Genomic DNA, 53,858 nt, shown 5'->3' on the forward strand with positions numbered 1-53,858 from the left:
CAGTATTGTTCTCCCCCCACTGTATCAGTATTGTTCTCATTCCCCCCACTGTATCAGTATTGTTCTCCCCCCACTGTATCAGTATTGTTCTCCCCCCACTGTATCAGTATTGTTCTCATTCCCCCCCACTGTATCAGTATTGTTCTCCCCCCACTGTATCAGTATTGTTCTCCCCCACTGTATCAGTATTGTTCTCCCCCACTGTATCAGTATTGTTCTCATTCCCCCCAGTGTATCAGTATTGTTCTCCCCCACTGTATCAGTATTGTTCTCCCCCCACTGTATCAGTATTGTTCTCCCCCCACTGTATCAGTATTGTTCTCCCCCACTGTATCAGTATTGTTCTCATTCCCCCCAATGTATCAGTATTGTTCTCATCCCCCCACTGTATCAGTATTGTTCTCATTCCCCCCACTGTATCAGTATTGTTCTCCCCCCACTGTATCAGTATTGTTCTCATTCCCCCCACTGTATCAGTATTGTTCTCCCCCACTGTATCAGTATTGTTCTCCCCCCACTGTATCAGTATTGTTCTCATTCCCCCACTGTATCAGTATTGTTCTCCCCCACTGTATCAGTATTGTTCTCCCCCCCCCCCCCACTGTATCAGTATTGTTCTCATTCCCCCCACTGTATCAGTATTGTTTTCCCCCCACTGTATCAGTATTGTTCTCCCCACACTGTATCAGTATTGTATCAGTATTGTCCTCCCCCCACTGTATCAGTATTGTTCCCTCACCCCCACTGTATCAGTTTTGTTCTCATCCCCCCACTGTATCAAATCAAATTTCAGATCAAATCTATTTATATAGCCCTTCTTACATCAGCTGATATATCGAAGTGCTGTACAGAAACCCAGCCTAAAACCCCAAACAGCAAGCAATGCAGGTGTAGAAGCACGGTGGCTAGGAAAAACTCCCTAGAAAGGCCAAAACCTAGGAAGAAACCTAGAGAGGAACCAGGCTATGAGGGGTGGCAAGTCATCTTCTGGCTGTGACGGGTGGAGATTATAACAGAACATGGCCAAGATGTTCAAATGTTCATAAATGACCAGCATGGTCAAATAATAATAATCACAGTAGTTGTCGAGGGTGCAACAAGTCAGCACCTCAGGAGTAAATGTCAGTTGGCTTTTCATAGCCAATCATTGAAAGTATCTCTACCACTCCTGCTGTCTCTAGAGAGTTGAACGCAGCAGGTCTGGGACAGGTAGCACATCTGGTGAACAGTTCAGGGTTCCATAGCCGCAGGCAGAACAGTTGAAACTGGAGCGGCAGCATGGCCAGGTGGACTGGGGACAGCAAGGAGTCATCATGCCAGGTAGTCTTGAGGTGTTGTCATAGGGCTCATGTCCTAGAAAGAAAGAAAGAAAGAAAGAAAGAAAGAATTAGAGAGAGCATACTTAAATTCACACAGGACACTGGATAAGACAGGATAAATACTCCAGATATAACAGAATGACCCTAGCCCCCTGACACATAAATTACTGCAGCATAACTAATGGAGGCTGAGACAGGAGGGGTCAGGAGACACTGTGGTCCCATCCGATGATACTCCCGGACATGGCCAAACAGGCAGGATATAACCGCACCCACTTTGCCAAAGCACAGCCCCCACACCACTAGAGGGATATCTTCAACCACCAACTTACCATCCTGAGACAAGGCCGAGTATAGCCCACAAAGATCTCCGCCACTGCACAACCAAAGGTCACCCCCCCCCCCACTGCATCAGTATTAGTCTCACCCCCCCACTGTATCAGTATTGTTCTCACCCCCCACTGTATCAGTATTGTTCTCATCCCCCCACTGTATCAGTATTGTTCTCATCCCCCCACTGTATCAGTATTGTTCTCATCCCGACTGTATCAGTATTGTTCTCACCCCCCACTGTATCAGTACTGTTCTTACCCCACCCCCCCCACTGTATCAGTATTGTTCTCATCCCCCCACTGTATCAGCATTGTTCTCATCCCCTCACTGTATCAGTGTTGTTCTCATCCCCCCACTGTATCAGTATTGTTCTCATCCCCCACTGTATCAGCATTGCATCTTTTCCTCACTCTCTTTATATTTACTTTTTCTCATCTGTCTTTTCAAATGTTTACAATGTCTCTATGTCATCCTTCCCTCCATCTGTGCCTTTATTAATAATGTTATGAAAGAGCTAAATATTATGACAGAGGAGGGAAATGATATTGAAGTTTAGAGTCAGAGTGTGGCCCTCACGAAATACCTGAGATGAGAGGAAGACTTGAAGACAGAGGGGTGAACGTGAGAGAGAAAGCTAAAGAGGCTTAAGGAACGCTTGGTTTTTACTGCTGCTGAAACTACAATTGAAACCAGTTACAGATGTGTGATAATAAATGTTAAAGAGGACAGCTAGAGAGCCTGGAGTCACCTCTTTTATTACTTGGCCCCACCCACCCTCCTCTTCTTCCCATCTCTCTTTCCATTTCTCACTCTCTCATTCCACCATCTATCTTTCCTCTTCTCTCTCTCGCTCTCTACGCATAAACTGAGGAATTAATAATTTAACTTGCAACGGGAATGCAAAGGGACTACCAGAATTCCCCCTAGCCTTGATTTACTCCAGCTTCTCATTCCATTCCCTTCCTCTCATCACTACCCATCCCACATCTACAGTTCTCATTCATACAGTATGTTCCTATGTGATGCATCTCACAGTAACTATAACACAGCTTGCATCATACATTTGTAAAGTGCATTCAGCTGCATGAACAGGTGGTACAGTATAATCTGTGGTCAGAGTTCGGACTTTGGCCCTCTGCCCCCCCCCCCCCTCTCTATCTCCCCCCCTCTCTCTCATTCCCTCTCCCTCTCTCTCATTGGCTTAAGATGGTATTGATCACTCAGGCCATTAATGGGTGATATTCACTTATATTCTCAGAGATTTACTGACCCATTGACAAACGCACTAATTGACAAGCTAGGATGCAGTAGCTGACAGAGAACACAGAGAGCTCCACATAACACTCGATTCATATTGACATGCCTTGGAGAGGAAACCTTAGCACTTACTGTAATACTGCATTAGACCAGTGGGTGTCAGTCCGTCTGGGGCAGTGCTCTGCTTCCTGCGCAACATATCCACAGGATGAGGGGCTGACACTGGTGGGACAGGTTGGAAAAGACTCTGCATCAAAAGATACACCCTGACAATCTTCACACAAGGTATTTCCAACCAATGTGGAATTTCTACATTTTTTGAGATATCCCTCTCCCACTCTTCACAAACTAATTTTCCCAAAGCAGAATTGAGTTCCAGAGAGAGAAAAAGAGAAAAAGGCCAGAGGCTTTTCATAATTGTATCGACAGGAAAATGAATATGATGAATGGCGTTCATTCAGCACCTCCTTGATTTATTGTATTTTCCTCCAGGCGTTAATTGCTATGAAAGGGAGAGAGAGAGGGAGGGAGAAATAAAGGAAGAGAGGAAAGAGAAGGAGAGAGAGAGGAAGGAGAGTGTGAGTAGGAGAGACTACCTCTCCAACCACACACACACACATACACATACACAAACAAACACACACACACACACATTCATTGAATCAGCAGCGGACTACAAGACCCAGGTCTCTCGGGTCCTTTGTAACCAACAGTAACTGAGGTTTTATTGCCTGTTTGAGCCTCTGAGACCCTGTGTGGCGGAGACTAGATTAAACTTTGTTCTGGTTAAAGTTCAGTGGCTCAGATAATGAGGAGTCAAGCAGGACATGTTACACACGGCCTCTGACACACCAGGGAAATGGATAGTCTCAGTATATTAAGTGCGTCTTTAGGATTGCATTTTGATTTATGCAGCCAGGTCGCTCATCATCCATTGCGAAATTTGACATCCATCCAGGTAAGAAGGACATTGGGAGAATACTTCAAAAACCAGCCACTATGGGTTTGCTAGGGTGTTGTGGAGCGGCACTGAGGGTCATGTGTTCAATCCCAGTTTTTTCCCTTTCCTATCCCAAACCTTTACCTTTACCTTAACCATTCAGAATTAATGCCTAAACTTAAACTTTGTGACGTTTATGACAAATGTCGGATGCTGCAGTGAGACTGTGAGAGCTTGTTGATGTATGAGGCCAAAATTCATATATGTTTTTCTTTCTGCATTTTCGTGAACTTTAGTTTACCTAATTGTGATTCTGTATTAATTCCACTAATCTTTCAGGCCATTCCCTAAATCCTTACTCCTCCATTCACCGCTACATCCCTCTCCCTCCCTCTATCAGAGTGCTCTGACTCCAGATGAATCCAGAGCTCATAAAGTGTGTGTTTGAGACCCATCCATCATGGTTGTGTGAGAGAGGAGAGGAGAGGAGAGGAGAGGAGAGGAGAGGAGAGGAGAGGAGAGGAGAGGAGAGGAGAGGAGAGGAGAGGAGAGGAGAGGAGAGGAGAGGAGAGGAGAGGAGAGGAGAGGAGAGGAGAGGAGAGGGGAGTGAGACAGGACTGAAACAGGTGTGTGTGCATTGTGTGTGAGTGCGTGTGTGTGAGTGCGTGCGTGTGTGTGAGTGCGTGTGTGAGTGCGTGTGTTTGCGTGCGTGTGTGTGTGTGTGTGTGTGTGTGTGTGTGTGTGTGTGTGTGTGTGTGTGTGTGTGTGTGTGTGTGTGTGTGTGTGTGTGTGTGTGTGTGTGTGTGTGTGTGTGTGTGTGTGTGTGTGTGTGTGTGTGTGTGTGTGTGCGTGTGTGTGTGTGTGTGTGTGTGTGTGTGTGTGTGTGTGTGTGTGTGTGTGTGTGTGTGTGTGTGTGTGTGTGTGTGTGTGTGTGTGTGTGTGTGTGTGTGTGTGTGTGTGTGTGTGTGTGCGTGCATGTGTTTGTGTGTGTACGCGTATCTGCTTGCGTGTGTGATGAGGGGTGGGGGTCCTCTCCATTCCTGATATGCAAGTGTGTGTGTTCTAGAAATAGCAGCGTGTAAGTATGACAGTATGGTTGTGTGTGCCTTCAAACACAAAAAGCAGGTGATATCAGGTGATATCCTGCATTTACAAAAAACTATCAATGGAGTTCATGGCTGATCACACACATACATATAAACACACACACACACAAAATGCATAGTGTTTGGATGGAGTGACAGTACCTTGCTTCTATCAAATATATTATCCATCCCTCTGTGGGGTATTTCAAGCTAAGATGAAAATTGGAGAGTTATGAGAGAGGAAAATGGAGAGAAAGAGATGGATGAGTGATATAGACAAACAAAGTGCTAAAAAAAGGGTGGAATAAAGAGAGCATTTATGAGTTGGAATGAGTAGATGGACAACGAGAGAGAAAGACATGAGAGAGATGGATGGATGAGGGAGTTGGTGGGATGCTGGTCACCCCAGGCGTGGCACTCAGATAGGGGATGGAGGCAGGAGAGACAGAGGGCAGGGCTCTCAGCTCAGTGGGCTGCTGCCCCCAGGCAGGGCAGGTGGGACAGCAGGGGGAGACTGGTGGCTCAACAGCTTGCTCCACCCTGAGGGCCCAGCAGGCCAGGAGTAAGCAGGGGGCTGGAGTAAAGCTGCTGCCAAGGAGAGGGAAGCCGCTGCTGGTGGCAGCTGGTCCTGGCTCCCCCTCCCACCAGCAGGCAGCAGGCAGGGTGAGAAGGTCAAAAGCCAGTTGTTAGGAGGACAAAGGGAGGCACAGCGACAAGAGGGGATAATCGTCTTTTATTGAGTGCCGTTGACAAGACACACAGCGCTGGCAACACTGATACCACACACACAAACATACCATGCCCGGTGGGCGGGTGTGAGTAAAACACACACACACACACACAATAACACACACATAGAAACGCACACACACACACACACACTAATGCACACGCACGCAAGCACACACAAAGTAACACACATTATTGGTCCATATCTGTCGGTATGACCCTTCCCCCCCTTTTGCTTTTCAACACTGCACCCCACCCCAACCCACGACCTCTCATCCCTTCGTCCTTTTTTTTCATTAGCATGGTAAGCAGCCACGCGTACAGCCATCAAGTGAGCGGTTCTGCACTCCACAGCACTTAACATCAGAGATCTGCACCATGTCCTTCACTAACCTGTCATCTAGAACTCCCTAAATCTAACTCCCTACTTTTTATTCGATCCAGATCTAGATATAAAAAAACAAATCATGAAAATGAAATCTGCATTTTCATGGAAAGCCTTTCCTTAAAAACATATGAGCTAAAGATTTATTTTCATGTCAACACTGTACATCTCACATGGTGCCTCTCATCATACACACTGTTGTGCTATACCATGCCTTACTACAGCCCTAAAACACCCCTCCCGTCTCTCCTCCATGTTCTACTGTGTTCTAGAGCTCAGAGACACTCAAACATGAAACAAATACATCCAATCTCCACTATCATACTCTACCCAATAACACACACTACCCTTGGGCACAAATCCCCAACGACAAGAAGCAGAAAACTACTAAAGACAACTATCCAAATCCCGATCTGAGACACAACCAACCCTGCATTGGTGTCATCAGTCTGCAGAGTGATGTGCTAAGCTCTCTCAGGTGACCGGGCCATTCAGCGAAACCAAAGCCATGTACCACTGTGTTAAGTAAGGTTGCAGACACACGAACATCCATGATGGAGACACAGAGATCGCTTCCGATTGCAGCTTGTCTCCACAGAGCGTGACGTGCTAAACAGGGCTCAATGGAGCATGGCTCTGCTGACGGGGACAAAGGGGGTTCAGCTTGGCAATGTGATGCACACATACAAACTCAGCCCTGTAAACATGACTCACCTGTTGGTCTGTCTGCCTGTCAATCTCCACTCCACCAACCCTCGTACCCTGCCGAGAGAGAGAGAGAGAGAGAGAGAGAGAGAGAGAGAGAGAGAGAGAGAGAGAGAGAGAGAGAGAGAGAGAGAGAGAGAGAGAGAGAGAGAAGCAGGGGATCTCTCCAGGGGGTAGTGGGACAGAGAGGGTGTCCATTCCCTCCCTCAGGCTGATCCTTTTTCTGCTCTTTGTTCCTTAAATACTCCCAACGAGCAGGTTACTCTGAAGCATGGCCCATTGTCTTAAACAGATGTCAGTCACACTACCGTTATCTGTCTCCCTTCCACTGTGTAGCGATTACTTTTTTTCTTTCAGCCTCCATCATCAAGTGCAGCAGGCATTTCTGCAACACTAACAGTCAGACTGAACAAATGCTGAGGTCTGCATCCTCTTATTCCCTCTTCCTCCTCTCCCTTTGCTGTGGGGTGGTTAGAAGACTGTTAGAGGAAGACTGCATTACTACGATGTACATTAACCAGTTTTTGTCCATTGAACCATCACAGTCACTGTAATTGAATTACTCTGTAAACTTCCAGGGTAATGGTCAGCTTTGTTCCTTTTCTTAACCCCGGTGACAACAGAGTTGTTGCTAATCAAAATCACATTTCTGCTTTCTTGAGAAAGTTTAATTTTAGGTTCATCATTTCAGGATAAACTTCAATCTGATACCATTGGGAAATGCACTGCAGTTTACATGACCTTTATATTCCAATTTTCCTGAGTAATTGTGGCCAAAAACATTATTTTTCATTTTATTTTCATTTAACTTTTATTACAATCAAATAACTATACACAAACAATAACATGACACTATGTCCCTATTTTACTAAATTAGTTTGAGTACTGTCCAATGTCCACTATCAACAGGTCATCAGACTGACACGACAGCTGTAAAACAAAACAACTTGTGTTTATATTTAAAGCCTTCCCTTTGCTTTACAGCCATTCTATGTATATTATATTTGATTAATCATACAATTACTTAATGAATGTTTCAAAACACAAATTTAAGTATTGTTGCTGGCTACAGTGCATTCGTAAAGTATTCAGACCCTTTGACTTTTTCCACATATTGTTACATTACAGCCTTCTTCTAAAATATATATATATTTTTAAATCCCTCATCAATCTGCACACAATACCGCATAATGACAAGCAAAAACAGGTTTTTAGAAATTTGTGCAGATTTATTAAAAATAAACAACTGAAATATTATATTTACATAGGTATTTAGACCCTTTACTCAGTACTTTGTTGAAGCACCTTTGGCAGCGATTACAGCATTGAGTCTTCTTGGGTATGACGCTACAAGCTTGGCACACCTGTATTTGGGGAGTTTCTCCCATTCTTCTCTGCAGATCCTCTCAAGCTCTGTCAGGTTGGATGGGGAGCGTCGCTGCACAGCTATTTTCAGGTCTCTCCAGATATGTTCGATCGGGTTCATGTCCGGGCTCTGGCTACGCCACTCAAGGGCATTCAGAGACTTGACCCGAAGCCACTCCTGCGTTGTCTTGGCAGTGTGCTTAGGATCATTGTCCTGTTGGAAGGTGAACCTTTGCCCCAGTCTGAGGTCCTGAGCAGGTTTTCATCAAGGATCCCTTTGTACTTTTCTCCATTAATCTTTGCCTCGATCCTGACTCGTCTCCCAGTTCCTGCCACTGAAAAACATCCCCACAGGATGATGCTGCCACCACCATGCTTCACCATAGGGATGGTGCCAGGTTTCCTCCAGACATGACGCTTGGAATTCAGGCCAAATAGCCCGATCTTGGTTTCATCAGACCAGAAAATCTTGTTTGTAATGGTCTGAAGGTCTTTAGGTGCTTTATGGCAAACTCCAAGCAGGCTGTCATGTGCCTTTTACTGAGGTGTGGCTTCCATCTAGCCACTCTACCATAAAGGCTTGATTGGTGGAGTGCTGCAGAGATGGTTGTCCTTCTGGAAGGTTCTCCCATCTCCACAGAGGAACTCTAGAGTTCTGTCAGAGTGACCATCGGGTTCTTGGTCACCTCCCTGACCAAGGCCCTTCTCCCCCGATTGCTCAGTTTGGCCGGGCGGCCAGCTCTGGGAAGAGTCTTGGTGGTTTCAAACTTCTTCCATTTATGAATGATGGAGGCCACTGTGTTTTTGGGGACCTTCAATGCTGCAGAAATGTTTTGGTATCCTTCACCAGATCTGTGCCTCGACACAATCCTGTCTCAGAGCTCTACGGACAATTCCTTTGACCTCATGGCTTGGTCTTTGCTCTGACGTGCACTGTCAACTGTGAGACCAGGTGTGTGCAAAATCATGTCCAATCAATTGTATTTACCACAGGTGGACTCCAATCAAGTTGTCAAAACATCTCAAGGATGATCAATGGAAACAGGATGCACCTGAGCTCAATTTTGAGTCTTATAGCAAAGGATCTGAATACTTATGTAAATAAGGTATTTCTGTTTTTTAAAACAATGTAATACTTTTTAGAATAAGGCTGTAATGTAACAAATGAAAGAAACAGTGAAAAGGTTTGACTACTTTCCGAAGGCACTGTATAACTAGACTGCATATGCATTGGAGAAATGATTGGTGTGAACATTTCTGCGTTCCTCCATAAACTCACCTCTTAGATTGGTTTTACTCTCAGAATCTCAGGCAGATGAACAAAACATGTGTAAATGTTTGTTTTGGTTAGTTTGCATGGTGTTTGTAGGCCATTAATAAGGAATGGATGCATCATTTTTAGAGCAGATGCTGTTTGAACAACTGTGTGTGTGTGTGTGTTCCTGTAAACTCACCTGTTAGATTGGTGTGTGTGTGTGTGTGTGTGTGTGTGTGTGTGATGTGTGTGTGTTTGTTTGTGTATGTGTGTGTGTGTGTTAATAAGTGTGTGTGTTTGTGTGATGTGTTTGTGTGTGTGTGTGTGTGTGTGTGTGTGCGTGCGTGCGTGCGTGCGTGCGTGCGTGCGTGCGTGCGTGCGTGTGTGTGTGTGTGTGTGTGTGTGGAGTAAGTGAGCATGTGTTTGTGTGTGTCCATAACAGGAGTTAATTGACCACAACTTTCATTCATTACATTTACATTTGACATTTTAGAGTGACTTAGAGTCAGCAAAAGCAGCAACTGTCAACCTCATCAGTTCTCTATGTCCTTTCTCATCTGCTGACTGCAAGGAAAAGTATAGCTCTGTTCAATCCATTTCTACATTTAATTATATTGTGGTATTGACACTTGCCACCAATGGAACAAGCTAAAACAAGCTGTGGTAAAAAAAGGGGGGACAATATTCACACACACAGACACAGAAAGAAACAGAGAGATTTTTCGGTTTAATAATGTTAACATTACAGAACTGCATGTCATTGTGTTGGGTGGTAATGTATGTAATGAGTTCAAGCCAAACACACATTAATGTACATTATTATAACACATGTTGATGTCACCTCATACTGTACCTCCAGCATGCCAAACTGTATAACCCTGGGTGCACGTGTGAGACACTTATTTTCCCTTCATAGTCTCAACATCTTTTGAAACACACTGACTAATCGGGATCAAACCGATGGATTGACCTAAATAAATTAAAAAGCATGAAATCTATCCATCTTTCAAAAAACAAATAAAATAATAGGTGCATTCAAGATGTTAGAATAGCCTAATTACTGCGATCTGCATATGAGGGTGCGCGTGCAAGACCGCCCCTGGCGCTGTTTTTATTGCGTGCGTCTGCCTTGATCAATTTTCTCCAAGCATGGGTAATGGGGAGTCTGGCAGGCGTGCAGCTAAAGCGCAGCAGACAAGTAGGCAGAAAGACTACGCTACTTTTGAATAATAAATGATGCGCTTTTATAGCGCCTCTAAAACGCCTGTGATGGTACAATATGAAAAGGCTATGATAAGTAATAGTGCATTTAGAAAGGATCTAGTATGTTTTTATTACAACGTTTTAAAAAGCACCGAACGAGGGAGACGGAGCGCGGGAAATGGGTTGAATGAGGTGGGGTTGGAGTGAGAGAGATATCAGTATGAATGCAATAAAAGGAATGGACGAGAAAAGAGCCGAAATTCCCTCCCAGCGAAATATGAAAGTTTACCGTCTCTCGCTATTTTTCTGCGGCACTCTTGTCTCCTCTTATGAAATATTAACTACGTTTTGTATATAAAACTCTAAAGTTGAATGCCATTTCTTAGGTTTCGGTTGACTTGGGTTTTCTTGTTGTTCTCACCATATTATTTTCTGGCCTTTAATGGAGCAGCTTTTTATTTAGTTTACATTGTGCGTCCTGTGTGTCTTCTGCTGTGTGCAGTCAGATTGTCAAATAGTACATTTTAATGAGGTATTTGAGGTTAACGGCCGAGGATACAGAATGTGGCATGCTTTCCCCTCTTATACAGAATGTGGCATGCTTTCCCCTCGTATATAGAATGTGGCATGCTTTCCCATCATATACAGAATGTGGCATGCTTTCCCCTCGTATACAGAATGTGGCATGCTTTCCCCTCGTATACAGAATGTGGCATGCTTTCCCCTCGTATACAGAATGTGGCAGGCTTTCCCCTCGTATACAGAATGTGGCATGCTTTCCCTCGTATATAGAATGTGGCATGCTTTCCCATCATATATAGAAAGTGGCATGCTTTCCCCTCATATATGAATGTGGCATGCTTTCCCCTCATATATAGAATGTGGCATGCTTTCCCCTCATGCTTTCCCCTCATATATAGAATGTGGCAATGTGTGGAATGCTTTCCCCAGAATGTGGCATGCTTTCCCCTCGTATACAGAATGTGGCATGCTTTCCCCTCATATACAGAATGTGGCATGCTTTCCCATCATATATAGAATGTGGCATGCTTTCCCCTCGTATACAGAATGTGGCATGCTTTCCCATCATGCTTTCCCATCATATAGAATGTGGCATGCTTTCACGTATATAGAATGTGGCATGCTTTCCCCTCATATATAGAATGTGGCATGCTTTCCCATCGTATATAGAATGTGGCATGCTTTCCCCTCGTATGTAGAATGTGGCATGATTTCCCCTGGTATATAGAATGTGGCATGTTTTCCCTCATATATAGAATGTGGCATGCTTTCCCCTCGTATATAGAATGTGGAATGCTTTCCCTCATATACAGAATGTGGCATGCATTCCCTCGTATATAGAATGTGGCATGCTTTCCCCTCATATATAGAATGTGGCATGCTTTCCCCTGGTATATAGAATGTGGCATGCTTTCCCCTCGTATACAGAATGTGGCATGCTTTCCCCCCATCGTCTATAGAATGTGGCATGCTTTCCCATCATATATAGAATGTGGCATGCTTTCCCCTCGTATATAGAATGTGGCATGCTTTCCCATCATATATAGAATGTGGCATGCTTTCCCCCTCCTATATAGAATGTGGCATGCTTTCCCCTCATATAGAATGTGGCATGCTTTCCCTCGTATATAGAATGTGGCATGCTTTCCCTCGTATACAGAATGTGGCATGCTTTCCCCTCGTCTACAGAATGTGCGTTTCCATCATATATAGAATGTGGCATGCTTTCCCCTCGTATACAGAATGTGGCATGCTTTCCCATCATATATAGAATGTGGCATGCTTTCCCCTCCTATATAGAATGTGGCATGCTTTCCCCTCATATATAGAATGTGGCATGCTTTCCCCTCGTATATAGAATGTGGCATGCTTTCCCATCGTATATAGAATGTGGCATGCTTTCCCATCATATATAGAATGTGGCATGCTTTCCCCCTCGTATATAGAATGTGGCATGCTTTCCACATGTATATAGAATGTGGCATGCTTTCCCTTCGTATATAGAATGTGGCATGCTTTCCCCTCGTATATAGAATGTGGCATGCTTTCCCATCGTATATAGAATGTGGCATGCTTTCCCATCGTATATAGAATGTGGCATTTTCCACTTGCTTTCCCCTCGTATATAGAATGTGGCATGCTTTCCCATCGTATATAGAATGTGGCATGCTTTCCCATCATATATAGAATGTTGCATGCTTTCCCCCACGTATACAGAATGTGGCATGCTTTCCCCTCGTATATAGAATGTGGCATGCTTTCCCATCGTATACAGAATGTGGCATGCTTTCCCCTCGTATATGTGGCATGCTTTCCCCTCGTATATGTGGCATGCTTTCCCCTCGTATATAGAATGTGGCATGCTTTCCCCTCGTATATAGAATGTGGCATGCTTTCCCTCGTATATAGAATGTGGCATGCTTTCCCCTCATTTATAGAATGTGGCATGCTTTCCCCTCATATATAGCTCATATATAGTGGCATGCTTTCCCCTCATATAGAATAGAATGTGGCATGCTTTCCCATCGTATATATGAATGTGGCATGCTTTCCCTCATATATAGAATGTGGCATGCTTTCCCCTCATATATAGAATGTGGCATGCTTTCCCCTGGTATATAGAATGTGGCATGCTTTCCCCTATAGAATGTGGCATGCTTTTCCATATAGAATGTGGCATGCTTTCCCATCGTATATAGAATGTGGCATGCTTTCCCATCATATATAGAATGTGGCATGCTTTCCCCTATATAGAATGTGGCATATATAGCTTTTCCCCTCATATATAGAATGAATGGCATGCTTTCCCCTGGTATAGAATGAATGGCATGCTTTCCCCTCGTATACAGAATGTGGCATGCTTTCCCCTCGTATATAGAATGTGGCATGCTTTTCCATCGTATATAGAATGTGGCATGCTTTCCCCTCGTATACAGAATGTGGCATGCTTTCCCATCATATATATAGAATGTGGCATGCTTTCCCCTCCTATATAGAATGTGGCATGCTTTCCCCTCATATAGAATGTGGCATGCTTTCCCCTCGTATATAGAATGTGGCATGCTTTCCCCTCGTATACATATGCTTTCCCATCATGTAGAATGTGGCATGCTTTCCCATCGTATATAGAATGTGTATATAGAATGTGGCATGCTTTCCCCCGTATATAGAATGTGGCCTTTCCTCGTATATAGAATGTGGCATGCTTTCCCTCGTATATAGAATGTGGCATGCATTTTCCCTCGTATATAGAATGTGGCATGCTTTCCCCTCATATATAGCATGTGGCATGCTTTCCCTCATATATAGAATGTGGCATGCTTTCCCATCGTATATAGAATGTGGCATGCTTTCCCCTCATATATAGCATGTGGCATGCTTTCCCCTCGTATACAGAATGTGGCATGCTTTCCCCTCGTATATATAGAATTTGGCATGCTATATAGAATGTGGCATGCTTTCCCCTCATATATAGAATGTGGCATGCTTTCCCATCGTATATATATAGAATGTGGCATGCTTTCCCCTCATATATAGAATGTGGCATGCTTTCCCCTCGTATATAGCATAATGCTTTCCCCTCATATACAGAATGTGGCATGCTTTCCCTCCTATATAGAATGTGGCATGCTTTCCCCATCATATATGCTTTCCCCAGCATGCTTTCCCCTCGTATATAGAATGTGGCATGCTTTCCCATCGCATGCTTTCCCATCGTATAGAATGTGTGGCATGCTTTCCATGCTTTCCCTCGTATATAGAATGTGGCATGCTTTCCCCTCGTATATAGAATGTGGCATGCTTTCCCCTCGTATATAGAATGTGGCATGCTTTCCCATCGTATATAGAATGTGGCATGCTTTCCCCTCGTATATAGAATGTGGCATGCTTTCCCTACATATAGAATGTGGCATGCTTTCCCATCGTATATAGAATGTGGCATGCTTTCCTCATCGTATATAGAATGTGGCATGCTTTCCCTCGTATATAGAATGTGGCATGCTTTCCCCTCGAATGTGGCATGCTTTCCCCCTCGTATACAGAATGTGGCATGCTTTATAGAATGTGTGCCTTTCCTCGTATATAGAATGTGGCATGCTTTCCCTCCCATGCTTTCCCCTCGTATATATGAATGTGGCATGCTTTCCCCTCATGCTTTCCCCTCATATATAGTATATAGAATGTGGCATGCTTTCCCCTCATATACAGAATGTGGCATGCTTTCCCCTCGTATACAGAATGTGGCATGCTTTCCCCTCGTAAATGTGGCATGCTTTTCCATCGTATATAGAATGTGGCATGCTTTCCCCTCGTATATAGAATGTGGCATGCTTTCCCTCATATATATAGAATGTGGCATGCTTTCCCCTCCTATATAGAATGTGGCATGCTTTCCCCTCGTATATAGAATGTGGCATGCTTTCCCTCGTATATATGTGGCATGAATGTGGCATGCTTTCCCTCGTATATAGAATGTGGCATGCTTTCCCCTCATGCTTTCCCATCGTATATAGAATGTGGCATGCTTTCCCCCTTTCCCCTCGTATATAGAATGTGGAATTTGGCATTTTCCCTCTATATAGAATATATAGAATGTGGCATGCTTTCCCCTCGTATATAGAATGTGGCATGCTTTCCCTCATATAGAATGTGGCATGCTTTCCCCTCGTATATAGAATGTGGCATGCTTTCCCCTCGTATATAGAATGTGGCATGCTTTCCCTCGTATATATATAGAATGTGGCATGCTTTCCCCTCATATATAGAATGTGTGCTTTCCCATCCATGCTTTCCCCCTCGTATATAGAATGTGGCATGCTTTCCCTCGTATATAGAATGTGGCATGCTTTCCCCTCGTATATAGAATGTGGCATGCTTTCCCATCGTATATAGAATGTGGCATGCTTTCCCCTCGTATATAGAATGTGGCATGCTTTCCCCTCGTATATAGAATGTGGCATATATGTGGCATGCATGCTTTCACCTCCTATATAGAATGTGGCATGCTTTCCCCTCATATATAGAATGTGGCATGCCCCCTCGTATATAGAATGTGGCATATCGTATATAGAATGTGGCATGCTTTCCCATCGTATATAGAATGCGGCATATATAGAATGTGGCATGCTTTCCCCTCGTATATAGAATGTGGCATGTATATAGAATGTGGCATGCTTTCCCTCGTACTATAGAATGTGGCATGCTTTCCCCTCGTATATAGAATGTGGCATGCTTTCCCATCGTATATAGAATGTGCTTTCCCCGTATATAGCATGCTTTCCCCTCGTATATGTGGCAGAATGAATGTGGCATGCTTTCCCCTCGTATACAGAATGTGGCATGCTTTCCCATCATATATAGAATGTGGCATGCTTTCCCCTCGTATATAGAATGTGGCATGCTTTCCCCTCGTATATAGAATGTGGCATGCTTTCCCCTCGTATATGTGGCATGCTTTCCCATCATGTACATGCTTTCCCCTCGTATATAGAATGTGGCATGCTTTCCCTCGTATATAGAATGTGGCATGCTTTCCCCTCGTATATAGAATGCTTTCCCCCTCGTATATAGCATGTGGCTTTTCCCTCGTGTGGCATGCTTTCCCTCGTAATAGAATGTGGCATGCTTTCCCTCTCTTTCCCCTCGTATATAGAATGTGAATGGGAATGTGGCCCATATAGCTGTGGCATGCTTTCCCTCGATATAGAATGTGGCATGCTTTCCCCTCATTTGTGGCATGCTTTCCCCTCGTATAATCTTATATAGAATGTGGCATGCTTTCCCCTCGTATATAGAATGTGGCATGCTTTCCCCTCGTATATAGAATGTGGCATGTTTTCCCCTCGTATATAGAATGTGGCATGCTTTCCCTCGTATACAGAATGTGGCATGCTTTTCCATCGTATATAGAATGTGGCATGCTTTCCCCTCGTATACAGAATGTGGCATGCTTTCCCTCATATAGAATATGCGAATGTGGCATGCTTTCCCTCCTATATAGAATGTGGCATGCTTTCCCCTCATATATAGAATGTGGCATGCTTTCCCCTCGTATATCTTTCCCCTCGTATAGAATGTGGCATGCTTTCCCCTCGTATACAGAATGTGGCATGCTTTCCCATCAGAATATATTCCCCTCGTATAGAATGTGGCATGAATGTGGCATGCTTTCCCCTCATATATAGAATGTGGCATGCTTTCCCCTCGTATATAGAATGTGGCATGCTTTCCCCTCGTATACAGAATGTGGCATGCTTTCCCCTCGTATATAGAATGTGGCATGCTTTCCCCTCATACATAGAATGTGGCATGCTTTCCCCTCGTATACAGAATGTGGCATGCTTTTCCCTCTTCCTTCAGGTGTTCCCCCTATTTATTCCAAGGCATTTTCAATGCCCTACATAGAAGGAACCGACAAGGTGAAATATTTGTCGATGTGCCCTTGAGCAAGACCCTTAAATCCTAAATGCTTCTGTAAATCGCTATACATAATACATTAAACTAAAATTGGAGGTTTATGCAATATGCATTGGAAACAATAAATGGAAAATCTTAAAATATGCACATAAAGCAAGGGTCAGGGAGGGCTCTGTACTGGCCATGAAGGGTTATCCATGTCAACCACTAAACGCCACGGGTTGACATCAGCATTTACTAATAATCTTTCAAATATCAACTACTTCAAAGTAAACTGATTTTTCCTCGGCCAGCTCCAATCCCCTGAAGCTAATCAAACCCCGCGGAGCATAATCCATAATCGCCGTGGCCAGGCCCAAGGAGCATAATCGCTTTTACTCGGCATATTACAAGGAGCCATTTAGAGTTTGTGTCAGCAGATCGGGTGTCCTGTGCTCCCCATTCAGTTGGCGCGTGGAGTGGAAATAAAGTGTCCCACTGACACTCTTGACCAGACGCACAAAGTAAAGCCACGAAATCTTAAAAAACTAAACAAACATGAGCTTAATTTAAAATTAATTCGCATAACGAACGAATCATTAGGACACATTGCAATATTTTTCTATGAATCAAATAGACCAAACACCAGGCCTAATTCTAGCATATAGCCTACCCTAAAACATTGGCATAATAAACGGTTGCGATGCATGTGATATTTAATAGTCTAGTTATTTTCAAACTAAAAGAAGCCATGGCTTTTAAGCACAAAGCCATAGTCTACGTGCCTATCATTTTGTACATATCAGGGTTAATACAAGTTATAGGCTATCATATGCCTTCTTCATGCGTAGCCTAATATTTAACATTGAAACGACAAGCCGCTTCGTTGGAGTGGAATTTAAACTTCATCAGCAGCTTATCAACGACTATAACCGATGCGTACATTGCCCAAATTCGACTTGCGAGCTCAAAGCTCAAATTCGCTGTTGATATATGAATCTGATCGAATCCCCGAGCTAACAAGGTAAAAATATTTCGTTCTGCCCCTGAACAAGACAGTTAATTAACGCACTGTTCCTCGATAGGCCGTCATTGTAAATGATGGTTTGTTCTTAAATTAACTGACTTGCCTAGTTAAATAAATAAACAATAATCAAGATAATCGCTGCCCCAGTGAAAAGCCAACGCGCAAGGTCTGTAAATAAATTAATGTTGTGTCCAATCCACGACTAGTGGCGAGTGATAATAAATTCTGCAGCCCTCACTTGCCTCTGTATCGATGTTTCTCAATTATGCATATGCCCGCATTCTTATTTTGCTTGCATTGACCATTCGGAATTGACCATTCGGAATTGACCATTCGGAATTGACCATTCGGAATTGACCATCGTCGCCATGCCACCTTCACCAGTGGTGTGTGGGACGATGCCAATATGATGCTTTCTTTATAGGTTTGCTGGCATGAAAGCGTTTTGTTATTGTCATTTTGTGTAGGCTTCCACTTAATTGTAATTAATAGGCCTACATTATTTTCGATCCAAAGCAAATGCATAACGTTTGTAAAATAAACCCATAACCTATCAAAACACAAAATAGGCTATGAACTTTTAAAGTAGAAACTCAAATGATACACATCAGAATTTGGATAAACCACTCATGTAGAACTAGTCTAATTAGGAATGCATGCATAATCATTATGCAGTGTCATTAAATCTCCTTTTATAAACCGTGTTTATGATACACTATAACAACGCATCATTGAGAGTCGACTATACAGACAATAACGATATTAATGAATCCGCTACAATGTGCCCCTTTTAAGAAAGTATGTCACTTGGGAATGTTCCCTTATATCGCATTAAATTGAGAAAATTAAAGTTAATAGTTCAACCAATGATGTGGCGGAAAAGCTCCTCCAACCAATAGGAAGAGGGAAAGAGGAAACATTATTGCGGCGGGGGTGTGGGCAGAGGACAATTGTCCCAAGCAGCGATTGCCCTGCACAGCAAAATCGACGTTTAAAACTTCTTCAAATTTCAGATGGACGGATCCTTCAGAACCACGAAGGATGGTGGAAAACTCGCTGCCATAGAAGGCCATAGAAAACATAATCCAAAACGAGCTTTAAAGGGGAAAGAGTTAGATGCTTAACCCAACATAAGCTGTTTTTACTTGTACACGTCGTTCCCTTTGCATCATCGGCTCTGACCGAGGACTGCATAAAGGGGCTGGAAAGGTTCTGGGAGCGAGAATGGAACGGGCGCCAAGCACAAGCCCCAGTGGCGTAAGTCAGCCCCCACAACCTGCCCAGCATGAACCTATTAGTTTCGGCATTGACCAGATTCTTAGTGGTACCGACCAGGAAGAATCACAGAATACAACCCGGAGTGGTTCGGATACTGGCAACTCCACAAGTGGAGGAGGTTACCACCTCGATAGTCCAACTGGAGCCAGTGCAGCGCCCTTCACTTCGCTTTCCGGTTCTTTTCATGGCCTTGCATCATCATACGAGGAATTAAGTGCATACGGAGTGAACTTGACTTTCACCCCAGGAGGGGTGATACGCGTCCCGGCGCACAGGCCGCTGGCCGCCGCAGTGCCTCCTTCTATAGCCAGCGCGGTACCAGGGCTAGGGAGCATCAGCTTCCCCTGGATGGAGAGCAGCCAACGATTCGCAAAGGAAAGATTCGCAGGTAAACTATCTCCATTCAAAGTGTATCTTAATCCAGGAGTAGCTAGGCTTAATGTCTGGGCAAACGGCCATAAAAGCACATTGGCTAGTTGGGATATAGGTCAGTAGGTCGGCCCATTGACCAGGATGTGGTCATTTCCATTTTAAATCGGTAAATTCAGGGTTTTCGTATGCTAGCCTATTCTTTTTCAAAGATGAATTTTCATTTCACCCATGGAGTTGAAACGGAATGGAACTGGGCCATAAATAAAGTATACTGGACTCGTCTAAACAGTTCACCAGATGAACTGGCATTTTAGTCTAATTCTGAAACCTCTATTTTGAAAATATGTAGGCCTGGGCTTCATGTTCACAGAAATAAAATCAACAATAGCATCATAAAAACAAATATTTGATGAAAAACAGATAGAAATGATTAAACATTTAATTATTCATCATATTATGTAATATTTCAAAGTAAGGTTTAACTCAAAGGATAAAGCCTCCACCTACATGTATATATTACCTCAATTACCTCGACTAACCGGCACATTGACTCTGTACCGGTACCCCCTGTATGTAGCCTCACTATTGTTATTTTACTGCTGCTCTGTAAGTATTTGTTACGTTTATTTTTTACTTATCTATTTTTTAATTGACCATTATTTTTCTTAAAACTGCATTGTTGGTTAAGGGCTTGTAGGTAAGCATTTCACTGTAAGGTCTACTACACCTGTTGTATTCGGGCCATATGACGAAAACAATTTGATTTAATTTGACATAAAACAATAAATATACTTTTAAATGTGGAGTAGGCCTGTAGAAATACTCGCCGAATTAGGGCTGTTCTCGGTACATTTGGCACAAGTTACAATACTTGCAATTTGCACCATTAAACTATGCCAATTAATGTACCGTAAGACACAACTTTCTTACAGGTTTACCACAAAATGCAACAAGCAAATATCAACTGATCACAAATATCAAATTGCAACCAGTGTAATTCTAAGAAATAAACACACATTGTAGACTTGCATTGAACAATAATTATTCGCTTCTATTTCGATTGATTAAATCGATAGGAGGGACGCGCTTTTACTGAAATTGCTACGATACATTGCACAAGTGTTTCAAACATCTTTATATTGGTTATTAGCTACACCACTTGTCTCCCGCAACGAAACCTAATTACTGAAGGAACAGTTTTGTGTGTGCGTCTGTGTCTGTGTGTGCGTGCGTGTATTTTTATTCATTAAGGATCACCATTAGCTCCAGCAGCTACTCTTCCTGGGGTGCAGCAACATTAAGGCAGTTATATACAATTTAAAATATTACATGACATTACATTTCATAACACTTTTAATAACACATTAAGCGTGTTCCCTCAGGCCACTGCTCTACTATCAAATATCTACAATACAAAATCTGTGTGTAGGTGTGTGTAGAGTGCGTGTGTATGCGACTGTCTGTGTGTGTGTGTGTTTCTTCATAGTCCCCGTTATTAGTGTGCGTGTTTTGCTAAATAGGAAATATTACAATTATAAGTGTATTATTATTATATAATGGGGTAGACTAACACAATGTGCATTTATTAATGAATTCATCCATTTACTTTTTGGATTTCTGTTTATATTTTTTAACTAAATTGTTTACATGGAACATCTAGAGTAGATGATTCGTATTAAGTTACAACTACTTATTATTTTCAACAGAAATGAATTCTAAACACATAATTGGCCAATATGGTAGCCTACTGTTTGCCTTATCCGTTATTTTATTGTCTACTTGTAATAACATAATCGGGACACCAAAAAATAAGAAGAGGAGAACCTCTTCATCTGAAACGTAAATGTTTCCCATTCTGTGTTCCAGTGGGTGGTGGCCTGTAATATTTTTCAGCACCTTTGTCGACTTCTGGGGGGGAACTATGACGATGTAAAGTGTCATTAATATTGCAGGGGGTGGTTATATATGATTCTTTGTCCGCATTTTGTGACAAAAGCAAGAAGCTCTCCACACCAGAAATGAATTGTGAAAACATTCACCTCTTTTCATCGACATCCTCAGCATAATTAACTGTCAATGTATAGGCCTATAAATATTCAGAATATTACGCCACTGCTACAGCAATCTGTTTGCTACTATAAATACCCATTGTATAAGAATAAATATCTGGATTTTGACTTGTATTTAACTTACCATGGACTTAGACAGAATTTATCATTTTGTTTGAAAAAAAATAGATAATACTTAAAAATATGTTGAACATGGATTTTGTTAGGATTAGAATTAGAATAGCATTATCCAATGGGGAAAAATAGGCCTCTAAAGACCCAATAAAACACTCAAACTGTCATGTCTTGTTATGTCTGTTCCTGTCCTTTCTCTTCATTCTCTCTCTCTGCTGGTCTTTTTAGGTTACCTTCTCTGTCTCTCATTCCTCAGCTGTTCTACATTTCCCCTAACTAGCTCATTCTCTCTTTCCCCACCTGTTCTCTCTTCCCTCTCTGATTAGGTCTCTATTTCTTTCTCTGTTCCTGCTACTTTCAGTGTCTGATTCTTATTTGTGTTTTTTGATGCCAGAAGCAAGCTGTCGTCTCGTTTGCTTCCACCTTGTCCTGTCCTGTCGGAGTCTGCCTGGCTGGAGCATCCTGCACTATACTAACGTTCTTTTGTTCCGCTGACATCGTTGGAAGAGGATTTATGCCATTCCTGTATTTTCATTAAAGAACTCTGTTTTCTGTTAAAACCGCTTTTGGGTCTTCACTCAAGTTCATAACAGAAGAATCAGACCAAGAATGGACCCAGCGGCTCCGGACCCTTTTCACTCCGCCGTCGAGATCCAGGGAGCGATGCTAGGCAGACACGAGGAGGAATTGTCTGCTGCTCAACATGCCGTTGAGACCCTGGCCGTCCAAGTCTCCGACCTCACAAGACGGGTTCACCAACTCCACCTCGATCCACCGCCCACTTCCAGGGTTTCCGAGTCGCCGGAGCCCAGGATCAACAACCCGCCGTGTTACTCTGGGGAGCCCACTGAGTGCCGCTCATTCCTCACTCAGTGTGATGTGGTGTTCTCTCTCCAGCCCAACACTTACTCCAGGAGCGCAGCCCGCATCGCCTACGTCATTTCTCTCCTTACCGGACGGGCGCGTGAGTGGGGCACGGCAGTCTGGGAGGCGAGGGCTGAGTGTATTAACCAGTATCAGGACTTTAAGGAGGAGATGATACGGGTTTTTGACCGTTCTGTTTTTGGCGAGGAGGCTTCCAGGGCCCTGTCTTCCCTATGTCAGGGGAATAGATCCATAACGGATTATTCTATTGAGTTTCGCACTCTCGCTGCCTCTAGTGACTGGAACGAGCCGGCTTTGCTCGCTCGTTTTCTGGAGGGTCTCCACGTCGAGGTTAAGGATGAGATCCTCTCCCGGGAGGTTCCTTCCAGTCTGGACTCCTTAATAGCTCTCGCTATTCGCATAGAGCGACGGTTTGATCTTCGTCGCCGAGCTCGTGGAAAGGAGCTCACGTTCTCCGTTGCTCCCCTCTCCACATCACTGCCGCCACCTGCCGCATCACTGCCACCCTCCCCGCCGGCTCGGATGCTGAGCCTATGCAGCTGGGGGTATTCGCATCTCGGCCAAGGAGAGGGAACGGAGAATCACCAATCGCCTCTGTCTCTACTGCGGCTCCGCTGGTCATTTTGTCACCTCATGTCCAGTAAAAGCCAGAGCTCATCAGTAAGAGGAGGGCTACTGGTGAGCGCAACTACTCAGGCCTCTCCTTCTGGATCACGCACTACCTTTCCGGTCCATCTCCGCTGGCCCGGTTCATCTGCTTCCTGCAGTGCCTTGCTAGACTCTGGGGCGGAGGGCTGTTTTATGGACGAGACCTGGGCTCGGGAACATGACATTCCTCTCAGACAGTTAGGGAGCCCAGGGCCTTGTTCGCTTTAGATGGTAGTTCTCTCCCCAAGATTCAGCGTGAGACGCTGCCTTTAACCCTCACTGTCTCTGGTAATCATAGCGAAACCATTTCTTTTTTAATTTTTCGTTCACCTTTTACACCTGTTGTTTTGGGTCATCCCTGGCTAGTGCGCCATAACCCTTCTATTAATTGGTCTAGTAATACTATCCTATCCTGGAATGTTTCTTGTCATGTAACCTGTTTAATGTCTGCTATCCCTCCTGTTTCCTCTGTCTCTTCTTCACAGGAGGAGCCTGGCGATTTGACAGGGGTGCCGGAGGAGTATCACGATCTGCGCACGGTGTTCAGTCGTTCCAAGGCCACTTCTCTCCCTCCACACCGGTCGTATGACTGTAGTATTGATCTCCTTCCGGGAACTACTCCCCCGGGGTAGATTATACTCTCTGTCGGCTCCCGAACGTAAGGCTCTCAAGGATTATTTGTCGGTTTCGCTCGACGCCGGTACCATAGTCTCCTCCTCCTCCCCCGCCGGCGCGGGGTTCTTTTTGTTCAGAAGAAGGACGGGTCCCTGCGCCCATGCGTGGATTATCGAGGGCTGAATGACATAACAGTTAAGAATCGTTATCCGCTTCCTCTTATGTCTTCAGCCTTCGAGATCCTGCAGGGAGCCAGGTTTTTCACCAAATTGGACCTTCGTAACGCCTACCATCTCGTGCGCATCAGGGAGGGGGACGAGTGGAAGACGGCGTTTAACACTCCGTTAGGGCACTTTGAATACCGGGTTCTTCCTTTCGGCCTCGTTAACGCTCCAGCTGTCTTTCAGGCACTAGTTAACGACGTCCTGAGAGACATGCTGAACATTTTTGTTTTCGTTTACATGGATGATATCCTGATTTTTTCACCGTCTCTCTCGATTCATGTTCAGCACGTGCGACGCGTCCTCCAGCGCCTTTTGGAGAACTGTCTTTATGTGAAGGCTGAGAAGTGCACTTTTCATGCCGCCTCTGTCCCTTTTCTCGGTTCCGTTATTTCCGCTGAGGGCATTAAGATGGATCCCGCTAAGGTCCAGGCTGTCATTGATTGGCCCGTTCCTAAGTCACGCGTCGAGCTGCAGCGCTTTCTGGGCTTCGCTAATTTCTACCGTCGTTTCATCCGTAATTTCGGTCAGGTGGCAGCTCCTCTCACAGCCCTTACTTCTGTTAAGACGTGCTTTAAGTGGTCCGTTTCCGCCCAGGGAGCTTTTGATCTTCTTAAGAATCGTTTTACATCCGCACCTATTCTTGTTACACCTGACATCTCTAGACAGTTTGTTGTTGAGGTTGACGCGTCAGAGGTGGGCGTGGGAGCCATTCTTTCTCAGCGCTCTCTCTCTGACGGCAAGGTCCATCCTTGCGCGTTTTTTCTCATCGCTTATCGCCGTCAGAACGTAACTATGATGTTGGTAATCGCGAACTGCTCGCCATCCGCTTAGCCCTAGGCGAATGGCGACAGTGGTTGGAGGGGGCGACCGTTCCTTTTGTCGTTTGGACTGACCATAGGAACCTTGAGTACATCCGTTCAGCCAAACGACTTAATGCGCGTCAGGCTCGTTGGGCTCTGTTTTTCGCTCGTTTCGAGTTTGTTATTTCTTATCGTCCGGGCTCAAAAACACCAAACCTGATGCTTTATCTCGTCTCTTCAGTTCTTCTGAGGTCTCCACCGACCCCGATGGGATTCTCCCTGAGGGGCGTGTTGTCGGATTGACTGTCTGGGGAATTGAGAGGCAGGTAAAGCAAGCACTCGCTCACACTCCGTCGCCGCGAGCTTGCCCTAGGAACCTTCTGTTCGTTCCCGTTCCTACTCGTCCGGCCGTTCTTCAGTGGGCCCACTCTGCCAAGTTAGCCGGCCACCCCGGCGTTCGGGGTACGCTCGCTTCCATTCGCCAGCGTTTCTGGTGGCCCACTCGGGAACGTGACGCGCGTCGATTTGTCGCCGCTTGTTCGGTCTGCGCGCAGACTAAATCTGGGAACTCTCCTCCTGCCGGCCGTCTCAGACCGCTTCCCATTCCCTCTCGACCGTGGTCTCACATCGCTTTAGATTTTATCACCGGACTGCCTTCATCAGCGGGGAAGACAGTTATTCTTACGGTTGTCGATAGATTCTCTAAGGCGGCTCATTTCATTCCTCTCGATAAGCTCCCTTCTGCTAAGGAGACGGCTCAGATCATTATCGAGAATGTTTTCCGAATTCATGGCCTTCCGTCTGACGTCGTTTCCGACAGAGGCCCGCAGTTCACGTCTCAATTTTGGAGGGAGTTTTGCCGTTTGATTGGGGCTTCCGTCAGTCTCTCGTCCGGCTTTCATCCCCAGTCTAACGGTCAAGCCGAACGGGCCAATCAGACTGTTGGTCGCATTTTACGCAGTCTTTCTTTTCGTAACCCTGCGTCTTGGTCAGAACAGCTCCCTGGGCAGAGTACGCCCACAACTCGCTTCCCTCGTCTGCTACCGGTCTATCCCCTTTTCAGTGTAGCCTCGGGTACCAGCCTCCGCTGTTCTCATCTCAGCTCGCCGAGTCCTGCGTCCCCTCCGCTCAGGCTTTTGTCCAGCGTTGCGAGCGCACCTGGAAGGGGGTCAGGTCGGCACTTTGCCGTAATAGGGCGCAGACTGTGAGGGCCGCTAATAAGCGTAGGACCAAGAGTCCTAGATATTGTTGCGGTCAGAGAGTATGGCTCTCCACTCAGAACCTTCCCCTTAAGACAGCTTCTCGCAAGTTGGCCCCGCGGTTCATTGGTCCGTTCCGTATTTCCCAGGTCATTAATCCTGTCGCAGTGCGACTTCTTCTCCCGCGCTATCTTCGTCGCGTTCACCCGGTCTTCCATGTCTCCTGTGTTAAGCCCGTTCTTCGCGCCCCCGCTCGTCCCTCCCCCCATCCTTGTCGAGGGCGCACCCATCTACAGGGTTCGTAAGATTTTGGACATGCGCCCTCGGGGCCGTGGTCATCAGTACCTAGTGGATTGGGAGGGGTACGGTCCTGAGGAGAGGAGTTGGGTTCCCTCTCGGGACGTGCTGGACCGTTCGCTGATCGATGATTTCCTCCGTTGCCGCCAGGTTTCCTCCTCGAGTGCGCCAGGAGGCGCTCGGTGAGTGGGGGGTACTGTCATGTCTTGTTATGTCTGTTCCTGTCCTTTCTCTTCATTCTCTCTCTCTGCTGGTCTTTTTAGGTTACCTTCTCTGTCTCTCATTCCTCAGCTGTTCTACATTTCCCCTAACTAGCTCATTCTCTCTTTCCCCACCTGTTCTCTCTTCCCTCTCTGATTAGGTCTCTATTTCTTTCTCTGTTCCTGCTACTTTCAGTGTCTGATTCTTATTTGTGTTTTTTGATGCCAGAAGCAAGCTGTCGTCTCGTTTGCTTCCACCTTGTCCTGTCCTGTCGGAGTCTGCCTGGCTGGAGCATCCTGCACTATACTAACGTTCTTTTGTTCCGCTGACATCGTTGGAAGAGGATTTATGCCATTCCTGTATTTTCATTAAAGAACTCTGTTTTCTGTTAAAACCGCTTTTGGGTCTTCACTCAAGTTCATAACACAAACATTCCATCTCTATGACAGAGAGGAGGGGGGTATATTAGTAGGTCAAACCAATGAGCTGTGAATTTATTTAGATTTTAGATCACATGTAGATATTGCAATGCGGAATGTAATGTCCTTTCACAAACTGAACACAACACAAGATCCTGTTAACCTGTGCATGACCTGCTCTCTTTGTTTGTCCAATGTCCCTTCCCCACACACCTACACACACATAGCTGCACTGACACCATTCACAGTGGCCCGGCGAATCGGTCACCCCTACCAGAACCGCACCCCTCCGAAGAGGAAGAAGCCGCGGACATCCTTCTCCCGGGTGCAGATCTGTGAGCTGGAGAAACGCTTCCACAGACAGAAGTACCTAGCCAGCGCTGAGCGGGCTGCTCTCGCCAAGACCCTCAAGATGACCGACGCACAGGTCAAGACCTGGTTCCAGAACCGCAGGACCAAGTGGAGGTGAGACACTGAGCTGGAAAAGGAGAGGGGAGGAAGAGAGATGAGGATGAGTTGTTTTCTGAGTGGTTTCTCTGGAGAAAGAGGACGATCTAGTCTGGGTTTACTCTCTGTCAGTGGCTAACACAACATCAGGTACCACTTTCTAATGTCAGTTTCCAATTTTGAGAATTATAGTTTGAATAAAACTGCAATATCACCAGTAACTTAGATTTCTAATACCCGTTATAGAGGTGTGCTAAGGCCCTAGATAACGGTTTATCAATGCTAATGGTGTAACAGCATTCCTCTTCCTCTGAGGAGGAGTAGCGAGAAGGATCGGAGGACAAATGCGCAGGTTGGTAAGTGTCCATAACGTTTATTTAACGTAAGACATAAACTGAACACTACAAAACAATAAACGTGAAACGAACGAAACTGAAGCAGTACCGTGTGGCAAAAAACACACACACGGAAAACAAACACCCACGAAACACAGGTGAAAAAAAGGCTACCTAAGTATTTTCTTTTTAACCTTTATTTCGCAAGTCAGTTAAGAACAAAATCTTATTTTCAATGACGGCCTAGGAACAGTGGGTTAACTGCTTGTTCAGGGGCAGAACGACAGAGTTGTACTTTGTCAGCTTGGAATTTGAACTTGCAACCTTTCGGTTACTAGTCCAACACTCTAACCACTAGGCTACCCTGCCGCCCCAATCAGAGACAACTAACGACACCTGCCTCTGATTGAGAACCATACTAGGCCAAACACAGAAACCAAATATAGAAAAACAAACAGACTGCCCACCCCAACTCACGCCCTGACCATATCAACAAAGACAAAACAAAGGAACTAAGGTCAGAACATGACAGTACCCCCCCCCCTCCAAAGGTGTCGACTCCGGCCGTAAAACCTGAACCTATAGGGAAGGGTCTGGGTGGGCGTCTGTCCGCGGTGGTGGCTCTGGCGCGGGACGTGGACCCCACTTCACCACAGTTTTTGTCCGCCTCCTCAACCGCCCCCGTGGCCTCTTACGAGCGGCGACCCTCGCCGCCGACCTCCGGCTGGGGACTCTAGCCATGGGTCTCGAATGGACGGGAGATTTCGGCAGCGCCGGATAGGCGGGAGACTCCGGCAGCGCCGGAGTGAAGGACGACTCCGGCAGCGCCGGACAGACGGGAGACTCCGGCAGCGCCGGACAGACGGGAGACTCCGGCAGCGCCGGACAGACGGGAGACTCCGGCAGCGCCGGACAGACGGGAGACTCCGGCAGCGCCGGACAGACGGGTGACTCCGGCAGCGCCGGACAGACGGGAGACTCCGGCAGCTCAGGAGAGGAGGAAGGCTCTGACAGCACTGGACAGGCGGGAGCACCTGTAGGGACAATACGGAGAGACAGCCTGGTGCGGGGGGCTGCCACCGGAGGGCTGGTGCGTGGAGGTGGCACCGGACAGACCGGACCGTGAAGGCACACTGGAGCTCTTGAGCACCGAGCCTGCCCAACCTTACCTGGTTGAATGCTCCCCGTAGCCAGGCCAGTGCGGCGAGGTGGAATAGCCCGCACTGGGCTGTGCTGGCGAACCGGGGACACCATGCGTAAGGCTAGTGCCATGTACACCGACCCGAGGAGACGCACTGGAGACCAGCTGCGTAGAGCCGGCTTCATGGCACCTGGTTTGATGTCCACTCTAGCCCGGCCGATACGAGGAGCTGGAATGTACCGCACCGGGCTATGCACACGCACTGGAGACACCGTGCGCTCCACCGCATAACACGGTGCCTGCCCGGTCCCTCTCTCGCTCTCTGGTAAGCACGGGAAGTTGGCGCAGGTCTCCTACCTGACTTCGCCACACTCCCCGTGTGCCCCCCCAATACATTTTTGGGGCTGCCTCTCGGGCTTCCTTCCGCGCCGCCGTGTTGACTCCATTCGCCGGTATCCATCCTCACACTGCTCCAGAGAATCCCAAGCTGGCTCCGGCACTCCCCCTGGGTCGACCAACCACCTGTCTATCTCCTCCCAAGTAGTGACATAGTCCAGATCGAGCTCCCATGTCCAGAGCTGCTGCCCGTTACCACGCTGCTTGGTCCTTTTGTGGTGGGTGTTTCTGTAACGGCATTGCTCCTCCTCTTCTGATCGGAGGACCAATGCGCAGCGTGGTAAGTGTCCATAACGTTTATTTAAAGACATAAACTGAATACTACAAAACAATAAACGTGAAACGAACAAAACCGAAACAGTACCGTGTGGCAACAAACACACACACGGAAAACAAACACCCACAAAACACAGGTGGAAAAAAGGCTACCTAAGTATGATTCTCAATCAGAGACAACTAACGACACCTGCCTCTGATTGAGAACGATACTAGGCCGAACACAGAAACCAAACATAGAAAAACAAACATAGACTGCCCACCCCAACTCACGCCCTGACCATAAAAACAAAGACAAAACAAAGGAACTGGGGTTAGAACGTGTCAAATGGAGACCCAATAATTCATGTGCACTCAACCTAAACGGAATATTCACACCCTTTTTGTCACTTACAGCTCAGCCTCACTAACCCAACCTGTCTTTACCTTCCATAACCGTCTACAGTCAGAACAGAAGTCTGGGGACAGTCCATGGATTGTACTTTTCCAAACACCTTTCATTCAGCTCTATAGAGTGTCATTCATATTGGACTAAGTATTTGGATCAAAGGCTTTGTGGTATATGGAAAATATCTCTTGACAGTGTTGGCGATAAAACATTCACATTTAATAGCTTATCGAATATGAACTGGATCACTTGCACAAATATACTGCAGGGCAGGCTACACAATAACATGAAATGTAGGCAACACAATAAAATGTGATGTTATATTGGGGAAAGAGCATTTTTTGGAACAAATGCAATAAACCAGAATACAATAAACAATGTTAAGAGAGTTAGTTTGTTAGGGCTAGGTTTATGAGTTTCGTCAACTATTGTTATGGCTCTAGTTTCATCTGTTTGATTTGTTGAGTAAGTAAGATGTACTGCAGTTGGCCAACCAATTGACTCATGCCAAAACACGTTTTGCCTATAGTCTATCTTATGTTGGGCTAGGACTCCTCTATGTATGTTATGTGGCAAGAAAATGTATGTGAACTCTTTGGAATTGCCTGGATTTGCCTGGATTTGATCTGATCTCCGTCTAAGTCACAACAATAGACAAACATAGTGTGCTTAAACTAATAACACACACATTATTGTATTTTTCTTGTCTATATTGAATACATAATTTAAACATTCACAGTGTAGGTTGGGGAAAGTATGTGAACCCCTAGGCTAATGACTTCTCCAAAAGCTAATTGGAGTCAGGAGTCAGCTAACCAGGAGTTCAATCAATGAGACCAGATTGGAGATGTTGGTTAGGGCTGCCTTGCTCTATAAAAAACACTCACAACATTTGAGTTTGCTATTCAGAAAAAGCATTGCCTGATGTGAACCATGCCTCAAACAAAAGAGATCTCAGAAGACCTAAGATTAAGAATTGTAGACTTGCATAAAGCTGGAAAGGGTTGCAAGAATATCTCTAAAAGCATTGATGTTCATCAGTCCATAGTGAGACAAATTGTCAATAAATGGAGAAAGTTCAGCACTGTTGCTACTCTCCCTAGAAGTGGCCATTCTGCAAAGATGACTGCAAGAGCACAGCGCAGAATGCTCAATGAGGTTCCTCACTAGGGGACGTGGGATGGTAGCGTCCCACCTGGCCAACATCCAGTGAAATTGCAGAGCGCCAAATACAAAAACAGAAATACTCATTATAAAAATTCATGAAGCATACAAGTGTTATACATCAGTTTATGATGAACTTCTTGTTAATACAACCACTGTGTCAGATTTCAAAAAGGCTTTACGGCGAAAGCATACCATGCGATTATCTGAGAACAACGCCCAGCAGACAAATCATTACAAACAGTAACCAGCCAAGTAGAGGAGTTACACAAGTCAGAAATAGTGATAAAATGTATCACTTACCTTTGATGATATTCATATGGTTGCACTCAGGAGATTCCCATTTACTCAATAAATGTTAGTTTTGTTCAATAAAGTACATGTTTATATCCAAAAACCTCAGTTTTGTTCGCGTGTTTTGTTCAGTAATCCACAGGCTCAAACGCAGTCACAACAGGCAGGCAAAAATCCAAATAGTATCCGTAAAGTTCGTAGAAACATGTCAAATGATGTTTATAATCAATCGGACAATAACGTAGTCAATATAAAAGGTAAACAAGAAAGGCTCGCTCTCGGTCCCGCGCATGAAAAAGCTCTGGGCCACTGCAGTGTCCACTCATTCAGAGTCCTCTTACTCCCTCATTTTTCAGAATACAAGCCTGAAACAATTTCTGTAGACTGTTGACATCTAGTGGAAGCTATAGGAAGTGCAATTTGAGTTCTAAGTCAATGGATACTGTAATGGCATTCAATAGAAAACTACAAAAATAAAAATAAATCCCACTTCCTGGATGGACTTTTTTTGCCTGCCATATCAGTTCTGTTATACTCACAGACATTATTTTAACATTTTTGGAAACTCCAAATCTACCAATTAGATGCACATCCTAACTTCTGGGCCTGAGTAGCAGGCAGTTTACTTTGGGCACGCTTTTCATCCGGAAGTGAAAATAGTGCCCCCTACCCTAGTGAAGTTAAGAAGAATCCTAGAGTGTCAGCTAAAGTCTTACAGAAATCTCTGGTAACATGCTAACATCTCTGTTGACGAGTCTATGATGCGTAGAACAAGAATGGTGTTCATGGGAGGACATACAAAATACGCCTTCTGGAGTGGCCTAGTCAGAGTCCTGACCTCAACCCGATTGAAATGCTGTGGCATGACCTCAAGAAAGCAGTTCACACCAGACATCCCAAGAATATTGCTGAACTGAAACAGTTTTGTTAAGTGGAATGGTCCAAAATTCCTCCTGACCGTTGTGCAGGTCTGATCCGCAACTATAGAAAACGTTTGGTTGAGGTTTTTGCTGCCGAAGTAAGGTCAACCAGTTATTCAATTCAAGGGTTCATATACTTTTCCCACCCTGCACTGTGAATGTTTACACTGTGTGTTCAATATAGACATGAAAATGTATACTTGCCGGTGTGCTATTAGTTTAAGAAGACTGTGTTTGTCTATTGGTGTGACCTAGATGAAGATCAGACAAATGTTATGACCAATTTATGCAGAAATCCAGGTATTTCCAAAGGGTTCACATACTTTTTCTTGCCACTGTATCTGCATTATTATTTCTATTCGACAAAGCAAACCATAGGTTATGTAGCCAACAAGTGTAACTAGCCTATTTTATGGTAATATCATTATGAAACGTAGTTTAACATATCCTAACCTAGCATTTACGTTGTAGGCGTATTATGAAACAATTTGCCGCTAGATTTATTGTACTGAAATACACCAACCATTCTTATATTTTCGGAAACAAGTGATTATTAATGCGATGATACTGTAGCCTAGTCCAGCTACTTTACTGACACCAGGTTGCTGTTGGAACGTGTCAAAGGTCAAACAACAAATTATAAATTAGCCCTACCAATTTGATGTTTGCAAATTTACCTAAAAATAAGGATAACACCAATATGTTACATTTTTGATAGTGCTTTCTACAAAGTATAACATATTCACTGAAAAGTTCTGTAACAAATATTATCTGCAAGATTGTCTGCAAGAGTGGCTCCATCTTGAGTGCAATCATGTGCAATCTGGTTTTGTTTGGCAACATTGGTTAGTGTCCTCTCTGGTTTCTCCCATGTGTCATTATGGCTCATGCCAGTGTGGTGTCTCTCCTGCTGTACTGTACCAACCATGTGATAGCTGCTGACAGGTGGTTGTCATCAGTGTCCCTATTCTGATGTCTCTGGGAGCCTCACATTTTCTCTCTGTATAGCCAAGCCCTCTAATAGTGAATCTTAATAAGTGTCCTGTCTGCGTCTGTCCCTATCCTCTACCTACCCGCCCTGTCTTCGTTGCCAGGCGACAGACGGCCGAGGAGAGGGAAGCGGAGCGTCAGCAGGCCAATCGGCTGATTATCCAGCTGCAGCATGATGCCTTTCAGAAGTCCCTGAGCGACTCAGTTCCATCCGATCCACTCTGCATCCACAACTCCTCCCTGTTCGCACTGCAGAACCTGCAGCCGTGGGCTTCTGAGGAAGCAGCAAAGATGGGCCGTGTCACCGCTCTAGTGTGACAGGGACAGGGTAGGGCCCTCTGGACATTACACACTCTGACTTGCCCAAAAGCTTACTGACTGATATCTAAGAAACTGCACCAATGTGACTGACCAGTGAGTGAATTGGGTGATTTATTATTGCCCTTCCATAACATAGCCAAAGTGAGTCTGAAGATGAAACAAAAACTCTGTAGTTTCCTACCCTGATATGATCTGGCCATACAGAACGTACGCTGCATGGGCCCTTGTGTCCGATAAGTCATGGGGTGGTAGCTTATGACCTGTGGCGATGTATGCGACACACATCACTGAGCCAGCCCCATAATTCCAAATGGACATATTGACTGACTGACGCAGCACAGATTGGAACATTTCTTCCTCCCACGTCCCATCTGTTCATTCACCACTAATTACACTACCAGCTCTGTGCCCTTGCATCTAAAAGCTGACCAGTCTGCTGAGAAAATTGATGGGAAATGGAGAGAGTGAGAATACACTAATATTTTCAGAAGATATAAACATTTGTTGTTGCATGGAGTCAATCTAATCATCCTCCTTTTCCATCTTGAAATAAATCTAATTGTTTCCTCTCTGGCCTGCTAGTAAGAAGGATTTTTGTATTGGCGGACATAGACAACACTGATCCTAGAAAGCCACTGAACGTAGGTACACGTACAGGCTTCAATTCCAATTTATTATCACTCTAAAACTCAATTAGGGGTCATGCAGTGGTTACATTTAAATAAGAAGGGAAACTATAAAACCAGATATCTACAAGTGAGATTTTGTAGGATTGACTGCTTACTGTTCTATTGGGGTAGTGTTTAGTTTTGTCTGGGCATCCAAAACTAGATAACCTAGATAATCTTCTTATACAGGATAGACCCAGAACACTAGCAATACATATACAGTGGGGAGAACAAGTATTTGATACACTGCCGATTTTGCAGGTTTTCCTACTTACAATGCATGTAGAGGTCTGTAGTTTTTATCATAGGTACACTTCAACTGTTAGAGACGGAATCTAAAACAAAAATCCAGAAAATCACATTGTATGATTTTTAAGTCATTAATTTGCATTTTATTGCATGACATAAGTATTTGATCACCTACCAACCAGTAAGAATTCCGGCTCTCACAGACCTGTTAGTTTTTCTTTAAGAAGCCCTCCTGTTCTCCACTCATTACCTGTATTAACTGCACCTGTTTGAACTCATTACCTGTATAAAAGACACCTGTCCACACACTCAATCAAACAGACTCCAACCTCTCCACAATGGCCAAGACCAGAGAGCTGTGTAAGGACATCAGGGATAAAATTGTAGACCTGCACAAGGCTGGTATGGGCTACAGGACAATAGGCAAGCAGCTTGGTGCGAAGGCAACAACTGTTGGTGCAATTATTAGAAAATGGAAGAAGTTCAAGATGACGGTCAATCACCCTCGGTCTGTGGCTCCATGCAAGATCTCACCTCGTGGGGCATCAATGATCACGAGGAAGGTGAGGGACCAGCCCAGAACTACACGGCAGGACCTGGTCAATGACCTGAAGAGAGCTGGGACCACAGTCTCAAAGAAAATCATTAGTAACACACTACGCCGTCATGGATTAAAATCCTGCAGTGCACGCAAGGTCCCCCTGCTAAGAAGCATCTCAAGGTCCTGGAGGGGCCTAGCCAGTTTCCAGACCTGAAACCAATAGAAAATCTTTGGAGGGAGCTGAAAGTCTGTATTGCCCAGCGACAGCCCCAAAACCTGAAGGATCTGGAGAAGGTCTGTATGGAGGAGTGGCCCAAAATCCCTGCTGCAGTGTGTGCAAACCTGGTCAAGAACTACAGGAAATGTATGATCTCTGTAATTGCAAACCAAGGTTTCTGTACCAAATATTAAGTTCTGCTTTTCTGATGTATCAAATAATTATGTCATGCAATAAAATGCAAATTAATTACTTAAAAATCATACAATGTGATTTTCTGGATTTTTGTTTTAGATTCCGTCTCTCACAGTTGAAGTGTACCTATGATAAAAAATGACAGACCTCTACATGCTTTGTAAGTAGGAAAATCGGCAGTGTATCAAATACTTGTTCCCCCCACTGTATATATACATATATATATTTAATTGAATGGTGAATACACAGCTCAAGGGCTATTTTAGAAGAATAACATGTGCCAGTGGGGCAAGAAGCAATCCAGTAAGAGGAAGCTGTTGTTCATGTCAGGCTATACCCATTCACTGGGACGGGCATGAGGGTGGCATACTCAACCTGAGTCCTATGAGACATCTGGGAATGTTTGAGGTAGTGCAACAGATGGATGATAACAGGATGCCTCCTGATGTATTATACTTTGTATTTGATAAATATGTAAACAACTAACTAAAACCTAATGACAAAGTATTATCTTGTTTTTGCTTTGAATCACTCTCTTTATTTTCCTGTGTCGTTCTATTGGTCTCCATAGCTACTGTGTTGTTTACATATACAATGTAATATCTGCACAACATGGTCATTACACACAACTTCAATGCAAAGTGAACTGCACCATAAAGATCCATATCACTAACGCTCTCTTGGACACAACACATTGACCAGGGCAGATTTAGCCTATTCGACAGATCTAAGGCACTTACAGGGGGTGAGGAGATCCACAGAGACCATAAAAAGACTCTCTCCACCAAAGCCCCTCTCCCTGAGTGCTGCTGACTCACATTCAGGTGACCTGAGGGAGATGGATAGGTCTGAGTGTTGTGATCCAAACAAAATTATAACATACAGTACCAGTCAAAAGTTTGGGCACACCTATTCAATCCAGGGTCTTTCTTTCTTTTTACTATTTTCTACATTGAAGAATAATAGTGAAGACATAAAAACTATGAAATAACAAATATGGAATCATGTAGTTACCCAAAAAGTGTTAAAACAAATCAAAATATATTTTATAGTAGACACCCTTTGCCTTGATGACAACTTTGCACACTCTGACAGCAACATTCTCTCAACTATTCTCTTTGGGCTCCCAATTAGCACAGTGGTGTAAGGCACTGCATCTCAGTGCAAGAGGAGTCACTACAGTACATGGTTCAAATCCAGGCAGCATCACATCCTGCCGTGATTGGGAGTCCCATAGGACGGTGCACAATTGGCTCAGCGTTGCCGGGGTAGGCTGTCATTGTAAATAAGAATTTGTTCTTAACTGACTTGCCAAGTTAAATAAAGGTGAAAGGTAGTCACCTGGAATGCATTTCAATTAACAGGTGTACCTTTATAATTTGTGGAATTTCTTTCCTTCTTAATGTGTTTGAGCCAAGCAGTTGTGTTGTGATAAGGTAGGGGTGGTATACAGGAGATAGCCCTAATTGGTAAAAGACCACGTCCATATTATGGCAAGAACAGCTCAAATAAGAAAAGAATTTGAAGAACTTTGAATGTTTCATCAAGTGCTTTTGCAAAAACCATCAAGCCTTATGATTAAACAGCCTCTCAGGAGGACCGCAACAGGGAAGGAAGACCCAGAGTTACAGTTGAAGTCAGAAGTTTACATTTAAACATTTTTTAAATTGATTTTACTAGGCAAGTCAGTTAAGAACAAATTCTTATTTTCAATGACAGCCTAGGAACAGCCTAACTGCCCGTTCAGGGACAGAACTGTGAAATGTCAGAATAATAGTGGAGAGAATGATTTATTTCAGCTTATATTTCTTTCATCACATTCCCTGTGGGTCAGAAGTTTACATACACTCAATTAGTATTTGGTAGCATTGACTTTAAATTGTTTAACTTGGGTCCAACGTCTCAGGAAGCCTTCCACAAGCTTCCCACAATAAGTTGGGTGAATTTTGGCCCATTCCTCCTGACAGAGCTGGTGTAATGGAGTCAGGTTTGTAGGCCTCCTTGCTCACACGCACACTTTTTCAGTTCTGCCCACAAATGTTCTATATGATTGAGGTCAGGGCTTTGTGATGGCCACTCCAATACCTTGACGTTGTTGTCCTTAAGCCATTTGCCACAACTGTGGAAGTCTGCTTGGGGTCATTGTCCATTTGGAAGACCCATTTGCGACCAAGCTTTAACTTCTTCGGGCTTGGGGGCAGTATTCAGAAGTTTGGATGAATGAGGTGCCCAAAGTAAACTGCCTGTTACTAAGGCCCAGAAGCTAGGATATGTCTATAACTATTCGTATTGGATAGAAAACACTCTACAGTTTCCAAAACTGTTACAATAATGTCTGTGAGTATAACAGAACCGATATGGCAGGTGAAAACCTGAGGACAATCCATCCAGAATTTGTTTTTCAGCTCACCACTGATTACAATGGCTGGAAATGGGGATATAAAAGGAAGACCTCCCAGATTACAGTTCCTATGGTTTCCAATAGATGTCAACAGTCTTTAGAAAGAGTTTCAGGCTCGTTTTTTGATTGAAAAATGAGCTAGAATTTGTTTTTTTTTTAAGTGGCACCCATTTTGGCTGTAGTGTTTGTTGCGCGTTCCGGAGAGGGTGTGCACTTCGTTATTTATCTCCGGTAATGGTCTCCGGTATTCTCCATCTTAAATTGTATCATTTATTTACATATTAGGGTACCTAAGGATTGATTAGGACCATTGTTTGATATGTTTTGAAGAAGTTAATTGGTAATTTAAGGGTTTCATTTGTATGCATTTTGAACGAGGGAACTGGGTGGATTACTTAGTCAAGCGCGCCAATGAAACTGACTTTTTGGAATATAAAGAAGGACTTTATCGAACAAAAGGACCATTTGTTATGTAGATTGGACCCTTGTGATTGCAACCAGATGAAAATCTTCAAAGGTAAGTGATTTATTTTATCGCTATTTCTGACATTCGTGATACCTCTGCTTAGTTGAAAATGTATGTGATGCTATTTTTGTGCGGGGCGATGTCCTCAGATAATCACATGGGGTGCTTTCGCCATAAAGCCTTTTTGAAATCAGACAAAGCGGCTGGATTAACAAGTGAATCTTTTAACTGATGTATAACACTTGTAATTTCATTAATGTTTAATATTTCAATTTTTGTAACTTGAATTTTGCACACTGCAATTTCCCCGGATGTTGGCAAGGTGGGACAGTAGCTTCCCAATGATACGCAAGAAGTTAACTTCCTGACTGATGTCTTGAGATGTTGCTTCATTCTATCCACATAATTTTTCATGGCATCATGAGGCAGAAGTCCCTCCTGCAGCAAAGCACACCCACAACATGATGCTGCCACCCCCGTGCTTCACGTTTGGGATGGTGTTCTTCGGCTTGCAAGCCTCACCCTTTTTCCTCCAAACATAACGATGGCCATTATGGCCAAACAGTTCTATTTTTGTTCCATCAGACCAGAGGACATTTCTCAAAAAAAGTAGGATCTTTGTCCCCATGTGCAGTTTCAAACCGTAGTCTGGCTTTTTTATGGCAGTTTTGGAGCAGTTTTGCTGAGCGGCCTTTCAGGATATGTCGATATAGGACTCGTTTTACTGTGGATATAGATACTTTTGTACCTGTTTCCTCCAGCATCTTCACAAGGTCCTTTGTTGTTGTTTTGGGATTGATTTGCACTTTTCGCACCAAAGTACGTTCATCTCTAGGAGGAACGTGTCTCCTTCCTGAGCAGTATGACGGCTGTGTGGTCCCGTGGTTTTTATGCTTGCATACTATTGTTTGTACAGATGAACATGGTACCTTCGGGCTTTTGGAAACTGTTCCCAAGGATAAACCAGACTTGTGGAGGTCTACCATTTTTTCTGAGGTCTTGGCTGATTTATTTTGATTTTTCCACAATGTCAAGCAAAGAGGCAATGAGTTTGAAGGTAGGCCTTGAAATACATCCACAGGTACACCTCCAATTGACACAAATGAGGTCAATTAGCCTATCAGAAGCTTCTAAAGCCATGACATCATTTTTTGGAATTTTCCAAGCTGTTTAAAGGAACAGACAATTGAATGTATGTAAACCTCTGACCCGCTGGAATTGTGATACAGTTAATTATAAGTGAAATCATCTGTCTGTAAACAATTGTTGGAAAAATTACTTGTGTCATGCACGAAGTAGATGTCCTAACCAACTTGCCAAAACTATAATTTGTTAACAAGAAATTTGTGGAGTGATTTAAAAACGAGTTTTAATGACTCCAACATAAGTGTATGTAAACTTCCGACTTCAACTGTACCTCTGCTGCAGAGGACAAGTCCATTCGAGTTACCAGTCTCAGAAATTGCAGCCCAAATAGATGTTTCACAGAGATCAAGTAAGAGACACATCTCAACCTCATCTGTTCAACCGCCGTGTCTTTGTGAGATGCAAAGTAGGTGAACGGATGATCTCTGCATCATGTGGTTCCCACCGTGAAGCATGGTGGAGGTGTGATGGTGTGGGTGTGCTTTGTTGGTGACACAGTCAGTGATTTATGTTTTTTTGTTTGTTTATCTGCGTTGTTTGTAACGTATTTTTTTACTCATTTTGTAGATAATGTTGCCGCTACCGTCTCTAATGACCGAAAATAACTCAGGACTGCGATTACTCACCACAGACGAGCAGAATCATTTTTCTTCTTTCACGAATCTGACGAGCCTTAGGCTGAAGATATACTGCTCCCTCGGGTACAGGCCCCGACCCCAGTGATCTGCATGAAGAGAAGGCGGAGAAAGAGGCCGGAGAGCGGGCTGCCTTCTGAGTATTCGGAGGCGATTGAATAAACCCCCACTTCCCTCAATTCTGTTAGCAAACATGCAAACTTTGGACAATAAAATGGACGAGTTATTGGGATGATTAAACTACCAACCGGACATTAAAAATTGTAACATCTTATGCTTCACGGAGTCGTGGCTGAACGACAATATACAGCTGGCTGGTTATATGATGTACCGGCAGGATAGAACAGCGACATCTGGTAAGACAAGGGGCGGCGGTCTACAGTGAGGGAAAAAAGTATTTGATCCCTTGCTGATTTTGTACGTTTTCCCACTGACAAAGAAATTATAAGTCTATAATTTTAATGGTAGGTTTATTTGAACAGTGAGAGACAGAATAACAACAAAAAAATCCAGAAAAACGCATGTCAAAAATGTTATAAATTGATTTGCATTTTAATGAGGGAAATAAGTATTTGACCCCCTCTCAATCAGAAAGATGTCTGGCTCCCAGGTGTCTTTTATACAGGTAACGAGAAGAGATTACAATTATAGACTGACCCCTCCTGTCTCAGCCTCCAGTATTTATGCTGCAGTAGTTTATGTGTCGGGGGGCTGGGGTCAGTTTGTTATATCTGGAGTACTTCTCCTGTCCAATTCGGTGTCCTGTGTGAATCTAAGTGTGCGTTCTCTAATTCTCTCCTTCTCTCTCTCGGAGGACCTGAGCCCTAGGACCATGCCCCAGGACTACCTGACATGATGACTCCTTGCTGTCCCCAGTCCACCTGGCCGTGCTGCTGCTCCAGTTTCAACTGTTCTACCTTATTATTATTCGACCATGCTGGTCATTTATGAACATTTGAACATCTTGGCCATGTTCTGTTATAATCTCCACCCGGCACAGCCGGAAGAGGACTGGCCACCCCACATATGCTCTCTCTAATTCTCTTTCTTTCTCTCTCTCGGAGGACCTGAGCCCTAGGACCATGCCCCAGGACTACTTGACATGATGACTCCTTGCTGTCCCCAGTCCACCTGGCCGTGCTGCTGCTCCAGTTTCAACTGTTCTGCCTTATTATTATTCGACCATGCTGGTCATTTATGAACATTTGAACATCTTGGCCATGTTCTGTTATAATCTCTACCCGGCACAGCCAGAAGAGGACTGGCCACCCCACATAGCCTGGTTCCTCTCTAGGTTTCTTCCTAGGTTTTGGCCTTTCTAGGGAGTTTTTCCTAACCACCGTGCATCTACACCTGCATTGCTTGCTGTTTGGGGTTTTAGGCTGGGTTTCTGTACAGCACTTTGAGATATCAGCTGATGTACGAAGGGCTATATAAATAAATTTGATTTGATATAGACTGATAATTACTTTGTCAGTGGGCAAACATACAAAATCAGCAGGGGATCCAATACTTTTTTCTCTCACTGTATGTATTTTTGTAAACAACAGCTGGTGCACGATATCTAAGGAAGTCTCAAGCTATTTTGCTCGCCTGAGGTAGGGTTTCTCATGATAAACTGCAGACCACACTTCCTACTGAGAGAATTTCCATCTATAATCTTTGTAGCTGTTTACATACCACCAAAGTCAGAGGCTGGCAGTAAGATAGCATTGAATGAGCTGTATCCCGCCATAAGCAAACAAGAAAACACTCACCCAGAGGTGGCATTCTTAGTAGCCGGGGACTTTAATGCAGGGAAACTTAAATCAGTTTTACCAAATTTCTATAAACTTGTTAAATGTGCAACCAGAGGGAAAATAACTCTGGACCACCTATACTCCACACACAGAGATGCATACAAAGCTCTCCCTCGCCCTCCAATTTGGCAAATCTGACCATAATCCCATCCTCCTGATTTCTGCTTACTTGCTCAAATTAGAGCAGGAAGCACCAGTGACGAGATCAATAAAAAGTGGTCATATGAAGCAGATGCTAAGCTACAGGACTGTTTTGCTTGCACAGAGTGGAATATGTTCCCGGGATTCCTCCAACGACATTGAAGAGTACACCACATCTGTCATTGGCTTCATCAATAAGTGCATCGATGACATTGTTCCCACAGTGACCGTACGTACATACCCCACCAGTAGTCATGGATTACATTCATAATCCACACTGAGCTAAAGGCTAGAACTTCCGCTTTTAAGGAGCGGGACTTTAACCTGGAAGTTTATAAGAAATCCCACTATGCCTTCCGACGAACACAGGCAAAGCATCAATACTGGACTAAGATCGAGTCGTACTAAACCGGCTCAGATGCTCGCCGGATGTGGCAGGGCCTGCAAACCATTACAGGCTACAAAGGGAAGCACAGACGAGAGCTGCCCAGTGACACGAGCGAAACAACTTCTATGCTCGCTTCGAGGCAAATAACACTGAAACATGCATGAGAGCACCAGCAGTAGCGGAAAACTGTGTGATCAAGCTCTCCGCAGCCGATGAGTGAGTAAGACCTTGAGTGAGTCAACATTCACAGACTGGTTACCAGGACGTGTATTGCGAGCATGCGCAGACCAACTAGCAAGTGTCTTCATTGACATTTTCAACCTTTCCCTGTCCGAGTCTATAATACCAACATGTTTTAAGCAGATCACCATAGTGCCTGTGCCCAAGAACACTAAGGTAACCTGCCTAAATGACGACCGACCCGTAGCACTCACATCTGTAGCAATGAAGTGTATTGAAAGGCTGGTCATGTCTTACATCAACACCATCATCCCAGAAACCCTAGACCCACATTCAATTTGCATACCGTCCAACAGATCCACAGATGATTCAGTCTCTATTGCGCTCCACACTGTCCTTTCCCACCTGGATAAAAGGAACACCTATGTGAGAATGCTATTCATTGACTACAGCTCAGCATTCAACACCATAGTGCCCTCAAAGCTCATCAATACGCTAAGGACCCTGGGACTAAACACCTCCCTCTGCAACTGGATCATGGACTTCCTGACGGGCCGCCCTCAGGTGGTGAGGGTAGGTAACAACACATCCGCCACGCTGATCCTCAACACAGAGGCCCCTCAGGGGTGTGTGCTCAGCCCCCTCCTGTACTCCCTGATCACTCATGACTGCACAGCCAGGCACGACTCCAACACCGATGACACATCTCTGGTAGGCCTGATCACCGACAACAACGAGACAGCCTATAGGGACGGGGTCAGAGACCTGGCCATGTGGTGCCAGGACAACAACCTCACCCTCAACGTGATGAAGACAAAGGGGATGATTGTGGACTACTGGAAAAAGAGGACTGAGCACGCCCCCATTCTCATCGACGGGGCTGCTGTGGAGCAAGTTGAGAGCGTCAAGTCCTCATCACCAACAAACTAACATGGTCCAAGCACACCAAGACAGTTGTGAAGCTGGCACGATAAAACCTATTCCCCCTCAGGAGACTGAAAAGATATGGCATAGGTCCTCAGACCCTCAAAAGGTTTGAAAGCTGCACCATCACTGCCTGGTATGGCAACTGCTCGGCCTCCGACCACAAGGCACTACAGAGGGTAGTGCGAACGGCTCAGTACATCACTGGGGCCAAGCTTCCTGCCATTCAGGACCTCCATAACAGGCGATGTCAAAGGAAGGCCCTAAAAATTGTCCAAGACTCCAGCCACTCTAGTCATAGACCGTTCTCTCTGCTACCACACGACAAGCGGTACCAGAGCGCCAAGTCTAGGTCCAAGAGGCTTCTAAACAGCTTCGACCCCCAAGCCATAAGACATAAGACTGAACATCTAGTTAAATGACTACCCAAACTATTTACATTGCCCCCCCCCCCCTCCACACCACTGCTACTCTCTGTTGTCTATGCATAGTCCCTTTAATTACCTCTACCTACATGTACATACTACCTCAACTAACCTGTGTCCCCGCACTTTGACTCTGTATCAGTAACCACCTTTATATATTGTTATATTACTTATTTTTCATATTCTTATCCGTATTTTTATAAACTGCGCTGTTGGTTAGGGGCTCGTAAGTAAGCATGTCACTGTAAGGTCTACACCCGTTTTATTCAGTGCATGTGAATAATAAAATATTTGATTTAGAATTCAAGTCACACTTAACCAGCATGGCTACCACAGCATTCTGCAGCGATACACCATTCCATCTAGTTTGCGCTTAGTGGGACTGTCATTTGTTTTTCAACAGGACAATGACCCAACACACCTCCAGGCTTTGTAAGGGCTATTTGACCAAGGAGAGTGATGGTGCTGCATCAGATGGCCTGGCCTCCACAATCACCCGACCTGAAGCCAATTGAGATGGTTTTGGATGAGTTGGACCGCAGAGTGAAGGAAAATCAGCCAACAAGTACCCAGCATATGTGGGAACACCTTCAAGACTGTTGGAAAAGCATTCCAGGTGAAGCCAGTTAAGAGAATGCCAAGTGCGCAAAGCTAAGGCAAAGGGTGGCTACTTTGCAGAATCTAAGATAAACAAATTTTGGTAACACTTTTTTGGTTACTACAGGACTCCATGTGTTATTATTTCATAGTTTTGATGTCTTCACTATTATTCTACGATGTAGAAAAGTCAAAATAAAAACCCTTGAATGAGGTGTGCAAACATTTGACTGGTACTGTATATCTCAGCATCACCGATAGCTATTTGTATGGTAGGACTATTCATAGCCACACACAGTAGAGCTGAATGTGATGGTGCAACAGTACTAACCCTCTTCTTGACAGTGATGCTGTTAGGGAGAGCAGCCATTAATACAGTGTAACTGCTAAGGTTAATTGATACAGGAAGTCTCCAGGTCTGGGGAAGAGATGAGATCACCCTTCATGGATGAAACAACCAAGGCTGCCGGTCAAAGGGACGATTTGTACACTAGCCCCTTTACTGGCCAGTCAATACTGACCCGTAGGGGAATGAGACAATGACATCCCAAACCTACGGACTTACTGACTTTCATCCAGTAAAGGGTGTCATCCCTCAGTCAGGGAAGTGGACACAATGCAGCTGTCATCAGTGATGGAGGTCCTGAGGTGGCAGGCCTTCAAGGAATAGCAGTGTTGTCCAGTCTCAGCAATGTCTGCCAGACGGAGATTGTCTGAATGAGTATTAGAGCAGGCCAATAGTTTATCAACCATAAGGTATTTTGTAATTCAGACCAAGTCTGTATTATGGTATTAAACTGGAACACCATCCACATCATTAATCCTTATGCGCATTAACAGCCATGCAGAGGGGTCACAATTATATTGCACCATGTAGTCATCAATAAAAGGCAAGTGTTCCCCCAATATTTTTTTTATTGCAAATCACAATATTCCTGTGGCTAGAAAGCTGTTAATTTTACATTGTATAGAAATTCAATAGAACAGAAGTTACAAGGTCACAAAGCAGGTATGATACAATATAATTATTTATTAACTTTCAGATGATATCTTTGACACCCTTTGCGTTAGTTGCTTCACTCAACCCTTACAGCAAAATATAAAACCGTGAGCATGACTTAAAACCTGATTGAACCAGTTAACATATTGTCTTAAATTAAGTGCTCAATGTTAACATCTCAGACCCTGAGGAACCTACCCTCTGGAAGGGATGGACAGGAGCATCCAGACACCCAACAGCTTCTGGATGACATGAACAGCCATCAAGTCACTTGACCCATTTACAAACATACCCCCAAAAAGAACATGTATGAACAGATACCTTCCAAATTGCCAGAGGGACAGTCCTTCAAAACCAACTGACCAGAATTTAAAAATGCTACATTCAAACAGTAGCAAGTATGTATTTTACACATTTACAAAATGTTATGTTCCAAGTGGGTTTTCCCAGGTCTACCCACATGAAAGCTGGAATAGTATCACCCCTCCCACCCTCTGAGAGGGTCGTGGTGCTGGCAGGGTCAGGGGTTCAGTCATTAGTTCCATATTAGTCGGTGTGCCACAGCAGTACACCGGGGACTGGACGGGCTGCAGGAGTTTGATTGACAAGGGCCAGGAAAGGCCAGAGCAGGTCAAGGAGGGGGGGGGGGGGTTGCAAAATAAATAAAAGGTTTATCAAAATATTTATTTTTTGTCTTCCACAGTCTGTCTCCACTTCCACAGTTCAGCCATTGCCTGAAAAAAGATGGGAAAAACATTTACCAAAGCATAAATCATAATGTCATAGTGAGAGCTCAGAACTTTAGAGGTACTGGTGTTTCTCACTGCTGATCAAAACCAAGTCTTATTGCTCTTCCAGGATGTTTCCCAACAGCACTATGGTTGTTGTTTTACAAACTTTCAATTGAACAGCATTACATTCCAGACAGACAGACCAAATTTCACAACGTTCCTGGGGAGCATTACCATACCTTGGTGTCTGTGACTCTGAAGCTGTTCTTCACAAAGCTCTCAAACTTGGGCTGGAGTTTAGGCAGGTTCACTCCCTGAAATAATATGACATTACTATAGGTATTCAGATGTGTCCCTTTAATCTTGTGTTCGGTCAGTCTTTTGGTTAACAGTTCTTTAACATACATCAGTTCATCCTATCTCCGTTTTAGGCAAGTGTATTTCCAGATAATATATACAGCAAGACAGAACACATACCTTCTCCATAGTCACCTTCATCTTGGCCTTCAGCTCAGGGATGGTGAGGACTGGTTTGGAGGTCTGAGGTGTTTTAGGGGTTGCTTTGGGGGTCTGGCCATTTTTGTCACCAGGCACATTTGACTGAAAAACAGAGAACTTGTTAGACAAGACATTGAACATGCATCACTACAATACTCAGATACAGGAGTGGTCATCTTCAGTCTCAGTCTTTTGGTAAGCAGTGTTGAAAATGCATCAGTAAATCAGCTCAACAAAGATCATCTTTGACTCGAAACAATGTGATGGTAGGGCAGAAGATGTGTGAAGAGGACTGAGGACCTGTTTGCCAGCTGGTGTGTTGCCTTTAGGGCCCTTTCCATTCTGGGCAGGAGTCTGAGGTTTGGACGGAGTCTTCTTAACCTGAGTAAAAGAGGTTTCTTGTGTCATTTTCAAAGGTAGAATGAAAATAGGCTGAACTAAACTAAATACAGGTGGGCAAATAAATGCACTCACCTTAACAGGAGTTTCTTCAGCCTCACTCTCCTCATCATCATCATCCCTAAAGAGATGTTACAAATCAACTCTAGATTAAACCTCACCATGGAACATTGGTTAGTCAGTCAAACACTACACTTACTCCTCATAGTCATCCATCTTCATCTTCTTCTGTGAAGAGAAGAAAGGGAAGGATATGGTAAGTGTCATGAGGTGAGGATGTGATGCAAGAGTGGATACCATTCAGAAATGGGAATGACCCTCTTCAGTCTAGGTCTTTTGGTAAGCAGTGTTGAAAATGCATCAGTAAATCAGCTCAACAAATATCATCTTTGACTAGGGAGGCCATGCGATATTAGGGCACCAGATATATATATTTTGTAACGCAAGTTATTTCCCTGTTGAATCAAAGGCCAGTATCCGGGACCAACCTGAGATTTAAGTGCCGGTACTGATGCAGCCCTTTTCTTGGGCATTTGTACCCCTTCCTCTTCATCATCATCGTCCTCGTCGAAAGTTTGGTCTCCTCCCATCACTGGTGGAAAAACAACAAGTTAAGTTTATTTTATCTACTCAAAGTTAAGTTTCTAAAACTGTTTGAATCATGTCTGTCTGAGTATAACAGAAATTATTTATCAGGCAAAACCAGAGGGCAAACATTCAGAATCTTTTTTTGAGGTCCCTCTTTTCAATGGGTATCCAGATTTCTTGCAGTTCCCACCACTTCCACTTGATGTCAGTCTTTAGAAATTGGTACAGGTTTTTCCTTTGTGTAATGAAGGAACACTGTTCACAACGAAGCTAGAGTAAAGAGGACTGTTAGAGGCGCGTGACCTGAAAGCTAGCTACAGTTTGTTTTCCTCCTGTATTGAACAGATCATCCAGCCTTCAATTTGATCTAATATTTACATTAAATACCTAGTTGTATTGCAAAAGTAGTTTGAAATGTTTTGGCAAAGTTTACAGGTAACTTTTGAGATATTTTGTAGTCACGTTGCGCAAGTTGGTACCGGTGTTTTTCTGGATCAAACGCACCAAATAAATGGACACTTTGCATATATATCTACGGAAGTAATCGAACAAAGGACCATTTGCGATGTTCATGGGACATATTGGAGTACCAACAAAAGAAGCTCAAAGGCAAGGCATGAATTATATCTTTATTTCTGCATTTTGTGTCGCTCCTGGACTGTTGAAATATGCTTGCTTACTATGGTGCTATCCTCAGATAATAGCCTCGTTTGCTTTCGCAGAAAAGCCTTTTTGAAATCTGAAGTGTTGGCTGGATTCACAACGCGTGGTTTTAATTTGGTATCTTGCATGTGTGATTTCAAGTTAGATTGTTATAGTAATTTATTTGAATTTGGCGCTCTGTATTTTCACTGGCTTTTGGCCAGGTGGGACGCTACCGTCCCACATATCCCATAGAGGTTAAGATTATATGAGAACATCGCCCAGCAGACAAATCATTACAAACAGTAACCAGCCAAGTAGAAGAGTTACTCAAGTCAGAAACAGAAAATGAATCACGCGCCTTAAACCTGTTTTGTTAGTGCGTTTTCTTCAGTAATACACAGGCTCAAATGCAGTCACAACAGGCAGACAAATTCCAAATTGTATCCGTAAGGTTCAGAAACATGTCAAACGATGTTTATATTCCATCAGGTTGATGTTAGCCTAAATAATCCATAATATTTCAACCTGACAATATCATCATCAATATAAAGGTAAACAAGACATTCAGTTGCGCGCATGAAAAAGCTGTGTGACAAAGCAGGCTCCACTCATTGACCGCTCTTACTCCCTCATTTTTCAGAATACAAGCCTGAAACAATTGCTAGACTTGACATATGGTGGAAGGCATAGGAACTGCAATTTGAGTCCTAAGTAAATGGATACTGTAATGGCACTGAATAGAAAACTACAACAAATGAATCCTACTTCCCACTCAGGTTTTCACCCGCCAAATCAATTCTGTTATACTCAGACACCATTTTAACTGTTTTGGAAACTTTAGTGTTGTCTATCCAAATCTACCAATTATATGCATATCCTATCTCCTGGGCCTGAGTAGCATGCAGAATTCCAAATGCTACCCACTACTTTAGAGTTAATAAAGATACATTAAAAAAAATCAAATAATTCTCTGTATTTGATATTTCAGTCTTTTGGTATGCAGTGTTGGAAACACACCAGTAAGTCATCTCAACAACTATCATCTGACTACAGAGGCCATGGCAGCACCAAAGATACCATGGGACACAGTCCTGAGATAAGCAATACTCACTGACAAGGTGCTGGCCACTGATGTGGATTGGACCAGAACCAGCCTTGAGACGGAAAACTGCAGGGGATGTGATTGCGAACCCACTAAGACACACCTGCAACACACAATTAACTGCTCAATAGACATGAACTCTACACAAGGCCATTCAACCACCATCTCCCACTCAGGGATAGAATAGAAGTATTGACTACTCACACTTGGCAAGGTGGAGGGTTTGAGCGCAGCTAGCACAGCCTTCACCTTCTCACCCTCTGCGTCCTGTCCTTCCACCTCCACAACATGCAGCTCATCCTTGGTGCTGGGGTCCACACACACCTAAGACCAATCAACAGGAGACATAAAGTTCATAAATAGTTTATCATACCTATAACAAGAAATGGTTTAACAGAAATATTGCCATCAATTCATATTATACAAAATAAGCACCCTCACCATCCTTAAGTCCAGTTGGTGCTCAAAGTCATCCTCTTCTGGGTTGAAGACAACATCCTTCCCAGATTTCAACTCGCACCCTATTAAAAAAAAAGTGGCAATTACATATGAGGAAATACTACATTGTACCCATTTCCCTTAGTTGATGGCAATGTTGGGCTGGGCAATCTCTTATCCTGTAATAAAATGGTGGGTCTTCAGGCATTTTTCCAGCCAGTAAAACGGCTGATGCAACTAATAACGACTCAATTGAAGACTATGTCATGTTGAATCACTTGCGTTCCTGGAAAAGGAAAAGCATGCACCCAAACCGTTAACTTGTGGATAAGGTTGCCCATTACTGGACATCTCCCAGTTTGAGGTGACTGAGGTGAGGCCAAAATATGGTTCACGTACTCACGTGGTTGGAAGAGTTGTGAGCCCTGACAAAGGGAACGTGTTCAATGCAACTAACTAGCTATTAGACATGCTGCTATGAACATTATGCGAGTCAAACATCTTACAAAAACCACCACATTTACCATTTGGAATTCACGTATTATTTTAATTGTCCAATCACCATTTCAATCTGGGAGTTAATGCCACGTCTTTACCAATAACATGCTAACTTAATGAAAGTGGATAAATTATCACAGGTAACTAGTTAAAACAGCTTTAGCCAAAACTAGCAACTTAGGCAATGTTAACATCTTGCTGCACTGCATGAGCACGTTTCTCGACGGCCTTGTGCGCCATCTTTAAAACACGTGTTCAGACGCACGGAGGGCCAACGAGCTAGCCGGGTAGGTTGTGGAACATCGCCTGTAATGTCAAATTTGTCCAGCAATGTGAACTTATCAGTCTGGCCCAACTACCACAACTTAAATAAACCAGGGAACCAATATGATAAAAGCATTACCCAATTTAGCGAACTACTAAAAAAGGTCTCAAGATGGTTTGCAAGCTAACTACTATAATACCGTCCATGTCTCGTGGCTATCTACCAAGCTGACGACTGGGTACATTATTTCCATTCCCAAGCATTGTAACTAATGACATTGTATTCAGAAATCGTAACGTTATTGAACCATACACTGACAAAACTCACATCGCCCAATTAATTTTAGCTAACTAACATGAGTTACTGTAGCTAGCCATTGTGCTGGCTGTGTAGCTACCTCGTGCGGTGTTGGCGTCTGATGAACAGCTCTTTTTCTTGCTAACTAGTTGACATGGATTTGAAACTATACTGAAAACACCAAATTATGTTACTTTAAAAAAACATCTCACCATAGAGAAAGGTCTGTGGCCCCATTTGTTCCTCGTCCATCCCGTTCAATTTGATTACTAACAGCGGGCTCTTCCGAAATGAACTGAAATACCTCTTTCAACGCATACGCTACACGGACTCAATGGCCACACCTCCTTTCTAGATTGATGGAATATTTTCTTTGGTATAGCCCAATCATCACAGTTATTTACTGAAAGAGGCGTATTTATAAATATTCACGCTCATTAGAGACAAAGTGGAGTCGAAATTCAACCTCTGACGTGCGTCCGCCCGCCATCCCGCTTCTTGATTTTGTCTACCAACATCAGACACGATCAGGACACAGTTTGAAATGTCAAAACGAACTCTGAACCAACTATATTAATTTGGGGACAGCTAAAAAAAAACATGTATGGCAATTTAGCTAGCTGCTTGCTGTTGTTAGCTAATTTGTCCTGGGATATTAACATCGGGTTGTTATTTTACATGAAATGCACAAGGTCCTCCACTCCTCTACGATTAATCCCACAGTTAATTTCCAGTAATCTCTCCTCCTCTCCTCCTTATTTTTTGGACTTTATATGGCGGTTGGCAGCCAGTTTTAAGGTGCACTACCAACAGGACTGGATTGTGGACCTCAGTTCATCTTCAATCACCCACATGAGTATATGCTCTTAAAAACCAATGAGAAGATGGCACTGGGTATATGCTCCTAAAAACCAACGAGGAGATGGGAGAGGCGGGACTTGCGTGTCAAGCACAACAAATAGAACAAAGTTCTATTTTAGAGCCTGGCTACGCAGACACTCGCGAGCAGTGTTGGAGCAATGATTGTAAAATAAATGTACACAAAAATGTTATCCAAACTCGTACACGCTACGCAAGCGGTGTGGTCAGCATGTCAGACACTAGACATATGTGGCAGGGTCTACGGACTACAAAGGGAAAACCAGCCACATCACGGACACCAATGTCTTGCTTCCAGACAAGCTAGACACCTTCTTCACCCACTGTCAGGAAAGTGCAACCAACGCAGCCCGCTACCAAGGACTGTGGGCTCTCCTTCTCCATGGCCGACATGAGTAAGACATTTAAGGGTGTTACCCCTTGCAAGGCTGCCGGCCCAGATGACGTCCCTAGCCGCGTCCTCAGAGCATGCACAGACCAGCTGGCTGGAGTGTTTGTGGACATATTAATCTCTCCCTATCCCAGTCTGCTGTCCCCACTTGCTTCAAAGTGTCCACCATTGTTCCTGTACCCAAGAAAGCAATGGTAACTGAACTAAATGACTATCGCCCCATAGCACTCACTTCTGTCATCATGAAGTGCTTTGAGAGGCTAGTTAAGGATCATATCACCTTTACCTTACCTGACACCCTAGACCCACTTCAATTTGCTTACCGCCCCAATAGGTCCACAGACGATGCAATCACCGTCGTACTGCCCTATCCCATCTGGACAAGAGGAATACCTATGTAAAAGTGCTGTTCATTGACTATAGCTCAGCATTCAACACCATACTTCCCGACGGGCCGCCCCCAGGTGATGAAGGTAGGAAACAACAACACCACTTCGCTGATCCTCAACACTTGGGACCCACAAGGGTACTCCCTGTTCACCCATGACTGCGTGGCCATGCACGCCTCGAACTCAATCCTCAAGTTTGCAGACGTCACAACAGTAGTAGACCTGATTACCAACAATGACGAGAAAGCCTACAGTGAGGAGGTGAGGGCCTTGGGAGAGTGATGCCAGGAAAATAACATGTCACTCAATGTTAACAAAACTAAAGGAGCTGATCGTGGACTTCAGGAAACAGCAGAGGGAGCACGCCCCTATCCACATCAACGGGACCGCAGTGGAGAAGGTGGAAAGCTTCAAGTTCCTCTGTGTACACATCACTGACGATCAGAAGTGGTCTACCCACACAAACAGTGTGATGAAGAAGGTGCAACAGTGCCTCTTCAAACTCAGGATGCTGAAAAAAATTGTCTTGCCCCTAAAACCCTCACAAACATTATCACTGCTTGGTATCACCGCCTGGTATGGCAACTGTACCGCCCGCAACCGCAGGGCTCTCCAGAGGGTGGTGTTGTCTGCCCAACGCATCACCGCGGGCAAACTGTTTATCTATGCATGGTAACTTTACAAATGACCTTGACTAACCTGTACTCCCGCACATTAACTCGGTACCGGTACCCCCGTATATAGCCTCGTTATTGTTATTTAATTTTCTTGTTACTTTTTAGTTTTATAAAATGTCTTCCCTTTATTTAGTCAATATTTTCTTAACTCTATTTCTTGAACTGCATTGTTGGTTAAGGGCTTGTAAGTAAGCATTTCACAGGAAGGTCTACCTACACCTGTTAAATTCGGCACATGTGACAAATAAAATTATTTGATACTACCTGCCCTCCAGG

General features: G+C 44.2%; 2 protein-coding genes across 3 annotated transcripts; one reads left to right on the forward strand and one right to left on the reverse strand.

Moving 5' to 3' along the window:
* Positions 1–18,965: 18,965 nt before the first annotated feature.
* LOC135544353 (T-cell leukemia homeobox protein 3-like) lies at positions 18,966–45,010 on the forward strand. Of its 2 annotated transcripts, none has more exons than XM_064971895.1 (3): positions 18,966–19,686; positions 27,369–27,606; positions 44,592–45,010. In XM_064971895.1, the coding sequence occupies exons 1-3, from the start codon at positions 19,245–19,247 to the stop codon at positions 44,701–44,703; spliced, it is 792 nt and encodes a 263-aa protein (XP_064827967.1). In that variant the 5' UTR covers positions 18,966–19,244; the 3' UTR covers positions 44,704–45,010. The 2 variants fall into 2 exon arrangements, with proteins under 2 accessions (XP_064827967.1, XP_064827966.1); XM_064971894.1 differs by lacking the exon at positions 44,592–45,010 and adding an exon at positions 33,597–34,772.
* A 785-nt stretch (positions 45,011–45,795) lies between these two features.
* On the reverse strand, positions 45,796–51,581 carry LOC135544354 (nucleophosmin-like). Its single transcript, XM_064971897.1, has 11 exons — positions 51,459–51,581; positions 50,190–50,269; positions 49,953–50,072; positions 49,758–49,851; positions 47,902–48,005; positions 47,613–47,641; positions 47,489–47,534; positions 47,315–47,395; positions 46,994–47,116; positions 46,756–46,830; positions 45,796–46,519 (listed from the first exon to the last, which is right to left on the reverse strand). The coding sequence occupies exons 1-11, from the start codon at positions 51,496–51,498 to the stop codon at positions 46,469–46,471; spliced, it is 843 nt and encodes a 280-aa protein (XP_064827969.1). The 5' UTR covers positions 51,499–51,581; the 3' UTR covers positions 45,796–46,468.
* Positions 51,582–53,858: the final 2,277 nt, after the last annotated feature.

Source organism: Oncorhynchus masou, chromosome 8 (genome assembly GCF_036934945.1).
Source record: "Oncorhynchus masou masou isolate Uvic2021 chromosome 8, UVic_Omas_1.1, whole genome shotgun sequence".
In the NCBI taxonomy this organism is placed as follows: domain Eukaryota; kingdom Metazoa; phylum Chordata; class Actinopteri; order Salmoniformes; family Salmonidae; genus Oncorhynchus; species Oncorhynchus masou.

Coding starts and splice junctions, on each gene's coding strand:
- LOC135544353 (XM_064971894.1), top strand. CDS start 19,245: ATGGAACGGGCGCCAAGCACAAGCCCCAGTGGCGTAAGTCAGCCCCCA. Junction 19,687..27,368: donor CGCAAAGGAAAGATTCGCAG/GTAAACTATCTC, acceptor ACACACACATAG/CTGCACTGACACCATTCACA. Junction 27,607..33,596: donor AACCGCAGGACCAAGTGGAG/GTGAGACACTGA, acceptor CTTCGTTGCCAG/GCGACAGACGGCCGAGGAGA.
- LOC135544354 (XM_064971897.1), bottom strand. CDS start 51,498: ATGGACGAGGAACAAATGGGGCCACAGACCTTTCTCTATG. Junction 49,852..49,952: donor AACCCTCCACCTTGCCAAGT/GTGAGTAGTCAA, acceptor TGTGTGTTGCAG/GTGTGTCTTAGTGGGTTCGC. Junction 47,117..47,314: donor ACACACCAGCTGGCAAACAG/GTCCTCAGTCCT, acceptor TCTGTTTTTCAG/TCAAATGTGCCTGGTGACAA.